The 72,089-nt window shown below is 30.7% G+C and overlaps 6 protein-coding genes, 1 long non-coding RNA gene and 1 pseudogene across 7 annotated transcripts; 6 read left to right on the forward strand and 2 right to left on the reverse strand.

Annotated features, from left to right (window-relative positions):
- The first annotated feature begins 12,668 nt into the window (after positions 1 to 12,668).
- Positions 12,669 to 13,593, forward strand: LOC145634518 (auxin-binding protein ABP19a-like). The gene has a single exon (XM_081685941.1). It carries the CDS (start codon positions 12,746 to 12,748, stop codon positions 13,370 to 13,372), a length of 627 nt encoding a protein of 208 aa, XP_081542067.1. The 5' UTR covers positions 12,669 to 12,745; the 3' UTR covers positions 13,373 to 13,593.
- A 3,545-nt stretch (positions 13,594 to 17,138) lies between these two features.
- Positions 17,139 to 23,170, reverse strand: LOC145636630 (auxin-binding protein ABP20-like; annotated as a pseudogene).
- LOC145634519 (auxin-binding protein ABP19a-like) lies at positions 23,131 to 24,041 on the forward strand. Its single transcript, XM_081685942.1, has one exon. The coding sequence runs from the start codon at positions 23,200 to 23,202 to the stop codon at positions 23,824 to 23,826; it is 627 nt and encodes a 208-aa protein (XP_081542068.1). The 5' UTR covers positions 23,131 to 23,199; the 3' UTR covers positions 23,827 to 24,041.
- A 6,121-nt stretch (positions 24,042 to 30,162) lies between these two features.
- Positions 30,163 to 31,043, forward strand: LOC145634520 (auxin-binding protein ABP19a-like). The gene has a single exon (XM_081685943.1). The coding sequence runs from the start codon at positions 30,243 to 30,245 to the stop codon at positions 30,867 to 30,869; it is 627 nt and encodes a 208-aa protein (XP_081542069.1). The 5' UTR covers positions 30,163 to 30,242; the 3' UTR covers positions 30,870 to 31,043.
- A 6,424-nt stretch (positions 31,044 to 37,467) lies between these two features.
- LOC145634521 (auxin-binding protein ABP19a-like) lies at positions 37,468 to 38,359 on the forward strand. Its single transcript, XM_081685945.1, has one exon. It carries the CDS (start codon positions 37,535 to 37,537, stop codon positions 38,159 to 38,161), a length of 627 nt encoding a protein of 208 aa, XP_081542071.1. The 5' UTR covers positions 37,468 to 37,534; the 3' UTR covers positions 38,162 to 38,359.
- Positions 38,360 to 41,025: 2,666 nt separating this feature from the next.
- LOC145634522 (uncharacterized) lies at positions 41,026 to 46,536 on the reverse strand. The gene is made up of 2 exons (XR_014113425.1): positions 46,426 to 46,536; positions 41,026 to 41,608 (listed from the first exon to the last, which is right to left on the reverse strand). It is a non-coding gene; the product is annotated as an uncharacterized LOC145634522 (long non-coding RNA).
- Positions 46,537 to 59,127: 12,591 nt separating this feature from the next.
- Positions 59,128 to 60,019, forward strand: LOC145634523 (auxin-binding protein ABP19a-like). Its single transcript, XM_081685946.1, has one exon. The coding sequence runs from the start codon at positions 59,196 to 59,198 to the stop codon at positions 59,820 to 59,822; it is 627 nt and encodes a 208-aa protein (XP_081542072.1). The 5' UTR covers positions 59,128 to 59,195; the 3' UTR covers positions 59,823 to 60,019.
- A 5,807-nt stretch (positions 60,020 to 65,826) lies between these two features.
- Positions 65,827 to 66,509, forward strand: LOC145636631 (auxin-binding protein ABP19a-like). The gene has a single exon (XM_081688198.1). It carries the CDS (start codon positions 65,883 to 65,885, stop codon positions 66,507 to 66,509), a length of 627 nt encoding a protein of 208 aa, XP_081544324.1. The 5' UTR covers positions 65,827 to 65,882.
- The last annotated feature ends 5,580 nt before the right edge of the window (positions 66,510 to 72,089 follow it).

A 72,089-nucleotide genomic window follows, 5' to 3' on the forward strand; every position in this document is an offset into this window, starting at 1 on the left:
GATAGTTTTAATTCTTTTCTCTTCTCTCTGTTTTTGAAAACTTATTTTAAGAAAAAAAACCAAACTTATTGGTTGGTCCATGATATGGGTCCAATAGTAGTGTAGTTGGATGGGGCTTGACAATAGCTTTCCAACGATATATTATAAGCCCAATTCCGATGAATATTGAGGAAGTTATAGCCAAATTACTGAACTGGGCCCGGTTTGAGCTTTATATACGGCCCAATGATCTTGGGGAGGGCCTAATATGATTTATCATTCCTAATGCAATTAGAAATGGTTTTAGTCTTCTAGATTCTTCTAGAAGGTTCTTTTCATTCTTAATTCAATTAGCATTGATAAATTGACTTTTGTTGACTTTTTAGAGTTTTAATCAAAATCAAATAGCATTTTCGAGGAAATTATATGATTTTATCCTCTAGTACGGCAAACTTATCTGATTTTCGAAAACGCGTTAAAACCAGGCTTGGCGCCTGACCCCAGGCATTGGCGCCTGGCGCTAACCATTGGCGCCTGGCGCTAGTGTTGGTGCCTGGCACCAGTTAGCCAGGGTTTGCGCCAGCTCTGTTTTTCGTGCGTCAGGCTCTGTTTTGTTTATTTTATCTTTTTGGCTGATTTTCTCTATAAATAACGTATTAAAACCTCCGTTTCCATTAACCAACAACCAATTCTCACGAATATTCACTTACAATTAGTTTTCAATTCTCTAATTCTCTCATTCATTCATCAATTCTTTCTTTCTCTTTTCTAAAAATTGCTTTTCGCATACAAAATTCCGCATTCACAAGATCTAGAAACACCTAGCCATATTCGAAGTTGCCTTCGCTCTAGACGTGAAAGGTTTAATTTCTGAGGGTTTGGTCCCAAATCTCTCTTTCAATTATTTAATTTAATTGTTTGTTTATTATTTTTCTTGAAGTTACTAACGTGTGTATTTTGTTATTAGAAAGAGGTACGAAGCATCAAAGTAAGTGCTTTAATGGTTTTAATTGATATTATGATGTAGAAATCATGTTTACATTGTTATTATGATATTCCTAGTATCATGTCTAGGGTAATTTTAATATTAAATATGATTGTTACGATGCTTCCTATGTTATTCCTAATATTTATTCATGTTAGTATCATGTTAGGGTTAAAGATTTGATTTTTACTGCTTAGTGACATGCTAGGGTTTGTTATTAATCTTGTTAGTATCATGCCTAGGATCTTGCTATTATTATTATGATTTAATGTTAACATGAACATGATTATGATTATAATTATTATGATGATTATTATTATTATTATTATTATTATTATTATTATTATTATTATTATTATTATTTTGATAATGATTATTTTATTTATGATTATTATTGTTTTGATTATGATTATAATTTTATGATGATTATTATTATTATTATTTTATTATGTTGCTTGATAATATTTTTATTTATTGCTTGATCACGCCTTTTATGCATGTTTAAAGGGAATTGGTACTTGTAATCACGCTTAATAAGATAATTAATAATCTTGTTTAGGGTTAATTATGATTATAATTTCAAGTGATTGCCAATAATAGTTTATTTGTGCATTAAATTCAACCAACATAGATAAACAGGTTTAGGGTTAATCCTATTGATTGCATGTTAATCAGAAAGCGCACATGAATACGATCAGAATAAAGTAGAGGCCTATTATTAGAGCAGGTTCAATCTTTTTTAGGTTGGATTTGTACCTTCATCCCCGAACCCTTATTTGGTTCAAGACCTTATGGAGTTGACGATCTCTAGGATCGTTAAGGGGTGTAACCTTCACCTCGTGAACGGTTTACAAGTTCCTAAAAAACTTGTTGGCGACTCTTTTGCTCTATCTTCTTCCCTTTTGGACGCCACCGTACTTTAGTGTATGATCACATTGGGGTTCAAGCTAGTGGGATTAAAGCTTGAAATTATTCCCCACATTAAGGCACCAATTATCCAATTGGTAAGGCCTATTTGAGATATGTTGAAAAACAGAGTCCTCAAAAATGATAGCAGCATGGTCTGAAACAAGAATAGGTTGGTTGAGCAACCTACTTTCTGGGTAGTTTGTAAACCAGGTGGAAGTCATGTAGGAGCGATCCAGACGTTGGAGAATGATTTGACCCCCCTCCCGATTATTAGTCCAAGTAAACGGAGGGCCTTTGAATGGCGTGGAGAAAAGACTTGATTTTAGACGAAAATCAATAAAGGATTCCCACCCTCTAATAACAGCAGAACCACCTAATCTATCAGAGTGATGTTCGATTTGATTAATATCTCCAATAATCAAAGTATTAGGTGCTATGGCTAATAAGTCTAAAATTAATCCCCAAACTTGGGGTCGATCTTCTAGTACTGGAGCTCCATAAACAAACATCACACACTTATATATTTCATTAGGAGTCTTTACATTACAAAGGATAACATTAGAGGAGCAAAAAACACAAGAGACAACTTCCGCGCCATACGCAAAAACAACTAGACCACCACTAGTACCTAAGGCATCCGAGCCCTTCACAAAACTAGGATTAGAACAACCTAGCAAACTAGAAACAACCGACACAGACACTTTAGTTTCACTAAGAAACAAAAAGTTAGGCTTGTACTTATGTAACAACCAAAAAACATAAGGGAGCTTGGGTGAGTTATTGTCATTTAGACCCCGACAATTCCAAGATGTAACAATCATGGGCACCTTGGGAGCTGTGAAGGGCCAGCCGCCAAACCAAAATTCACACAAGTAGCAGAAGACATAGAACCCGCAAATGAAGTAGCATTCGAGCTAGTGGCATTACCAAAGGAAGCAGCAAGACCCTCCATTTTTTGGTATTTAAGAGTGGAAGAAAGCCAAGCATCTGTAACCTTCCTTTTGCGGCTAGAACGAACCGTGCCTGCCTTATTGAATTCGGCATTCAAAAAGGACGATGAAGATGAGCCATAGAAGCCCAAGTGCTTAGCAGCCGAGACATCCGAGTAACATTTTTCTTGTGGCACAGAAAGTGTAGGTGAAGGAGGAAAAAACAAATAGCCGCCCTTGTTGTATAAATTAAGAGCTTTTATTTTCCTTCTTTTTTGATACCAAGTGGAGCCTGCATATCCGAAAAAGGGGAGTTGATCGTAGGACCTGCACCGAGTAAAAGGGCCTTGGCGACTTCGCTTTTTATCACAGCCCGTCTGTTTTGAATGCGGGAACTATGTTGCTTAAGCTGTGGGCTTAAAGGCCTGCCCTGCATGGACTTGGTAAGCAGAAGTAACACACTGTGAGTCCACATGTTCATTAATTGATAGCGTTGCAAAGAGACTCAGCACATCTAAGTCCATGGGAATAGAAAAATCAGAGTCTACAGTTGAGATATCAGAGCTAAAATTCGAAGGAATATCAGAGCTTGCATTCGAGCTTTCAGACAATAAGCTATCTTCCAATGGAGCAGACATACGAAAACCCCCAGCTGACTGAGCAGCTGCACGGTGAAAGGTATAAGGCTCGTAAGGGTCACCAGAAGGAATAGGAATCCTTCCCTGATGTGCAGCCGCGTTAGCAGCAGCGAGCGCAGCAACTAACTCAGCCCGATTCTCTTCAATGAACCTTGTTGAACTCGGGTTATGGTAAGACTCCGAGGTTGTTGGATCTGTTTCAGAAGAAGCCAAATTATGAATCCCCTTAGAAGAAGCAGAATCATAAGCCGTTGAATCCGAATTAGAAGAAGAATGCACATAATTCGAATGAGATAAGTAACCACTTTCATAGACTCCATATATTAGAATAAACTCAGGGTCTATGTTTTCATTGTTATCCCCTGTAGGAGCCGCTGCGTGCACATGCCCATTTGGCATCCCATTACCCCCTGCTCCTGATGACCCAGAATCAGAGTTATCAGGCTCAGAACCATTACCCGAATCTTGATTGTCATCACCATTTTGATCATCATCAGGAGGTTCCTGATCGTCTTCATTCTCATCATTATCCTCATTATCATTTCCATGGGGATTATTATCATCATCATTATCATTCTCTTCATCATTATCATTTTCATTAAGTGCATCATCAGAACCCGAAGAGTCTTCATCATCAAACTCGAAATCTTGCGCTAAAATCAGCAGATTAACTCTTGTGTTTCGATTGGTGAAAACATCCTGAGTACCCTCAATCATGTTTGTGTAAAAAGGTCTGAGATTTTAATTGTAAAGCACCGTTAATCCCTGCGCCTCGAAAGCTTCTAAACAGGAATTAATTCTTCTAGCAGCAACATAATCCGAGCTATAACAGAAATCAGAAAAATGACCAACCAGCCCGCATTTTTTACAGAACATAAAAACTCCCTCATAGCGAAAATACACCCATAATGGCGCACCATCACCCAGAACAAAGCAGCCAGGAATTAACAGTTTAGAAAGGTCGACCATAACCTGACCCTGCAATTCAGGCTCGGCAGGAAGGCCATCACCATCATATTCAAGCGTTTCGACTAACCCTACAAGCTTAAGGGTTTCAACAACCCACTCCGGGTCTAGAAGCCCTAAAGGAAGCCCATAAACTCGAATCCACAGCCTAGTAATGTCAAAATTCACATTGGCAGGGACGGTGTACCTATTACATCTACGAATATTGCAAATACGGCCATCCAAGACAAAGGTGTGTTGCTCAAGAAGTGCTTCTACGTCGGCTAAATTTGAACATGCAAAAACATAATAACAACCAGTGCGATGAACAACAATATTACCTCGTGAGAGCCATTGAGAATCGACCATCTGTTGGACAAGCGCCCTACAAGGAGGAGTGGGACCAAAGAATCTTCCAATAACCGCTTTGTTCCAGTCAATATTCTTAATATAATTCTCCAACGGTTGATTTAAATAAACCCCAGATTGGTACACGGTCCAATGATTATTATGCGCCATAACGAACTCAACCACCAAGAACAAGGTAATTAAGAGAGTAGGGTAAAAGAACAGAGTAAAAAAAACAGAGCAGTATAGAGTGGCAATAAATGTTAAGCAGCAGAAAGAGAATAGGAAGAAGAAGTAAAGGAATACGGAAAATTATTTTAAAAAAAGAATCCCAAATTTAACTGTGATTGACACAAACACACTAAGCTTACTCTTACAGTTGCATGATTTCCACGTGTAGAGCTTAGGAACACAATGAACAGGCCACGTATAAGAAGAGGCCTCAAGAACAAACCTTTGAGAGCAAGGAAATATCCCAGAGAGATAAAAAGAGAATAAAATAAACCAAAAACCAGATTGGTTAGAAGTAAAAAGGGGCCCTAACACCAAAAATCAACTTGACAGTAGCAAAAGAAACCTTAAAATGAAGGAATTTGGAGGAAATACTCAAGAACAAGAGGTGTACCCTAGAAAACTAGGAACCGACAAGGTAATTGTTGAGAGAGTTTTAACCTGCTTGCTTGAGTTAGGGTTTTTTGATGTGGGTTTATTTAATTTCAATGCCAACATAATTGTTTTTGAAGTTTTTGGTAACAAAATAAAGGGTATACATATGCCCCTTGTATTACTTGTAGCATATCCCTCTATCACATGTCTCGTAGTTAACTAATTTGTTGTATTTCATGATTCATGAATCATGATTGTATGCTTCTTATATCATTATCAATATATAATTTGTATAAAATGTTATCTTTAAAATTGGCTTTTCACTTTTGACAATGTAATCAGAGTAAGCTCCTTTTAAAAAAAATAAAAATTAGGTCAGACTTGACACATTTAATTCATTGGATCAATATGTGTTATCTAGGGTTCAAATTATTCCTCAAAGTTTTTTTTTAAAATTTTGGCGCGGATTGATTTAATTTAATATAATTGCTCGGCTAACATTTCCTAAAAAAAAAAGACAAACTAAACATAGAATAAATCAAAGACATCAACAGATAATGATATCCAAAATCTTAATTGATGGTTGAATTGAATCCTAAGATCGATTTATATACTCTATCACGTCCCTTAGCTTTACATAGAAGCTCTTTGATTAGTTTAAAGTGTGGATGTGGCATAATCTCCCATATGTTATGTCTAGTTGTAATACCATTTAAAGGGTCATTGGAAGCTATATATCCATCGGAACTAGGTTGATCCTTTTCTTGTATAGTAGTGTCAAATATTGTTTAAAGGCTAATAGTCTAATTTTTTTTATTGCAATATAGTTTTATGATAGTTACTCTTTGAACTTGTACAGTGGATTATCCTTTAGTGACGGTGCGACCCAAACCCATATTTTAGGGCCTATTCTCATAAACTAAACTCAGCTGAACTAAACTGAGCTGAAATGAAATGAACTGAACTGAATATTTTATAAGAGAAGGAAATTAGGAGCTGAACTGAACTGAATTGAACTGAACAGAAAATAAACGTATGAGAACAGGCCCTAACATTGTATTAGAGTGAGATCCACAATCATTTTGTTACATGCTTTTGGTATGAAATTTTGTAAACTTTAATTTCTCTCTTAATGACAGATGTGGTCCATACCCATACATACAATAAACATTAACACCAAAATAATAAGAAAATGGAATAAATGAAACCTCTACATAAAAAGTAGATGATTATTTTTTTAAACGGAAAAATACTTTCATTAATTAGTCATATGACATCTACATTGATAATATACATATATAAACCACAAGTTTAGAGAAAATAACAGAACTCTGATAGTCAAAATCATAACTTTTTTGCAATTTTGGAATAGCTCATACTCCAACGCTAGCTTCAAGCTTGTTAGTTGTGAGCATTGATTTCGATGTCTTTTTATCTTCTCAAGTAGAGTGTGCTAGCTAGACTTTCACATTGTACAGTGATATATTGATTATAAAGCTGATGACAAGACCTAAACCTAACCTAGACTATGTGAACCCAAATTACCTTCCCAATAATAAAAACCCTAACACTAGTAGAAAAATACAATAAGGCACCCCCATAAAGGCACCGGTTTAGGCCAAACCGGTGCCCTAAACCGGCCCAAAATTGGGCGCAATTTTACACAAATAGAAAAGGCACCGGTTCAGCCCAAACCGGTGCTAAAAATAAAAAAAGCACCGGTTTGAACCGGTGCCTTTACGAACCGGTCCATTTAAATATAAAAAAAAAACCGCCCTTATAACTCCCCCCCTAACCCTAATTTTCTTGGTCGTCTCTCTCCTCTCCTCTCCTCTCCTCTCCTAGCTCTTTCTCTCTCCTCCTCCTCCTCTTTCTCTCTCCTCTCCTCCTCTTTCGCCGATCTACCTCCTTCATTCTTTATCTTTCTAGATCTCCTCCTCCAACAATTCGAAGACAACAACATGCAACACTGATTTTGAGGTTTTTCAATCGATTTCTTGGTTTTTTTTTACCATTTCAATCGATTTCTGGGATTTTCGATTTCAATTTTTTTTTATTTTCAATTTTTTCGATTTTGATTGTTTATTCCGATTTCTGGTTATTTATAATTCGAATTTAATAGTTTTTTTTTCGATTTTGATTTTTGTAATTTTGATTTCTAGGTTTCTTTTTTCGATTTTGTTATTTTTTTTTTCTATTTCTCGGTTTTTTTTTCGATTTCTTTTTTTATTGTGTTTTTTTCGATTTTGATTTTGTTTTTCGATTTCTGGGTTAATTTTCTGTTAAAATAATTGATTATTTTGGGTTAGTGCATGCGGTTTTGGGGTTTTTATTTTTGGGGTTTTTATTTTCGTGATTTTTAGGTTTTTTTCCTGGGTTTTTTTTTTTCCCATTTCAATTCTCTTCTAATTGGGTTTTTTTTTTCGATTTTCATTTTTGATTTTGGATCTCTGGGTTTATTTTATTTTCGATTTCATTTTTGTTTTTTGATCTTTGGGTTTTTTTTTTTTTTTCAGATTTCAATTTTTTTTTTCGATTTTAATTTTTTTTGTTTTCTGAATTTTTTTTCGAATACTGGGTTTTTTTTAATTTATTTTCTGGATTTTAATTTTTTTATATTTATTTTCTGGGTTTTTTTTAATCGAATTTAATTTTATTTATTTTCTGTTTTTTTTTTTATGATTTTCGATTTTGAATTTTATTTTATTCGATTTTTTTCTGGGTTATATTTTTATATTTTTATTTTTCGATTTTCTTTTTAACTGATGTTCTAGGTTTTTTTTTTCTTTTCAACTGATTTTCTTTTTTATTTTTTCGATTTTCTGGATTTTTTTTTTAAAAAAAAATTCGCAGCTTAATTAAATCATTTTAATCAATTTATTTTGGTTGTTTTAATTGGTGCAGGTACTTAGATCTTAAATTGAAGAATCAAGATGCAAGTATATTGATTTAGATGTTGTATGGGTTTTTTTAATTGTTAAGTTGTAAATTTTTATTTTGATTTATATTGTATTTTTTTTTATTCATATGTTGTAATTTTTTTATTTTGATTTATATGTTGTAATTTTTTTTATTGATCTATACTGTAAATTTTTTTTATTATATATATATTGAATAGATTTGATTTATATGTTGTGATGTTTGATTTATATTTTGTATTCTCATTTAACTTTAGTTTATTTAATTTTTAAGAAAAAAAAATAAAAATAATTTTTTTGGCACTTTTGGCACCGGTTAACCGGTGCCAAAAGTGGTGAATTAAAATTTTTTGGTACTTTTTGGCACCGGTTTGAACCGGTGCCTTTTTAAACCCCTTTTTGGCACCCCCCACATTGGCACCGGTTCAAACCGGTGCCTTAGGCCGGGTTTGAACCGGTGCCAAATTCATTTTTTCACGTAGTGTAAAAAGTATCTCATCCATAGGTTAGAATCAAAATTCCAATAAATTGGAAATAAGACTCTCCTAGAAGGATTGAACAAAGTAAGAAAACAAAGGCTAAATTGAATCAAGGAATAAGGTTGGAAATAATTTAATTTTTGTAGAATTTTGATTATTTTAGGCACAAACGACAGCCGAAAACTCTCAAAGAGGGAGATCGAAAAGAGTTGAGGAGACAAGCTTTAAGATAATTGTGGCTCTCAAAAAAAAATAATAATAATTTATCACTCACAATAATCGGTAACTAAAATGAAATCCAAATCTATTCAAAAAAAAAAAAATGAAATTCAAATCTTAATGTGAACATCAATAACTGAAATTAAATAATATTTTGAGTTTAAGAAACTTATAATTTCTAGAAAGTAAATCCATAATACTTTCACTGCTCAATTCGTCATTTTAAAGTCATGTAGAAATTGCTATATGGAATTGCTATACTTTCGCTTCAAGTTATTCTTCCTTCACTCTAGAAATTGCTATATGGATTATCTTCGTATTTGCCGGAACTTAGATTAGCCGAATTGACCAAGTTAACGTGTATAAAACTAATTAATATTTTTTTTTTATTATTATTATTTTTTATTGCATACCAAACTACGAATTATATATGTTGATTTTTTTTTTTTTTTTTTTTTTTTTTTTTTTTTTTTTTTTTTGGGTTTGATAGAAACTACAAGTGAAGAGAATTGGCCTTTGAAATCCACGGAGTTGAGAGGAAAGCTCTAACCAATAATTGAGCTATATATTCCTCACTCTCTGATATTCAATTATTTAAAGAGTGCATTATCAATAAAGTATATAAAATATTTTGTGTTAGGGTAAATTTTATATATAAGTATATATATATTGGGATAATTTTATTCATTTCAAGACTAACTTTTAATCATTTAAAAAAATATAGCTTAAAAGATTGTTATAATTACCAAGTGACCCCGAAAAAGAAAACAATTACCCAAATTAATACAGTATTATTGCATAATCTCTTGTATGAAATTTGAAATATAGCATTGCTTGTTACAATGTCTACATATCTTGAATATAAGACCAGACATCAGGCAATATTGTTTAATAATTCTAGTCTCATACTCTCATGCATTTAGTCAACTTTGTTGGGCTGAATGCCGGTGAGAAATTAATAATACAGGTGGAACAAAAAATTACTATTAAATGAAATAAATCATACGAAGAATCATTCAAGAGGAAAGTCAAGCTAAATTACTAATATTGTGATAGCACTATTACCGATAAAATTTGTCATAAACAACCTTTTAAAGTGTCCATTTTATTTAAAACAACCTTTAATTTTTTTTTTTTTTTGCAATTTCATACCACATTATAAAATTTTTTTATCAAAGACAACCAAATGCTACTTTCCGGCGTTGACTCTATTTTTCCCGATGTTGACTACTAGTGTGCGAGTCACGTGACCTCCTATATTGCTTAATACACCCATTTTCCTTCCAATTAACTCCTATTAAAACCCCTGCTTCTCTTTCATCCCTCTTTTAGTACGAGTGAATTGGAGGGAAAATTGGTGTATTAAGCAATATACGAGTTCATGTGCGTTGCACACTAGTGGTCAACATCGGGAAAAATAGAGTCAACGCCGGAAAGTAGCATTTGGTTGTCTTTGATAAAAAAAATTTATAATGTGGTCTGAAATTGCAAAAAAAAAAAAAAAAAAATTAAAAGGTTGATTTAAATAAAGTGGACATTTTAAAAGGTTGTTTTTGACAAATTTTATATTGTAATAATAAATACCAAAAAAAAAACATTCAAGCCTAAAAACTGAAAATGTTTTATTAATTTTTTTTTTGGTGTACGAGAGGGGTACAGAGACCCCAAAATATTCGGTTAAGGTGTTAGGGGCCATTTAAGTTCTTAAAGATCCGAATTGAGCTCGAAATCAGCAAAAAAAAAATAACGTAATTGCCTTGTTTTGCATAACAAAAATGTATCGATTTGTGGGCAACTATTTTTTTCTATAAAAAGGAGTCACTTACGTTATTTTTTGGCTAATTCCGAGATCAATTCGGTTTTTTAAGAACTAAAATGACCCCTAAAACCTTAATTGAATATTTTTGACACGTAAATCGATGAAATTTTGGGTTGCAATTCGCAATTTTTTTTAAATGGCTGCAATTTGTAATTTTTTTTAAATGGCTGCAATTTGCAAAAGACTAACTATAAATGGTGCAATTTGTAAATTTTCCTAATAAAAATACGAGTATATTGTATATACATTGTAGTAAAATAAATAGAGTAAAATTAATAAATGAACAATGGAAAAAATCAAACCGTTATAGACCAATATCATTCAGAAACGTAAGGGTTAAGTATTAATTACAGCCTTAAGGACAACGGTATATATCATTACTCTTAACTAGCCTTCTGGCCCGTGCAATGCACGGGTTATTCATATAAAATTGTATTGAGAGATAAGTGAAGAAATATCAGTAAGTCATTATAGGGTATAATATGTAATCGGAAACATGATTAAAGAAATTAAAATTATGGAACTTTAATCGAAAAAGAGGTTAAATAGAAGGTGGAAGGGCTAAAATTAAAGAGAGAATAGGAAAAGGTTGAATTAAAGGGGAGAGATGGAGATGAAGATGAAGAGATGAAGTGTGTATGAAAGATTAAGTATAAGTTTAATGAAAGAATTAAAAAAAAATGGTGCAATAAAAATTTAATAGTGTAAGATGACATGTAGCACTATGGTTAGAGAAGTGTAATAGAACTAGCTTTTGGACCCGTTCTACGCACGGGTTATGCTTAAGTTATAAATTTATTTGAAACTTTACAAATTATCTTGTCACCAAAAAAAACCCTTTACAAATTATTTGAATGAATTTATTTTATCGTCTTTTGACGTATTATAATATTTTATGAATTAGTAGTAATAGACTAATAGTTGTAGAAAAAATGGCTTAAAATCGTAAAATCATCTCTATCGCATGATATATTAATCATCAATTTGTGTAAAAAACTACTTTGTAAATACCAAACACTTATTATAATTTTACAATTTTTACATCAAATGTGAAGGCATGATATTCTTCTTTAGTCGATCTTTACCAATATATGTCTCTTATATCGCGCTTAATATCTTCAAAATTAAAGCCCCATGACACGCAAACAATGTCATCCTATGGAATTTCCATAGTATTCTTGCCACCTCAATATTTCCCTTTTCAATCATCATCCTCATTGTTGTAGAAATTTCACATAGAATTTTGAGAGATGTTTCTCTAATTTTTTAGTTTTTGAAACTTAATGAGTGTGAAAAAATCTTTATTGGAAATTTGTATTTATATAAGAAGAGGGGGAAGATAAGGGGTCAAATTAAAGAAATGAATTATGAATGTGAATAAATTGAATTGATAGATGGAACAATGAGAAGAGGAGAAGGTTTAGGAAATTTAATTTGTTATTGAATTAAAATAAAGATTACAAAATATAAAAGTTATTGAGAAATAAAGGAGGAGATGAAGAGAGAATATTTTAGAAAACATAAGGAGGGAGAATGAATAAAGAAAGGTGAGAAAGAATGATGACATGTGTCAATTTTGGTTTGTGATTTTAAATACTAAGTATAGATTAGATCTTGCTAAAATCAATTAACTGTTCAATCAACGAAGAAAATAAATAAATAAATAAAAACTATAGATAAACAATTTCAACAGTTTTTATAAATGGAAACTTTGAGTCAATAGAATGATACTTTAAAAAAATTGAATTGGTTAAACAAGTGGATCTCTCAAATAGTCAAATTCCTCTTAACATTATCGCATACATCATTTATTATTCTTTTAAGCCGCGTAAACTTGCATGCTCAGCCAATACTATATAAAGGGTGTCCATTGCCCCGAAGAAAATACAATCAAACCATCAATACCACCTACCTCTTTACTTCCCTCAGTTTATCCACCATTTGTACCACCTATTTCTAGCTTCTAACAAAATGAGAAATCTTTCGTTTTTCTTTGTCTTTTGTCTCCTATCGTCTCTCTCACATGCTATAGAACTCGACTTTTGTGTTGGAGATCTTAGTCTTCCTAGAGGGCCTGAAGGATATGCTTGCAAAGATCCTGCTGAAGTCACAACTGATGATTTTGTTTACACAGGTTTCCGTGGTGAAAAAACACCCAATAATGTTTTTGGGAACAATGTGACACTAGCATTTTCTGATGTGTTCCCGGCCTTTAATGGTTTAGGTATATCTATGGCCAGGTTAGACTTCGCTATAGGAGGAGTGATCCCAGTACACTCCCATCGCACATCAGAAGTTCTTCTTTTAGTGAAAGGTTCAATCATAGCAGGATTTATTGACACCAACAACACCGCATACTATAAAAGATTAGAGGTTGGTGATGTCATGGTGTTTCCACAGGCCATGATTCACTTCCAAATTAACGTTGGTAAAACTCCGGCTACTGCCTATGTTAGTCTGAATGGTGCAAACCCTGCATTACAACTCACTCCTACCGCTTTATTTGCTGGGAATTTACCTGCTGACATTGCCCAGGATATTACACTTTTGAGTCATAAGGAAGTTATGCGGATGAAGCGAATCTTTGGCACAGCTTGATAGCCATCTTTAGCTACTCCTGGGTTCTTAATACTTAATTATTTCTAAGCTCTCTCCATTTATTTCAATGTCCAACGCAATTATTTATAAATTTGTGATAAAAAAGGGTATATACATAGCCCACTTTACATGTTTCGTAACAACAAAGTAATTGTAAAATTCTATATTGTATACTTTTTATCTGTTCTCAAGATTAATAAGTATATTTTATCGTTTCTTTATACTCCCTTCTTTGAATCTTTGATCTTATGTTAATCTGAGTCTATCCTTCATTTAAGAGATTGCCTTAAAGCTTGTGGATCGGAGTCTGGGATTGATGCAATGGCCCCCTTGACTCGTACTGAATCTCCCCTATTCTAAGCAAACTTTGGAACTATATAATAGATATAATTAGTCTCCTAATATCAACAACGTAAATATAATTTTTGAAAAGTTTAATCAACATAAAATAATTTTTTTTTTTTTTTGAGGGAAACATAAAATAATTAATTTTTGAGAAACTATGAAATAATAAGAAAAATTATATACTACCTCCGTTAACTATTATTTACAACAAAGGGGTATTATTTGTGAAACATAAAATATTCCTTTGTTGCAAATAATAGTTAACGGAGGTAGTAAATGAAACAAAAAATTCGATAAATAAAAAAAAGCTGATAATACTATTTTATACGAAAAATAAAATAAAATAGTTTATTATTTGGAGATAAATATTTCAATTATGAACCATATAATTATTAAAATATTATTATAGTCATATTTCAAACGACTATTATAAAATTTCAAAAACATGATATGTATAGCCACTACTAATAACTATAACTAATATATATACTAAAAGACACACCAGCAATGACACATGTCATTTCCTGGTGTGTCCTTACTTTTTTTTTTCTTTGGGAAACAATATAATCTATTTAAGAAACAAATTAAATATTTCTACATATAAGTAATAATTACATATAAAGTATAATGCAATATTTGATGTAGCATTCCAAAAAAAATAACATTTTGACAACTATAAACTTAAGAATTAAAAAAAATGTTCTTAACTTAATTTGTGAGATACATACTTTGTTTTTTTTTTAGGAAAGACATATTATGTACTACATATGTTTAATACAACAAGATTATATATTATTTTCTTGATTTAATTTTTTTTAATTATGTAATACAAGTTACAAGCTTAAATAATGAAATACAATATCTAATGATACTTTAATTTATGATTAGAATTTAATATGAATATAACATACAAAAGTTAAAAAAAAAACATAAAAATAAAAAAAAAAATGTAAATTTTAAAAAAATTATTGAAAATTACCATGCATGGCACTAGATATAACCTAATTCTCTTGAAAATTTGGACAAGAAGGAATAACTTTGAAAGTATGAATGTAGGTTGTTTAATTATCCCGTATAACGTATGCATGGATTTGCTCTAAGAGCGAGCGAGGAGGGCTAGTCTTAAAGCTGCAAACCTGCAAGGGAAGAGGGATCAAGTGCATGAAGCTAAACATGTTATCGTATACTAGAGATTAGAGAATTTGTTTTTATCTAAGAACTTTTGTAATATAATACCTAGTTTAGACTTGACTAATTATGTGCATAGACAAGCATAACAATTAATGTCTTTAGAATCGCGATTCTATTTTGAATCGGAAGTACCTAGAGTAGAATCAAATTGTAGGATCGACTATTTGAAGAGAAGATCCTAAAATCTTTACGAGTATGGAAGTCGTAATAATCAATGCAGAGACGGTTGTCAAGATAATACCAAATTTTTTTTGTATAATGTAAGGTGACATGGTCAATTGAAGGACAATGTCAAAGAGAGTTAATGGAGAGATGTGCTCCATTGAAGGTAATTTGGTGAATATGTTCATTAACAAGATTGATTAATTAATGAGAAGTGCATCAATAAAAAATGTCGAGGTTTATTTTGTGCGGAGAGAAGTGCTCCAAGAATATCATGTTGGTGATAATGTGCATCAGTAAAATTGTGTGGGTGATGATATGTGCATCACAAAATGTTGTAAAAGCAAAAGTAAATTTCGTCGAGGTCAAGCGTGAAGATCGAATAGTCATTGTATTCCAATTTGAAGAAGGGGGTGTGTTGGAATATTTGCTTCAAATAAATTGTTAGTGTTAGTTAACTCCTAATATATAGGAATATGCATGCTCTACTAAGTATTAGTTTGTGTTAGTGGAGTCATACTATTAGTGGGGTAATTTAGTGGTTAATGTTAGTATTAACAATAATTATGAGATCATCATGTTCTCTTTTTTTTTTTTAGGAAAATAAAATTAATTATATAAACTGCTTTCTCATTCAAATCAAACAGATAATAATAGCCTTTATATAGGCAGAAAACTAATACTAATATATAAGCCTAATCTTAAGCTAACAACTTCCTAATCCTAACTAGTGCCAAAAATATTGGAAACATGAATAAGTTAGTGGGAAATCATATACCAGGATTTACTCCACTACACCATCCAAACTTACTAATTCTAACTACAATACTACCGAACTGCTACTATTATTTAGGATAATAACTAACCATTAACAATTGACTTAATTAATAACTATTAACATTTTGAAGCATATATTCTTATGAGCAACTCCAATGGTTGTAGCTAGGGATTTGTTTGCAATTTCAATAATTCCCTAGCTACTAGATTGATCATTGGAGCTAGAAAAGTTAATTAGCTTGACTAAGCAAATTAGCTTTGTCAAGTTAATTTGCTTGGGAATTAAACTTACCAATTAAGCTCTTTCTATGTATTTTTTATCCAAAATCTACAACTAAGCTAATAACTAGTCATTCGAGCAAAAAGTAGCTAAGATGATAATTAGCTTAAAAGCTTATGTTGCATGGCAAGTTAATTAGCTTAAAAGCTTATGTTGCATGGCAAGCTAATTAGCTTAAAAGCTTATGTTGCTTGTCATTTGTAAATATTGAAGCATGTCTCTTCAAATTGATGAAGAGAGATGAAAAAAAAAAAAAAAGAGAACATGATCCCATGATCATTGTTCATGCTAACATTAACCCACAAAATTACCCCTCTAAAATTATGAATCTACTAATACAAACTAATACTTAGTAGAGCATATTTCTACATATTAGGAGTTAACTAACCACTAACAATTTGAGCAAATATTCCAACATTGACCAATTCTAGAAATTTAGCAAAAATATGAAATTATACTAAACTTTTTCACCGATTATTATTTATTCTTTTTTATTTTTTTATTTTGGAATGTGAATCATGATATTAAATTCAAATTTTAACATCTAATCAGCCAATAAAATAGACATTGTTGTCAAACTTACCTATCTAAAGCCAATTTTTTCATTAACAATGATTTTTGAGCCTTGAATTCAAGCAGCAACAAAAAGTCATGAAGTGATTAGCTCATGAACAGATGAAGATACGGGTTACCAATGAGAACAGAGAGGAAAGAGGAAAAGGAGGATAAAAAATAATTGAAATTAATAAAATAGAAGTGTTTTAAGATGGAGTATACAACATGTTTATTTTTACTTTTACATGCAAATAAATGTACTATTCCAAATATGGGTAGAAACAAGGTAAAAATGTGTATACATCACTTTTAAAATTGAAATTATAAATGACGTATGACTTTATATTAATAAATTAATTAAGAATCGTTTGAATTGCGTAATAATCTTGATTTTTTTTATGCTAAACGATTCCAATAGTTCTATGGGTGATAGTACTTCACATCAATAGAGAACATTCAATTAATGCCGCCAAAGATGCTCTTCAACTTCTTTTCTTGTGTAGCATAAAGTAAAGTAATCTTCTCAATCATGTCCGTAGGTAAGTTATTAGCAAACAGAGAAGTGGTAGTAGTTTGAAAATTAGGGTTTGCACTGTTTTACCAATATTAACTTGGAAGTGAAGTAATGATTGAGGGAAGATCATAATATCTCCCTTGGTTAATGTTTCATAATATACTTGATCGTTCGAATCTATAAAACCCGCAAGTATCAATCCTTCAATCACAAGGATAAGTTTTGATACCCCGTGCGAGTGGATTGGGACAACTCCACCCACACCAACGTCTAACCGCGACATGGAAAGGCCTAACCCATTTAAAGCGGGAAAAGTCAAATCGATTGCAAATGTCACAGCTACACTAAAGATGTTTGACGTGTTGCCCGCAACACCCAAACCAGAGAAAACAAAGTCATCTGCTTCGAAGTTTGCCGGATTCCTACAAGGAAAACGGCTGGCGTACCTGGAAAATTAAAATCTGCAACACCAAAATCAACAACAGGTAGGGTATTGGATTAACAATAAGGAAAATTTGCGAGGAAGGTCCTTTTATGAGGTCGACCTTGTGTGGAAGGTCCTTTTATGAAAAAGGTGGCACGAAAGGTCCTTATATGAACATTGGGTTGCGAGGAGGGTCATTTGACCGTTCTCCAGCGTTGACCAAAATTTTCCAGCCATTTAAAATCACGTGCAAATCACGTGACCCCTTAAGTTCCCTTTTTTTTTAAAAAAAAATTCCTTTCCCCTCTTTTCTCACGATTTTCCATCTATCCCCCATTTCTCCCTTATGAAACCCTAATTTTAGAGCAAATTAATCTCAAATCTTCAATTCTTATCCCTAAAATTACAATTGAAGACCAATCAAAGACATTCAACCATAGCCGGTGCTGCGTGCTCTTCTTTCCTCCTCACCTTAGTGTTGTTGCTTGAACTTTTCCCCATCGTCTTCTTCGTTCTTTAATTTTCGCCGGTTGTTAGTGGGTGGGTGTTCGTGGGGGTCGTGGGTTTGGGTCCTAGTGGGGTGGATGTTCGAGGTGTGGGTTTTAATGGGTGGTTTTCGTAGGTGGTCGGTTCTCAGTGAGTATGGGTGGTTATGGGTAGATATAGGGTGGTTGGTTAGTCTGGATCGGTGGTTCTTTAATTAGATTGGTGGTTCCGGTGAAATTAAACACTATAACAACCATAATTCTATTTCTAATTGTTGTTTTCAAGCTTAATTTAAAGGGGAAAAGGGAAATTAAGGGAAAAGAGGGAAAAAAAGCTTAATTTTTGTCCGGAAAAAATTGGTCAACGCCGAAATTTGGTCAAAGGACCCTCCTCGCAACCCAATGTTCATATAAGGACCTTTCGTGCCACCTTTTTCATAAAAGGACCTTCCACACAAGGTTGACCTCATAAAAGGACCTTCCTCGCAAATTTTCCTAACAATAAATGGACAGTGTTTGTTTGTTTGTTTTTTTTTTTAGTAGTATTGCCTTAAAATATGAATATTAATGCTATACAAATTGATCTAGTACGTGCAATTTGGTGGAAGTTTTAAATTGTATTTTTTTTTTTTTTTTTTTGGTAAATCAATGTGATATGAGCTACTATCATGGTTTACGTAGATTTTTTTAGTCGGATTAATGTTCAATGCACGATGAAAAATGAATGTATTATGTACTCCCTTCGTGTTTTTTTAAGTGTTACAGTTTGACCGGCACATAGTTTAAGGCAATTTAATTGACTTAAATAAAATAAGAGGTAAGTGGGGTAGTTGGAATATTAAGAAATTGTAAAAGAAAGATAGTGACGTTAATAGTTTATTGAAAAATAATGAATGTGAGAGGAAAGATATTATAAAAAAAAAAAAAGTAGTAGTAGATTTGGGTGAGGACCATGAGAGGAGAGAAATACAATATTTTAATGTAGCTTTTTGCCAAAATAGAAAGTGTAACACTTATTAAAACACGGCCGAATTTGATAAGTGTAACACTTAAAAAAACACGGAGGGAGTAATTGGAAATTAATCACCATTATTCATTGTTAAATTTTTGAGAGAATATGAAATGGGTTTGGACAACCCAAAAAAAGGAGGAAAGTTTGATCCACTAACAAGGCTCAGGGACTTCCATATTAAAATCAATTCGCAAAAGTAGTAGTAAATGCTCTACCTTATAAAATGGAACCAACTCTCCTTTTTCTCCAATATAGTTCACTAACAAATACGGAGTAGGTTATAATGGGTTTCAACATTCATCTAATGATTTTACATAAACAAAGTTATTTACAAGATATAACTTCTTAATGATTGGATGAAAGTTTCAGTTATTCAAACTTTGAACGATTACAAAGATCTGGTATTGGTCAGGCCTTCCTCCATATATTACGCAAAAGAATTTCTTGAAAATAATCAGTAGTGAACAAATACAGCTCGATAATTAGACTAAGTTAATTGCAATAAAAAAGTTGATTTGATCAATTAAAGGAAATTGTCAAGATTGATACTGATGTTTAGAAAATTACATTTAACCGGATTTCTTTCATATATACTTCTATTTTTTTTTTTAGATAAGGAGAAAGTGTTTAATGGAACCGGAATCTATCACAAGTTAAACAAAACAATAACAAAAAAGGAAAAAAAAAAAATATATATATATATATATATATATATATATATATATATATATATATATATATATATATATAAGAGTAACTTTAAGGACATTTTGTAAGAAACTACCTTTTAAAGCATTTTTTTTTTTGCGAGAAGTTACCTTATAAAAAAAATGTTGTAAAAAATTACCTTATAAAAGCTAAATGTTGTAAGATACTACCCTTGGTCGGAAAGTGAGAGTTGACTTAATTTTTCCGGCGTTAAACTAGTCATGTGCCGGTCACGTGACGTTTAATTCATCTTTCCCCATTTCCCCCCTAATTTTCCCCGAGCCTATCCATATAATACCCAAGATGAATTAAATGTCATGTGACCGGCACATGACTTGGTCAACGCCGGAAAAATTTAGTCAACTCTCACTTTCCGACCAAGGGTAGTATCTTACAACATTAGCTTTTATAAGGTAGTTTATTACAACATTTTTTTTATAAGGTAATTTCTCACAAAAAAATTGCTTTAAAAGGTAGTTTCTCACAAAATGTCCTAACTTTAATTGTTCAAAAGGTGATTTTTTCCTTTTTGATTTGTTTTTTGAATAACATGTAAATTACCACTCAAAAAGCATACATGTTTTGAAATTACCACCCCGTTTAATATTTTGTTTTAATTTACCACCCTTTAAATTAAAAACACATTTATTTTCTCACCTTTTTTAAAAATTCGGTGGCTTTTTAGTCAATGGACCCCACCTAATGGCTATGTTGAGCCTTTATAATGTTTTTCCTCCCGATTTATTTTCTTTAAACCCCCAAATTCAATTCGCCATTTCTTTACCAATTTCCACCATATTCTCACATATATACACATTGGAGTAAAATATATTTTTTTTAAAATATAAACAATGAAGTATGAATCACTAGCTTAAAAAAAAAAAAAAAAAAAAAGTATGAATCACTAAGTAACCTTTAAAGGGTAATACTATATGTAGCATTAAGAGTTATATATAAGCATTAAATACAGTTTTGAAAATTGTATAAAATTAGGAATTCATGACAAAAACACGCGTAAATCAGTATAGTTAGGGCCTGTTCTCTTCCGTTGAAATTCAGTTCAGTTCAGTTCAGTTCAGCTCTTAATTTACGTCTAATGATATTGCTAATGATATAAAGCCAAATTTCATTCTTTTAAGCTCTTATTACAACGACGACGACAACAACAACAACAACAACAACAACAACAAACAACAACAACAACAACAACAACAACAACAACAACAATAATAGTAATAGTAATAATAATAATAATAATAATAATAATAATAATAATAATAATAATAATAATAATAATAATAATAATAATAATAATAATAATAATAATAAATAATAATAATAATAATCAATAAATAATAATAATAATAATAATAACAATAATAATTGAAATAATAATACTAATAATAATAATCAATAAATAATAATAATCATCAATAAATAATAATAATAATAATAATAATAATAATAATAATAATAATAATAATAATAAAAATAACAATAATAATAATCAATAAATAATAATAATCAATAAATAATAATAATAATAATAATCATCAATAATTAATAATAATGATAATAATAATATTAATAATAATAATAATAATAATAATAATAATAATATGTACATTTGTATATACATATGTATAGTAATAAATAATCAATAAATAATCAAAGATCACTAATCCGTAGTTAAAAATCACTAATTAATAAGTTCAGTTCAGTTCAGTTCAGTTCAGTTTAGTTCGGTTGAGTTCAGTCAATCGGAACAGGCCCTTAGTGTTTATATTTGGCAAAAGCTAATGAGCGCCCCCGGGGGCCGGGGCATTAGAAAAGAGAATTAAAGTGCAAATATTAGAATAAAATTAATATTAATTACACCTAACGACGCGTGATTTTGTCATGAATTCCTAACTTAATACCATTTCAACCAATATAATTTATCCTTATCTAACGCCACGGGACGCTCGTTAGCAAGATCCTTTATATTTTTATGAATTCTTAACTTTTTACGATTTTCAAATGTTAATTTAATAGTTATATGTAACCCTTAGGGCTATCTGTAACATTTTCCTTAATTAAAAAACAACGCAGTACATTCTAAAAAATTCTTATACAAATTCAACAACAACAACAACAATAATAGTAATAGTAATAGTAATAATAATAATAATAATAATAATAATAATAATAATAATAATAATAATAATAATAATAATAATAATAATAATAATAATAATAATAATCAATAAGTAATAAATAATAATAATAATAATAATAATAATAATAATAATAATAATAATAATCAATAAATAATAATAATAATAACAATAATAATTGAAATAATAATACTAATAATAATAATCAATAAATAATAATAATCATCAATAAATAATAATAATAATAATAATAATAATAATAATAATAATAATAATAACAATAATCAATAAATAATAATAATCAATAAATAATAATAATAATAATAATCATCAATAATTAATAATAATGATAATAATAATAATAATAATAATAATAATAATAATAATAATATGTACATTTGTATATACATATGTATAGTAATAAATAATCAATAAATAATCAAAGATCACTAATCCGTAGTTAAAAATCACTAATTAATAAGTTCAGTTCAGTTCAGTTCAGTTCAGTTTAGTTCGGTTGAGTTCAGTCAATCGGAACAGGCCCTTAGTGTTTATATTTGGCAAAAGCTAATGAGCGCCCCCGGGGGCCGGGGCGTTAGAAAAGAGAATTAAAGTGCAAATATTAGAATAAAATTAATATTAATTACACCGAACGACGCGTGATTTTGTCATGAATTCCTAACTTAATACCATTTCAACCAATATAATTTATCCTTATCTAACGCCACGGGACGCTCGTTAGCAAGATCCTTTATATTTTTATGAATTCTTAACTTTTTACGATTTTCAAATGTTAATTTAATAGTTATATGTAACCCTTAGGGCTATGTGTAACATTTTCCTTAATTAAAAAACAACGCAGTACATTCTAAAAAATTCTTATACAAATAAATTCAATAGAATATAATAAATGCAACCATTAAGTCATTAAAATCATACACTTAAAAATCATTGATTTTGATTAATCTAATAAATTCAATAGAATATAATTTACGCATAGCCTATAAATGATTGATGTCGTCTCGATCAAGTGACTGAACAAGTCTTAATAATCTAGAAAGAGAGCTGCCACGTAAACATGCAAACTCGGCAAAGTTCTATAAAAAGGTGTCATTTGCCATAAAGAAAATACAATCAACCCATCTACATTACAAAAATTTCTCTCTTTATTACATCCTTTATCCATCATTTTTGTAACACCTATTTCTAGCTTACAATATGAACACTCTTTTGGTTTTCCTTATCTTTTGTCTCTTAGCCTTTGTCTCACAAGCCATAGAATTCGACTTTTGTGTTGGGGATCTTAGTCTTCCTAGAGGACCTCAAGGATATGCTTGTAAAGATCCTGCTAAAGTTACAACTAATGATTTTGTTTATACTGGTTTCCGTGGTGAAAAAATTCCTAATAATGTTTTTGGAAACAATGTGACATTAGCATTTTCGGATGCGTTTCCTGCCTTTAATGGTTTAGGAATATCTATGGCCAGGTTAGACTTTGCCGTAGGAGGAGTGATCCCAGTACATTCCCACCGTACGTCAGAAGTTCTTATTTTGGTAAAAGGTTCAATAATTGCTGGATTTATTGATACCAACAACACCGCATACTATAAAAGATTAGAGGTTGGTGATGTCATGATTTTTCCACAAGCCATGCTTCACTTCCAAATCAATGTTGGTAAAACTCCGGCTATTGCATTTGTTAGTTTGAATGGTGCAAATCCAGGAATACAACTCACTCCTACCTCCTTATTTGCTGGAAATTTACCGGCCGACATTGTCCAGAAAATCACACTCTTGAGTGGTAAGGAAGTAATTCGGATGAAGCAATTGTTCGGCACTGCTTAATATTCATCTTAAGCTACTCCTGCATTCTTTATACTTATTTATAAGCTCTCGGTTTATTTAATTTCAGTGCCCAACATAATTGTTTTTAAAGTTTTTGGTAACAAATAAAGGGTATACATATGCCCCTTGTATTACTTGTAGGCTTGTAGCATATCCCTCTATTACATGTCTCGTAGTTAACTATTTGTTGTAATTCATGAATCATGATTGTATGATTCTTATATCATTATTAATATAATTTGTATAAAATATTATCTTTAAACTTGTTCCAATCCCTTTCTTTTCACGATGTTTAATAAAGTTGACAACTAATCAGATTAAAGTCCTTTTAAAAAATAAAAATTAAGGCCAGACTTGCACATTTAATTCATTGGATCAATATATGTTATCTAGGGTTCAAATTATTTCTCAGAGTTTTTATTTTTATACTCGTATAATTTTGGCGGGGATTGATTTAATTTAATAAAATTGCTCGGCTAACATTTCCTAATAGGAAAAAAAAAAAAAAAGACAAACTAAACATACAATAAATCAAAGACATCTACAGATAATGATATCCAAAATCTTAACTAATGGTTGAATAGAATCCTAAGATAGATTTATGTGCTCTATCACGCCCCTTTACGTAGGTGCTCTTTGATCATTTTGAAGTGTGAATGTGGCATGATCTCCCATTTACCCAATTGTGATATCATGTTAAAGGGTCCTTGGAAGCTATATATCCATCGGAACTAGGTCGATCCTTTTCTTGTATAGTAGTGTTAAATATTGTTTAAAGGCTAATAGTCTAATTCTTTTATTGCAATATATGGTTTTATAATGGAATCTCCTTGAACTTGTAAAGTGGATTATCCATCCCTTAGTGACGGTGCGACCCAAACCCATATTTAACATTGTATTAGAGTGAGACCCACAATCTTTTTGTTACATGCTTTTGGTATGAAATTTTGTAGACTGTCTCTCTTGATGACGGATGTGACCCATACCCATATTTACAATAAACATTAACACAAAATTTAAAAAAATGGAATAAATGAAACCTCTATATATAAGTAGATAATTTATTTTAAACGAGAAAATACTTTCATTAATAATTAGTCATATGACATTTACATTGATAATATACATATATAAACCACAAATTTAGAGACAAGAACATAACTCTAATAGTCAAAATCATAACCTTTTTGCAATTTCGGCATAGTTCATACTCCAACGCTAACTTCAAGCTTGATGTGAGCATTGATTTCGATGTCTTTTTATATTCTCAAGTAGAGCGAGCTAGCTAGACTTTCATATTGTATAGTGATGTTTTGATTATAAAGTTGATGACAAGAACTAAACCTGACCTGGACTATGTGAATCCAATTCACCTTCCCAATAAAGAAAACACTAAAAAAAATCATTATGTGAACATCAATAATTGAAATTTAATAATATTTGACAATTATCACCTACAATTGTTGTCGTTTTAGCAATTACCACCTATAGTTTTTTTTTTGGACATTTTGCGAGAAACTACCTAATAAAAAAAATGTTGTAAGAATCTACCTAATAAAAGATAAAATGTTGTAATATACTACCTTTGACCGAAATTCCACCGTTGATTTAATTTTAGGATGTTGATCCACCTTAGAACACCCCCAAAACCACCGTGAGGGTTGGTAAGGTTATTTTCGGGGTGGTTGGAGGATGTTCCGAGTTGGTAAGGGTAGATTAGTGCTTTGGGATGGTGGTTTTTAGGGTTAGAGGTGGTGGTTTTGGGGTTGAAAGGTGGTTTAGATGTGATGGAGACGATTTCAAGCAAGTTGTGTTAGTTTTAGGAATGAAAGCAGTGGTTTTGGTAGTGTTTTGAGGTTGATCAACGGTGAAAATTCGGTATAGATAGTATTTTACAACATTTTACCTTTTCTTAGGTAGTTTTTTTTTACAACATTTGACTTTTATTATGTAGTTTATTACAACATTTTTTTTATCTGGTAGTTTCATGCTAAATATGGGTTTTATTAGGTAGTTTTTGAAAAAAAACCATTTTTTCGAATTTTACCACCAACTATTTTTTAAAACATCAAAACTTCCCACCTACTTGTCATTGAACTTAAATGTGACGTCATGTGGAGCCCACTAACTACCTTTTCCCTCCCTTTGCTTTTTTCTCACTCGATTTCTCATTTCCACGTATTGTATACCTATCAAAATTGGGGAAAAACTTCAATTCGTGAAATAATTAACATGAATATGCAATTTAATTTTAAGTATTTCCCCAATTTTGAGAGGAGTATAATATAGGGGAATGAGAAATTGAGAGTGAAAGAAAGAAAAGGAGGGAAATAACGTTAGAAGGTAGTTTGTGGGTCGCACATGACATCACACTTCAGTTAGTGCCAAGTATGTGGGAAATTTTGATGTTTTACAAAATAGTTGGTGGTAAAAAAAAAAAAAAAAAAAAACAAAACAAAAAAAACTGTAGGTGATAATTGCTAAAATAACAACAATTGTAGATGATAATTGTCAAATATGCTATAATATTATTAACACAAATTTTTGTATGTGGCTAGCCACAATTTTTATTTTTATTTTTTTAAATACCACAACTTTTCTCTCTCCTCTTTTCTTATCTTCTTCTCCAAGCCAAACCACACATCACCAACAGTCATATCTCTACTCCACCCATTTTCTCTCTCCTCTTTGCCAAATTGCTGCAATTAAATCCCAAAATTGTAGAAATTGGGAGTCAAATTGCTGTGAAAAATTGTGTTTAATTATCCTTAAAATCATCAACAACATTTGAAATAGTGAAATTGATGAGAACCAAAGAAATGTGAGCTCGTTTTCTTCGTGGAATCTTAGATCGAACATTCTTGTCAAAAATTGTAGGGTGTTACTAGTTTGGTCATGGGTACTTATAGGGTGTTACTGGTCTGGTCATGGTTTACATGTAAGGTGTTATTGGTTTGGTTAGGGGTTACTTGTAGGGTGTTACCAGTTTTTTTTTCAAGGGTTACTTGTAGGGTGTTACTGGTTTGGTTAGGGGTTACTTAGCTTGTAGGGTGTTACTAGTTTTTCTCAAGGGTTACTTGTAGGATGTTACTGGTTTGGTATGGGGCTTACAAGCAACCCTTGAATAAGTGACAAGTAACCCTTGAATAAGTAATTCACACAAGTTACCTTTGAAGTAACTCATATAAGTAACCCCTGAATAAGTAACTCATACAAGTAACCCTTGAATAAGTAACTCATACAAGTAACCCTTGAATTAACCCATACAAGTAACCCCTGAAAAAAAATACAAGTAACCCCTGAAAAAAAAATTACAAGTAACTCTTGAAAAAAATATACAAGTAACCCCTAAATAAGTAATCCATACAAGTAACCACTAAAAAAAAAATACAAGAAACCCCTGGGAAAAAAATACAAGTAACCCCTGAATAATACAATTAACCCCTGAATAAGTAATCCATACAAGTAACTCCTGAAAAGAAAATACAAGTAACCCCTGAAAAAAATAAAAAAAATACAAGTAACCCATAAAAAAATACAGGTAACTCTGACAAAATCAGTAACCCCGTTATACGAGTAAATAGTAACCCCGTTATGCGCGCGTAATCCATATCTTTAGTGACTTAAGCTCTATATTATTAATATTCTGAGTTTATGAAACTTATTATTTCTAGAAAGTAAATCCATAATACTTTAGCGGCTCAATTCGACAAGATTATATTTTTTTCTTATGCATAAATCACAAATATTAGTCAAAGTAGGACAAATAAATAGTGTAAAAAATAGAAATGGAGCAAGTATTTAAAAACGGAAGGAGTAGTTAGCAAAGGGAAGTGTTTTTTTTTTTTTTGGGACAAAACTTCAAGTTATTATAAATTGCTATATGCAATTATCTTCATATTTGCCAGAAGTTAGATAGCCGAATTGACCAAGTTAACGTGTATAATACAAACTAAATTATTTTTTTTATTGCGTACAAAATCACGGAGTTATATATGTTCAATCATTGAGATTTTTTTTTTTTTTTTTTTTTTTTTTTTGGAAGAAACTACAAGAGCAAGTTATAACCAATAATTGAGCTATATATCTCTTACTCTCTTAATTTCAATTATTTAAAGAGTGTATTATCAATAAAGTATATAAAAGAATTTATTTTTATTTTTATTTTTTTGTATTAGGGTAAATTATATATATATATATATATATATAGGAGGAGGCTCTCGTGAGAATTTTTCTTATGTGAGAATTTTCCTTATGTGAGAACACTCTTTATGTTCTAAATTTTTACTCGTATGTTCTAAATTTTAAATCTAATGTTCTAAATTTTTCCTTAGGTGTTCTAAATTAAATCAAATGTTCTAATTTAGTACTCACATGTTCTAAACCATAAATTAGTTAATTTTAATATCATAAATTTGAAATAACTTGTTCCAAAATTTTAACTTATATGTTCTAAATTTTAAAATGTGTGTTCTAAGATTTTTAATTATATGTTCCAGATTTTAAAGCGTATGTTCTATTTTTTTACTCATATGTTCTAAATTTTTTACTCACACTTTCTATATTCTATATCAGTTTGTTCTAAATTTTTATTCACATGTTCATAATCTTAAATAAGATGTTCTAAATTTTACTCATATGTTTAAAATTTCATAAAGTATATTTTATAAATTTTTAATCACTTGTTCTAATTCTTAAATCAAATGTTCTAAACATATTACTCACATAGATGTTCTAAATTATTACTTAGATGTTCTAAATTTTTATTCGTGTGTTCTAAACTTTTACTCACATGTTCTAAATTTAAAATCAATTCTCATATAAGTATGAATTCTCACATATGAACTTATTCTCACCGGATCCCTCCCCTATATATATATATATTGGGGTAACTATTATTCATTACAAGATTAACTTTTAATCATTAAAAAAATGCAACTTACAAGATTGTTATACTCCCTCCGTTCCCTTTTAATAGTCCCTTGTGGGCAAAATTTAGTCCCAAAATGATCACCCCATTTGCTTTTCCCAACAACCACTAATATTAATTTTTTACCAAGTGACCTCGAAGAAAACAGCTAGCCAAATTTATACATTATTATTGCATAATCTCTCGTACGTCAGGCAGTTTTTTTGTTAATAATTCTAGTGAATCTAGTCTCATACTCTCATGCATTTTTAGTCAACCTTGTGGGGCTGAATGCCGGTGACAAATTGATAATACAGAAAAAAATACTGTTAGATGATTTAAGGCATACGAAGCATCTTTCAAGAGGAAAGTCAAGCAACATTACTAATATTGTACTAGCACTATTACGGATATAGTTTAAGTATAATACTTTAATAATAAATACCAAAAAAGTACATTCAAGCCTAAAAACTGAAAATGTTTTATTAATAATTACTTAAATTAACCCTATGTGTAATTTTGTCTTGTAGCCCTAGTTTAATAGGTAATAATAATATATTACTCCCTGTGTTCTTGAATACTCATTATAAATTGATTAACATATATATATATTTTACTTTGCAATTATGTATTACTAAAAAGGAAAATTTGCAAATTGAAGTGATTTAAAGTTTGTATTTTGCAAATTACAGTCATTTAAAAAATTGCAAATTGCAGCCAAAACTTCTTATAAATTGTAAATTGTAGTTCGATTTAACTTTTGATATCGAAAAATATTCGGTTAAGGTTTAAGGGGCCATTTAAGCTTTTAAGGATCTGAATTGAGCTCGAAATTAGAAAAAAAAAATGTAAGTATCTCATTTCACGTAACAAAAATGTATTGATTTGTGGGCAATTATTTTTTCCTGTAAAAACGAGGCACTTACGTTATTTTTTTGCAAATTTCCTACAAAAATTACGAGTATATATATACACTGTAGTAAGATAAATGTAGTAAAATTTTAATAAATGAACTATGCCAAAATCAAACCGATATGAACCAATAGCATTCAGAAACGTAAGGGTTACGTATTAACTACAGCGTTAAGGACGCCGGTATATATCATTACACTTAATTAAATCTTGCAAAAATCTATTAAACCTGTTCAATCAACGAAGAAATATATATATATATATATATATATATATATATATATATATATATATATATTAATAAACCATTTCAACGGTTTTTATAAATGAAAACTTTGAGTCAATAAAATGATACTTAAAAAAAATTGAATTGGTTTTACAAGTGGATCTCTCAAATAGTCAAATTCCTCTTAACATTATCGCATACATCATTTATTATTCTTTTAAGCCGCGTAAACTTGCATGCTCAGCCAATACTATATAAAGGGTGTCGATTGCCGCAATAAAATTACAATCAAACAATCTGAACCACCTACCTCTTTACTTCTCTCATTTTGTCCACCATTTGTACCACCGATTTCTGGCTTCTAAGAAAATGAGAAATCTTTCATTTTTCTTTGTCTTTTGTCTCCTATCGTCTCTCTCACATGCTATAGAACTCGACTTTTGTGTTGGAGATCTTAGTCTTCCTAGAGGACCTGAAGGATATGCTTGCAAAGATCCTGCTGAAGTCACAACTGATGATTTTGTTTACACAGGTTTCCGTGGTGAAAAAACACCCAATAACGTATTTGGGAACAATGTGACACTAGCATTTTCTGATGTGTTCCCGGCCTTTAATGGTTTAGGTATATCTATGGCCAGGTTAGACTTTGCTGTAGGAGGAGTGATCCCAGTACACTCCCATCGTACGTCAGAAGTTCTTCTTTTAGTGAAAGGTTCAATCATAGCAGGGTTTATTGACACCAACAACACCGCATACTATAAAAGATTAGAGGTTGGTGATGTCATGGTGTTTCCACAGGCCATGCTTCACTTCCAAATTAACGTTGGTAAAACTCCGGCTACTGCCTATGTCAGTCTGAATGGTGCAAACCCTGCATTACAACTCACTCCTACCGCTTTATTTGCTGGGAATTTACCTGCTGACATTGCCCAGGATATTACACTTTTGAGTCGTAAGGAAGTTATGCGGATGAAGCGAATCTTTGGCACAGCTTGATATCCATCTTTAGCTACTCCTGGGCTCTTAATATTTATTTCTAAGCTCACGATTTATTTCAATGTCCAACACAATTATTCATAAATTTGTGATAATAAAGGGTACATACATATCCCACTATACATGTTTTGTAACAACAAAGTAATTGTAAAATTTTATATTTTATACTTCTAATTATATGTTCTCAAGATTAATAAGTATAATTTATCTTTTCTTTATACTCCCTTTCTTGAATTTTTTATCTTATGTTAATATGAGTCTATCGCGTATAAAATATGCATGGATATCGTTATATGTTGATGTCTTTTGATTTATTCCCTTAAGAATGTAGGTCAACGTATGCATTTAATGTATGCTTTTCACTTTTGACAACGTAATTAGATAAAGGTCCTTTTTAAAAAAATATAAATTAAGGCCAGACTTGGCGCATTTAATTCATTGGATCAATATGTGTTATATAGGGTTCAAGTTATTCCTCTAAGTTTTTATTTAATTTTGGCGGGGATTGATTTAATTTAATAAAATTGCTCGGCTAACATTTCCTTAAAAAAATAAAAAAAAGACAATCTTAATCTCTTTTTTTTTTTTTTTTTTTTTTTTATAAAAAAAAAAAAAAAAAAAAAAACATAGAATAAATCAAAGACGTCAACAGATAACGATATCCAAAATCTTAAATGATGGTTGAATTGAATCCTAAGATCGACTTATATACTCTATCACACCCCTTTACATAGGAGTTCTTTGATCAGTTTAAAGTGTGGATGTGGCATGATCTCCCATATACCCAGTTGTGATACCATGTTAAAGGGTCAGGTCCTTGGAAGCTATATATCCATCGGAACTAGGTCAATCCTTTTCTTGTATAGTAGTATTAAATATTGTTTAAAGGCTAAGAGTCTAATCCTTTAATTACAATATGATATTATGATGGAATCTTCTTGAACTCGTAAAGCGGATTATCCCTTAGAGACGGTGCGACCCAAACCCATATTTAACATGTATTAGAGTGAGACCCATAATCATTTTGTTACATGCTTTTGGTATGAAATTTTGTAGACTTTTTCTCTTGATGGAAAATGTAGCCCATACCCATATTTTCAATAAACATTGACACCAAAATATGAAAATGGAATAAATGAAACATCTATATATATAAGTAGATAATTTTTTTAAAACTAGAAAATATTTTTATTAATAATTATTAGTCACATGACATCTACATTGATAATATACATATATAAACCACAAATTTAGAGAAAAGACCATCACTCTAACAATCAAAATCATAACTTTTTTGCAATTTCGGCATAGCTCATACTCCAACGCTAGCTTCAAGTTTGATGTGAGCATTGATTTTGATGTATTTTTATCTTCTCAAGTAGAGTGAGCTAGTTAAACTTTCACATTATGCAGTGATGTATGTTTTGATTATAAAGCTGATGACAAGACCTAAACCTGACCTGGACTATGCGAATCCAAATCACCTTCCCAATAATGAAAATCGTAAAAAAAAAAAAAATCTCATCCATAGGTTAAAACCAAAATTCCAAGAAATTGGACAGAAGACTCTCCTAGAAGGATAGAACAAAGCAAGAAAACAAAAAACTAAATTGAATAAAATAATAAGGATCGAAAATATTTTATTTTTTGAAGAATTTAGATTATTTTTGGCGCAAAAGACAGCCAAAAACCCCTCAAAGACAGAGATCGAAGAGAGTTGAGGAGGTACCCTTTAATATAAGAGAAGGTTTTGCGTGAGACCGTTTCACGTGAGTCCCGTTTATAATGCATACACACCCATTCCTCACCCACTACCACTACCAATACCTAGACATTTGCCGGTGGCCAATGACCACCTTCCCCCTCCCATCCCCAACTCCTTACCCGTAGTACTGTCCACCACTCGCCTAGCCAAAACCCTTACTTGCTGCTTTATCCATCGCACACAGCACGCACCAATCAAACAACTCTTAGTCACTACTCCACCCTTGCTTCAAATGTTAATTCTTTCTGTTCAAGTTTTGATGTGCACCCTTGTTTAATCTGTTACTACCTTGGTCCATGCTCTGTATTTGATTGTTGATGGAAAATTTTCATTTTCTCTTAGTCCTTCGTGCAAACAGCAAACGTGGTTGAGATGGTAGCGTGACCTTCATTTGCTCATCACTTGATTTCACAGTGCATAATAATCCCTTGGTTATGAAGGTCTGTTGCTGGTTTTCAGATCACTAAATGCAGTAAGGCTTTCTACTGCAGCAGCTGTGTATTTACCGACTATATGTCTAATATCTGATTAATATTTTCTAATATCTGATCAATATTTTTTAATTTTGACACTTATTATTTAATCTTTGATACTTATTATCTAATATCAGACCAATATTATTTAATTTCTTATACTTTTTATCTAATACCTGACCAATAATATCTAATTTCTGACACTTATTATCCGTAATTTCTATGTTACTCCTGGAGTACCATGCATGGTAGTCCAGGTTTATAAAATTTAAGTTATTTTGATGTTAACTTCTTATTATTTTGATTTATATATATGTTATTTTGAAATAAGTTCATATTATTTTATACTTTCATATACGAATATTTTTTTTTTTATTTTTTTTATATTCAACATCGATTGTACTCCAAGTTTATAAAATTCATGTTATTTTGATAGGATTTTCTTATTATTTCAATTTATATATATGATATTTTTTTAATTAAGTACATGTTATTTCGTTCTTGCATGCTTTTTTTTTATACATGTTGAAGTAAATAAGTAAATAACATACTGTTTAAGCAAAATAACACAAGATTTAAGCAAAATAACATAAGGTTTAGGCAAAATAACTCAATCATAATTGGTATGGAGTACACGATCCAGGTTTATATAATACTAACTCCTTATTATCTAATTTTTGATACTTATTATCTAATATCTGACCATTTTATCTAATTTCTAACAAATTTTTTTTTGTATGATTGGACTCACGTGAGTCCATTCTACACAATATTTTTCCTTAAATAAACACTCACAATAATCAATTAACCTATACTAAAAGCGAACCTAAAGTGACACTTGTCATGATGTCATTAAAAAATTTCCCGCCTTTTTTTTTCTTTATTTATTGCCAAATTTGAATGACTTCCAATTTATAACCTACAATAATAATTATTTCCATTTTGACAACACATTTAATCCAATCATACTCAATTAATTTTTTTATTATTATTTTTGTAATATATATTTTATATACTAGGAATCTTTTAGTTACAAATATAGCAACATAGATTAAAATTAAGGTATTGAAATACTTCGTATATCATTATCCAAGATTATTATAATATTATCAATTTTTTTCCTCCAACTTAAAATTTATTTTAATTAAAAATAGAAAAAAATATTTTGATAGCATACTTTGTATAAATCTTAAAATTATGCATAATGTTTGTAAGAACAACCAAACAAAATTATTTTATTATATTATACTGCTCCGTTTTTTTTATATGTTATAGTTGGATTTGCACATTTGTCGAGACATAACTTTAACCATCAGTATCCTTAAGTATTATTTTGTTACAAATATTTTTTAACATCATTCTGTATAATTTTTGTTATAAAGTTTAATTATTACTGTGCATAGCACGGGAGTTAACCTAGTTGGTAGCTAAAATGAAATCCAAATCCTGATGTGAACATCAGTAATAGAAATTAAATATTATTAATCTTTTATATGATTGTAGAGTGATTCAACCACAACCCCGAAAACACCTACTCAAATCTCATGCATTTGAGATTTGATTTTTTTTTTTTTTTTTTTTTTGGTTTGGAAGAAATGATAAACTTTTAAAAAAATCGTGTATGTACAATAAAATATTGTACATCCAATATAAAGTTACCCTAAAATGAGCAAAAGTTATCCTTGAAATGAATAAACCAATTAATATGCATAAAAGTAACCCAATACAAATAAAAATTATGTACTCTTTATTAGTAAAGAATCACATTTTAAATGACAAAAAATCAGTTATTAGTGATTGAATGTAATTAAATTAACTTTATAAAACTTTTCTTGTTATCTATTTATATAAAAATTGTATTATGTTTAAAGTTACCCAAAAAAGGTAAAAAGTTACCCTAAAATTAGCTAAAAGTTACCCTTATATTGCTCGATGTACACTAATATTAGTGTAAACCAGGCGTAAAAAAAAGTTTTTTGCGGAAGAAATTACATGATCAAGTGATGAGAATTGGCCTTTAACATTCCTGGAATCGAGAGGATAATTCTAACCAATAATTAAGCTATATACCCCTCACTCTCTGATTTTCAATTATTTAAAGAGTGTATTATCAGAAGTATATAATTATTTTATTTTTTTTTATTTTTTTGTATTAGGGTAAATTTTATATATTAATATATATATTGGCCATGGTGTGGCTTTTATTCATTTTAAGACTAACTTTTAATCATTAAAAAAATGTAACTTGAAAGATTTTATAATTACCAAGCTAAGTGACCCCGAAAAAGAAAACAATTAGCCAAATTAATACATTATTATTGCGTAATCTCTTGTACATAATTTGAAATGTAGCATTGCTTGTTACAAGGTCTACATATCTTGAATAGTTGAATATAAGACCAGACATCAGGCAATTTGTTTTTTTAAATAATTCTAGTCTCAATTATCATGTATTTAGTCAACTTTGTGGGGCTGAATGCCGGTGACAAATTAATAATACAGAAAAAAAATTACTATTAAATGATTTAAATCATATGAAGCATCTTTCAAGAGGAAAGTCAAGCTACATTACTAATATTATTATTATTATTATTTTTTTGACGGGGGATTACTAATATTGTACTAGCACTATTACGGATATATTTTAAGCATAATACCAAAAAAAATACATTCAAGCCTAAAAACTGATTTTTTTTTTTTTTTTTTTTTTTTTTTTTTTTAATAACTAGGTAAAAGAAAATAATAACCCTACGTGTAATTTTGTCATGTAATCCTAATTTAAGTACCCTGTATTTCATTAATTAATAAGTAATAATAATATATTACTCCTTGTGTTCTTAAACACTCATTATAGATTGACTAACATAAATACATGCCAATATATATTTTACATTGCAATTATGTATTACTAAAAAAAAGAAAATTTGCAAATTGCATTTATTTAAAGTTAGTATTTTGCAAATTACAGCCATTTAAAAAAAATTGCAAATTGCAGCCAAAAGTTCTTATAAAATGTAAATTACAGTCCGATTTAACTTTTTCATCGGTTTACATATTGAAAAATATTCTATCAACGCTTAAGAGGCCATTTAAGTTTTAAAGGATCTGAATTGAGCTCGAAATTAGCATAAAAATAACGCAAGTGCCTCGTTTTGCGTAAGAAAAATGTATCGAATTTTGAACAACTATTTTTTGTTGTAAAAATGAGATACGTTATTCTTTTGCTAATTTCCTACTAAAAAAACGAGTATATACATTCTAGTAAAATAAATGTAGTAAAATTTAATAAATGAACAATGCTAAAATCAAATTGTTATGAACCAATAGCATTCGGAAACGTAAGGGTTAAGTATTAATTACAGCTGTAAGGACGACAATATATATCATTACTTTTAGGGGTCATTTGGTTGGGGGTATTCATCAAAGGGAATGGGAATCAACTGCCCTCACTCCCTTTGTTGTCGTTTGTTAGGTCTTTTTTCCATTCCCTTTACCCTCTTCATTCCCCCAAATCCCTCTAAGTTGATTCCTCACCCCCTAGGTATTTCCATTCCCATTCTTTAGCAACCACCAGACCACCCACCTACCTACCCACACCACCGGAAAACCAACCACTGCACCAACATCCCTTCCCCACCTTTCGCCACCCCCGAAACCTTCCCCCGTCCCCGCTAAAACCTAAAAAACCCTCTTTTCTCCCCTAAAATGCCCAGCCAAACACCCTAGGCGCAAGATTCCCCACCCCCGAACCAAGATTCCCCACCACCCACGTCGTCGAACTGCAACCTCCCCTTCATACGGCCACGATTGCAACGGTTGTCCTTGTCGACTGTGGGGAGGGAGAGGGGCGGCGATTGGTTACGGTGGGGTGACTGGAAGGTTGGGATATTCACAGTGGCCGGAGAAAAAGGGAAAGGAAAAGTGAATTGGTAGTTTTTATGGTGGTTGTGATTTGATTATTGTATAAAACAAACAACATTGCAAAACAAAGGGAATTACATTCTATTCTTTTCCGATCCGTTCCCTTTGTTTAAGTCATTCCCTTTCCCTTTGAAGAACTAAACAGTCCCTTAATTAAATCTTGCTAAAATCTATTAAACCTATTTAATCAACGAAGAAAAAATAACCTATTAATAAACAATTTCAACGGTTTTTATAAATGGAAACTTTTAGTCAATAAAATGATACTTAAAAAAACATGAATTGGTTAAACAAGTGGATCTCTCAAATAGTCAAATTCCTCTTAACATTATCGCATGCATCAATTATTATTCTTTTAAGCCGCGTAAACTTGCATGCTCAACCAATACTATATAAAGGGTGTCGATTGCCGCAAAGAAAATACAATCAAACCATCTATACCACCTACCTTTTACTTCTCTCATTTAATCCACCATTTGTACCACCTATTTCTAGCTTCTAACAAAATGAGAAACCTTTCGTTTTTCTTTGTCTTTTGTCTCCTATCGTCTCTCTCACATGCTATAGAACTCGACTTTTGTGTTGGAGATCTTAGTCTTCCTAGAGGGCCTGAAGGATATGCTTGCAAAGATCCTGCTGAAGTCACAACTGATGATTTTGTTTACACAGGTTTCCGTGGTGAAAAAACACCCAATAACGTATTTGGGAACAATGTGACACTAGCATTTTCTGATGTGTTCCCGGCTTTTAATGGTTTAGGTATATCTATGGCTAGGTTAGACTTCGCTGTAGGAGGAGTGATCCCAGTACACTCCCATCGTACGTCAGAAGTTCTTCTTTTAGTGAAAGGCTCAATCATAGCAGGGTTTATTGATACCAACAACACCGCATACTATAAAAGATTAGAGGTTGGTGATGTCATGGTGTTTCCACAGGCCATGCTTCACTTCCAAATTAACGTTGGTAAAACTCCGGCTACTGCCTATGTCAGTCTGAATGGTGCAAACCCTGCATTACAACTCACTCCTACCGCTTTATTTGCTGGGAATTTACCTGCTGGCATAGCCCAGGATATTACACTTTTGAGTCGTAAGGAAGTTATGCGGATGAAGCGAATCTTTGGCACAGCTTGATATCCATCTTTAGCTACTTCTGGGTTCTTAATACTTATTTCTAAGCTCTCGATTTATTTCAATGTCCAACACAATTATTTATAAATTTGTGATAATAAAGGGTATGTACATAGCCCACTTTACATGTTTCGTAACAACAAAGTAATTGTAAAATTCTATATTATATACTTCTTATATGTATATTTTATCTTTTCCTTATACCCCCTTCTTTGAATCTTTGATCTTATGTTAGTCTGAGTCTATCCTTCATTTATGCGCTAAGATATTGCCTTAAAGCTTCTGGATCAGAGTCTGGGACTGATGCAATGGCCCCCTTGACTAATCACTAATGATCTTGTTAATGGATCCCCTATAATATCCATTAACTCGTACTGAATCTCCCCTATTCTAAGCAAACTTTGGAACTATATATTGGATATAATTAGTCTCTTAAAATGGCAACGTAAATATAATTTTTTAAAAGTTTAATCCAACATAAAATAATTATTTTTTGAGAAACTAAGAAATAATAATAATAATTATATAAATGAGACAAAATATTTTATATAAAAAAAAATTCTGATAATGCTATTTTATACGAAAAATATAATAAAATAGTTTATTATTTAGAGATATATATGTCAATTATGAACCCTATAATCATTAAAATATTATGATAGTCATATTTCAACAACTATTATAAACATTTCAATGGAACATGATATGTATTGCCACTTTATTCTCTTGAAAATTTGGAAAAGAAGGAATAACTTTTAAATAATGAATGTAGGTTGTTTAACTATCGAGTATAACATATGCATGGATATCATTATCTGTTGATGTCTTTTGATTTTTTCCTTTAAGAATGTAGGTCAACGTATGCATGGAACGTAGGCTTTTCACTTTTGATAACGTAATCAGATTAAGGTTCTTTTAAAAGAAAATATAAATTAAGGTCGAACTTGGTGCATTTAATTCATTGGATCAATATGTGTTATCTAGGGTTCAAATTATTCCTCAAAGTTTTATTTAATTTGGGCGTGGATTGATTTAATTTAATAAAATTACTCGGCTAACATTTTCTAAATAAAAAAAAGACAAACTACATCTTTTTTTTTTTTTTTTAATAGAAAAAACTAAACATAGAATAAATCAAAGATATCAACAGGGATGGTTCTACCGTAGTCGTCGACTACGGACGACTATGATAAGAAATTAAATCTAAGTCGTTTATTATTTTTATTGCTTAATCTTAGCCTTTGAATATTACATTTTCAAAAAAAATTAAAAACTTAATTTACATATCATTTAAGTCATGACCAGTCAGCAACCAGTCGACAAAGTGTTGTTTGTTTTCATACTTTTAGAAGGTTAATTTTTTTCCCCCAATTTACAATATTATAAAAAACCATCCAAGTCAATTATAAAATAGTTAACAATTATTTTTAGATGAGAACTCATATTAATAGTTTCAACCTTCTTTCATGGCGTACTTCATCATTAATTTTTAACCTTATTTTTCATCCAAAATTCATTCGTAAAGATAAGTTGAAAAACTTCCATGATTTTAGCATTTCGCATTTTGTATAGAAAGGATATTTTTTTTGAAGAAATATCAAAAGGTTTTATACGAAAAAAAAATCTTTTTTGAGATTATATAATCAATCTAAATATTTTAGCTAAAACCATACAACCATAATTTAGGAAAAAGAGAAATTGGTGTTATTTAAAAAAATTAATAAATAAATGCTTGTCAAAATGCATATAAATAAATACATATAAATAAATCAGTACTTTGTGATTTGGGGGTGGGGTTTATAAAAAATTAATTAGCCCTGTACCTTCATTGAAAAAATAAAAATGCTTATCAAAATACATATAAATAAATGGGTAATGCTATACATAGCCCTTAGGGCTATATTTAAGCATTGAATTTACTCTTGAAAAATGTATAAAGTTAGAAATTCATGACAAAAACACGCGCAGATCGATGTAATTAGTGTGTAAATAAATAAATAAATCAGTACTTCGTGATTTGGGGGTGGGGTTAATTAGTTATCTTTGACTAAATCTTTCTTTACTTATCTTTTTTTTTTTTCAATATAATTTTCTTTTTTTCAATTTATGAATATGTAGTATATAAAAAAAATATGTAGTATAATTATTTTTTCTCAAATTAAGGTTGACATTTAATTTTAAAAGATACTCTGAATTTATTATTATTTTTTTGAACAAAAAAAGTAATTCTAAATTTGATTATAAGTAGGGGTGAGCATAACAGGGTATCCTGTAAAAATTCCAGGAACCGGAACTTGTTGCAACAGGTTCCTCAAAATGGGAACCGGAACTGGAACCTGTTGAACAGGTTCCTGGAAATTGGGAACCGAAACCAGAACCTACAGGTTCCGGTTCCGGTTCTGATTTAGGGTATCCTGTATTATAATATACTCACTAACTTTTTTGCAGATTTTTTATTAAAAAACTGGTTGGTCACTAATTTATAATGTTTGCAACTTGCAAATAAGACAAACTAATAGTAGTTGTCTAACAAATTTAATATATATTTTTATAATTTTAATTTTGATATTTATTATTTAAAAATTGAGTAAGAATTAGTGTATAATTTGAAATTAAGTGATACTTTTATCAGGTACAGGGTACCCTATAGGTTCCGGTTCCAAAAAATTGAGAACCTGAACCGAAACCTGTTACAACAAGTTCTCCAGTTTGCTACCCGAAACCGGAACCTCTTATACAGGTCTCGGTTCCAGAACCAGCGGTTCTCAACAGGTTCCGGTTCCGATTCAGGGTACCCTGATATTTTGCTCACCCCTAATTATAAGTATTTAGATTTTGTTATAAAATAAGGAGAAATATAAGAGAGATTGATAGAGAATATATCAGTGTATTTCTATTCCATATAATGGGGTATATATAAATACAATACATTAGGGTTTGAATGGATAAGAATATAAACCCTAGATCTAGATTGTTCCGGTATGATACAAAGGAGGATAATGGATATCCACAAATATTTCATAACACTCCCCCTTGGATGTCCATTATCGAAGATTGTGCCTCATTAAAACCTTACTACGAAAAACCCTGTGGATAAAAACATAGTGAAGGAAAAAGAGTACATCATTCTTCGTAATACGCTCGAGATGCTGCCTCATTAAAAACCTTACCAGGAAAACCCAATTTGGGACAAAACCATGGTCAAGGGAAAAAGAGTGCAGCGCGTATTTTCTCCCCCTGATAAATACATAACTTGAGATCTTCTAGTGTCGCAACAATGAATCCAATATGTTGGATATCTTCTAATAAGTTGGTAAAATATCACTTGTTGATCTTCGACTCTCCTAAGCTGAAGTTGCATTTTCAATTCTTCAAGTCTTCACGTGAACATGTGAAGTGTCTTCATTTCACCATATATGTGTTTATCTCTAATATCACCATTCCAAATCTCTATTTAATAGTTGACTAAAAAGGTTAAACTCATGCGGTTATGACTTCTTCTGGAAGTCGTTAATAATAAATATTGGTGATCATTATTTGATTTTACATTCATTAATGATAATTTGATGACAAACTTGATATTATTAATGTCATTCTTCAATCTCATATGAATTATAATATAAAATATGTAATTATGTACGCTAATCATGGTTCTTCTAGACCATGAGAAAACATTCTCGCGCATAAGTATTCCATTGATATTATTTAGATGTTTCATGATTGACATGATAGCTCTCTGATAAATACAAATAGTAAATCCTACTAACTCTCATATGCTCAAACTTCAGGCTGAGATGTCAATAATGTAGTCACATAGACTTTTCAAGAGTTTGATAATAATTGCAATATTCAAGACATAAAAATTTGTAGAGTTGGGCATTTAATACGTCATATATAAGTTCTTCATGAACTCCTTTTACATGATTCATAACATGTTATTATATAAGTGTCATCAATAATTTCATTACAATTATAAGCCTATTGGAATATAAATATCTCTTTCTAATTTTTCATCAAAGTTGTAAATATGTCTTGCTATATTTTGAAAGAACATTCACATACACCACAACCATTGTAAGAAATTAATCCATGCAATATGAGATATATAAAACATGATAACATATTAAACAAATTATATAATGAGTAATGCATCTAACTTCCTACATATGCAATAAACCATTAACCTATGACTCACGTGTACATGAATATAAGACTCAAAATGATGCAAGACACTGTACAGCGTGGATTTAAAAATCCATATTTCATTGGACTTCAGGTCTATGATAAACTTATGATCATTATCATTATGTCGACATCAAAATGTACATATATTTCAGATCCCTTACTTGTGGATTTAAAAATCCATATTTCATTCCATTATGCATATGCATATTATTCATCGGTTCCATTATGTACCGGTATCATAAAATTCCTTTAACTTACATTCCGCATGCTATTTTACTATGATATCTTAATACATTTCTCATTGGTACCATCATAACTTTTCTAACATCATAGGTCATCTATTATAATAATTCAGATATCTATACCACTTTAAGGTATTTCATACACTATGGTATTTATATACTATTACACTATTAGTGTCAACTGCACTATCTTGCCAAACATCATATTTATTAAACATATCTTTATTTTGGAACCGATCATACACAACCTACACTTCAGGTGTAGTGATTCAAGTACAATTGGCAAGATTTTATCTCAATGTATACACATAATTAATATGACCAAAATGTATCTTCAACGCTATGCAACATGAGTCATAACTGAATACAAATCAAATCATAAATGTGCAACATATCTTGATAATATATATACAAAAGTTGGCATATATATAACTTTTCAAACTACCATTATAGGGATCATATATATTCTTTATTTATTTATTTCGATTTTCCCAACTTTTGCTATTTCTTCTCCCCCTAAGTTGGTAATATATCTCTTTTATAGGGGCGTCTGATTCTATACCAACTTAGTATATAAATTTGCATTAAAATTCATTTCATTGGGAGGATCACAATCAAAATTTATCTCTTCTGGAGAACAATTTTGATGAAGAATCATTTATTCATTAACTTTATATTTCATGTGTATTTATTATTAAATATTCAATAATATTTTCTCTTTTGGATATCAATGTCAATGGGGAGACATATGTTGTGCAGTTGTACGTTTTTCTTTCTTCTCCAATTTAATATGTGCTGACATATAATAGCCTCAATCAAAAGAATTGTTATACAAGCATAAATCACTTGCTCGTAATTCTAGTAGGTGATGATCTTCTGGATCGTTAAAGACTTAAATAGTGTATTTGGTGAGCTTCTGATCACTTGATAGTTGACAATAATATATAAGTTATTTTGGTGAACTTCTGGTCAGCAATTACTCCTTTATCAGCCATTACTCCTTTATATAAAAAAAAAAAAAAAAAATCAAAACACATTAAATCTTGAAATTTTCATCAATACAAATTATTATAACTCACAATTCAAATATAACTCAATCTCAATATTACGTCTTGCCATTCAATTCATTTTATATATTTAACATTGAGAAAGCGTCAACACATTATCAAATGAAACTTCAGGTTTCCATTACGGGTAATTATTATTAAACCTGGATGGCCTAATTTAATTATCACATCCAATCACTTCTCTAAATTTGAACTCTGGTCAGTTTTCAACACTAGTGATCACTTTATTTAACTTACTATATGGATGGCCATGAATGTGATGTGATTTTAGAACACCAACAAGTGTTTCTTTATACAATTGGCAAGACAATCAATTAATATTTTATCCAATAATTACTCATACTCTACTGGAGTTTATACTATAAAATTGATACATGTTAATCTTGTTGGATATTTCATACTCTTCTGGAGTCTTTTATATAATCATGAAACATATGAACTTTACTAAAAGTGATTTCTCTAGAAATGTAATGATATTTATCACTTCCTCAAATTTGTAATTGTCAATAGTGACTCCTTTCCTTTTCAAAGATACTTAATTATCTCTAGAACCTATTGATTTATCACGCTTCAGGCATGCTATAGGTTCATCAACAATTGATGTTGTACTCTTAGGACATCAATTTTAAATTAGAGCATTTACAACTAGTATATGATAAATGTCATTTGTTTATATCCATCTTCAGGATGGTATCATTTCAAAATATTTAATGAACATATGGTCACTTTTATTAAATAAATCGTTGATATTTAAGTTATTGTATGTATCAAACTGACCATCAATATATTTTATTATTTATATGCAAGGGTTACATACAATCTCCCCCTAATCCTTGCATACGGGTGCAACAACCTTTAAAATCCTTGCAACTTTTAAGCCATAAATTCTTTTGGCAATGTCATGTATCAAGTAATATTTTCCTTTTAGCAAAAACATGCTTATATAAAATTATACTTATAGAACACTTATCATGTTCCTCATGCCCAATTACGTTCATTGACAGTTGTATCCTAGCGGTTTAGCACTTTAAAGCAATATATATGTTATGTACTTGAAACAAAATTGCCCTTGGCTAATCAATAAAATATAAACAACCTTAATCATAAAACCAAATATGATGTATAAGAAAGGTAATTTATCAAACAAATATAGAATTGCTTTCATGATTGTTATGGAATGCCTACTACATACTATACTCACTAAAGCCAAGTGACCAAGTGGGATTCAAGGTCAAATAATTGTCAGATACAATAAACAATTAACTTAATGCTTTGTTTGAAAGAAATTCACATGATAAATCTCAAATCTATTATTAATTATAGAAAATAATAATTTGGCATTACTATTGAGTCCGTAATTATATTATTGGACATTTGGACGTACCTTTACTAGTGCAGAAGATATAATTTGCAAATTGATCACTTCAAAAAAAACCAACTCCATATGTGCAAGTCATATGTAATTATGACTCTTATAAAGATATATTTGATAATACCTTTTATTTCTTGAGTATATACTACCAAAAAAATTAATATGATATAATAACTTGATATAATTAATTAATGTCTAGACTCCTCAAGATATTGTTACTTGATTTATCTTATAATCCATTACAAATACAACTGTTACTTAGTGAACCAAAAGTGTATACATATATATAATTCAAATAAATGATAATACTGATAAGGTTATTACTATTATTCAAGCCATAGACTGTTGCTTAACGATTATCTTATTAATATTGTTAAGCATGTATATCAATCTTGTATAGCTCCAAAGATAAGAATTCTAATTCCTAGCCTTTTGTTGAAACTGGTTACATATCTACTGATTCCATAGCAAATTACCAAAACAAAAGTGAAGGCCTATATGCAATTAATATTATAAGCATGTAGAGAGTAATTACTGCTCGACAACCGTATCAAAATTAAAACATATTCAACAAATGAAATTCATAAAACATTGAATTAACCAGTTTGATCAATACCCCACTTGCTTGAACAATATCAATCTCCAACAAAATATAAAACCCACTAATCCACTTAATTACTTGGACATTATTAATTTGCGTCATAATATAGTGTAGTCATAGACCTCATATTGGTACATCTTACTTTGAATCATTGGTAGCTAATGAACCCAAATACTCATACTCTTTACATAAAGCAATTTGATAATGAATTAATATAAATAGTATATAATGTATGCGTACCTTTATTACTATTCACACATCAAAAACCACCAAAATTCTTAAAATTTAAGGTAGTAAAATATCATGAGAAATTATGTAAACCAACAATTATGTAACCACATACACCTGAACTTAGGATATGTAACGTTAATTATAGAGAAAAATAATGATAACTTAACATTTAACTACAACACAAAACAAAGAGATAATGCGAGTTCAATAATCGAATATGGACACGAAACTTATAAACGGAACCTAAATACCAAAGCAAGAACATATAACGCATCAAATAGAAAGCCCAAATCTCCCCATCTAAATCTAGTTACTAATGAACACAAATTAATTAAACTATTAAACTAATAGAACAAATTCAATATATTTATTTAGGTGAATGAATCAATCGAATAATCCTAAAAATTAACAACATCATATAGTTCCTTCAATAAGATCTCTCATCATTCAATTACCAAAAATAAAAATCGAACAATTCTATTAGATACCAAAATACAGAACAAATAACCATATTCATCATTTCACGAAAAAATAAAATATCAAAAAAAAAAAAATTGAAGAGATCATACCCATGAGAGAAGTATCGAGAAGACTGCGAGTAAACAAAACCTGATCAGTAGGATTAATAGTACCAGGCTCAATTTCACGTTGTTGAAAAGTGAGAATGCTTGAGATGCTGGTAACGAGAATGGTGCCGCCAAAAGTGGTGATGACAACAGGTCAGCTTTGGCAATGGAGTTCTTTAATTCGGATCTAAATTAAACAATTTGCGTAGAGCTTTGGTGCTGATAACGTGTTATAAAATAAGGAGAAATATAAGAGAGATTGATAGAGAATATATCAGTGTATTTCTATTCCATATAATGGGGTATATATAAATACAATACATTAGGGTTTGAATGGATAAGAATATAAACTCTAGATCTAGATTGTTCCGGTATGATACAAAAGAGGATAATGGATATCCACAAATAATTCATAACAGATTTTGGAATATTCATATTAATATGTAAGGAGAATATAAGTTTTAAATGAACCTTATTAATATTATTCATCACTAGTGTTATATTTGATTCTTTATCCATTATTCTCTATCTATAAACAGAGGATATTCTCTCTTAACAAAGGCTTAAATATTATATTAATATTTGAAATTTAGCATTACTCATACATTTTGGGATTTTCTTAAGTATTGATTTTTTACATAGTACGGATTTTCTAGTACTCGTAATTAACATTCACTTAATTAATACAAATAATTATTTTCCTCAAAAAAAAGTGCAAATAATTATTTAGTGTCAAACTAAATACATTGAATCTTTCCCTCAAAAAAAAAAAAATATTGAATCAAGACAATTGAACAACATAAGCTATATGCATCTATTTTGTCTAATTATATATATTTTTTTTGGTGCAAGTCAAGTATTTGTAGTTTGGTTGTTTTTTTTTTTTATTTATGTTTTTATGTCTTTTCGACTCAAAAAATTAGATTAAAATTGTTTTTTGAGTCAAAAAAGACATTTAAAAAGGTGTGTGCGTATTTGAATTAAATATTTTCATGTTGCCCTTCAAAAAATTTTTTGTTGAAATATATATATTTTGTAATATTCAAATGGAACCTTCCAATTAATATATAGGCAACCTCAAATGATTAGGGTTTAATTTATTAAAATAGATATATTACCTATATTTAATATTTTTTGCAACTTAATCTCACAAATAATATTATTTTAATACCTCCAAATACTCTTTATTGGAACTCTATAATACTTCATTAAGACTGCCTAATTTGATTATTTATAATACCTCCAAATATTAATTTTTTTTGGAACTCTATAATACCAAATTGGGACGGCCTAATTTGATTATAGTACCTCCAAAAATTCTTTATTGAGACTCTATAATACTTAATTGAGACTGCCTAATTTGATTATAGTACCTCCAAAAATTCTTTATTGAGACTCTATAATACTTAATTGAGACTGCCTAATTTGATTATAGTACCTCCAAAAATTCTTTATTGGGACTCAATAATACTTAATTGAGACTACCTAATTTGATTATAATACCTCCAAAAATTCTTTATTAGGACTCTATAATACTTAATTGAGACTGTCTAATTTGATTATAATACCTCCAAATATTCTTTATTGGGACTCTATAATATTTAATTGAGACTGACTAATTTGATTATAATACCTCCAAATATTCTTTATTGGGACTTTACAATATTTAATTGAGACTGCCTAATTTGATTATAATACCTCCAAATATTCTTTATTAGGCTTCTACAATATAATACTTAATTGAGATTTCATTATTGGATTATAATACCTCCAAATATTCTTTATTGACACTCTATAATACTTAATTGAAACTCCCTAATTTGATTATTTATAATACCTCTAAATATTCTTTTTTTGGGACTCTATAATACCTAATTGGGATTGCCTAATTTGATTATAATACCTCCAAAAGTTCTTTATTGGGACTCTATAATACTTGTTGAAACTGCCTAATTTGATTATACTAGCTCCTAATATTTTTTATTTGGACTCTATAATACTTGATTGGGATTGCCTAATTTGATTATAATACCTCCATATATTCTCTTTTGGACTCTATAATACTTAATTGGGACTGCCTAATTTGATTATAATACCTCCAAATAAAATTCTATTTTGGGACTCTATAATACTTAATTGAGACTGCCTAATTTGATTATAATGCCTTCAAATATTCTTTATTAGAACTCTATAATACTTAATTGGGATTAACTCATTTGATTATAATAACCTGGAAATATTTTTATTGGAATTCTATAATACCTAACTAGATTAACCCAGTGCGATACACGGTTTTAAAATAAGAATTGAATTATAGACTTTTAACATATACTAAAAGGAAATAACTACTTTCTCAGTTTTCTTAACTAATTTATAATTAAATATGAATATACAATTCCCCAAAATGCATAATTTTTATATTTAATTAGGAAATTTCAATTAAATTATATTATTAACTATTGTTAACAACTCGTAAATAACTAAATAGCATAATATGTATGTGTAAAAAACCCAAAATTAAAAATTTAAACATTCAAATGGAATATATTTTCAAAGCTATGTTAAATAGGATAGCTTAAAAAGGAAAAAAAAATGACATTATCTTTGCATTTTGGAGGGAAAAAATTAAATAAAAAAGTGACACATAGGTAGTGATGAAATCAGCGATCTATAATACTTAATTTTAAAAAATTGAGGCTGCCTAATTTGATTGTAATAACCTTCAAATATTCTTTATTGGGACTTTATAATATATATGATAAGTAAATCTTAAGAATAACTAATATACAGCACGATGCTAAGCTTGATTGCTAGGTGGAGGATGAAATAAGTGGCATTGTGATGTATAATTAAAGCCTAAGATTAATTCAATTAAACAAAAATTAGTATTCTATTCACCCAATTTTCACTGATTATTACTTATCTTAACTTATCAGAACTTACCTAAACTTATTTTAACTTAGTAGACCTTTTTAAAACTTAATTTAGTTGTAATTTAATTTGTTCTTGGTTAACCCTTATCAAAACTTATTAAACATGAACTGAACTTATATGATGAGCTTATTACACTTTAAATAAGTGAAAATAAGGTGAATAGAACAGACCCTTAATGAGGCTCCCTAATTTGTTTGCAATAATCTTTAAATATAATCTATCAGGACTTTATAATACTTTATTAGGTTTGCCTAATTTGACTATAATAACTTTCAAATATTTTTTTTATTGAGACTACATAATATTTAATAGGAATGCCTAATTTGATTGAGCCTTTAATATTCTTAATTGCTTAAAACTATGTGGCGGTCAAATTGTAACACTTAAAAAAACACGGAGGGAGTACATAATACTTAGGGTGTGTTCTATTCACCTAATTTTCTCTGATTAGAACTTATCTTAACTTACTTGGAATTATTCGAACTTATTAGATCTTATTACTCCGTAAAGCTTATTTTAGTTGTAATTTATACGTACTTTGGTAACCCTTATCGATCATAACTTATTAAGCCTGAACTGAACTTATCTGAACTTATATATAACACCTAAAATAAGTTAAAATAAGGTGAAATAGACCCTTAGAGTGTGTTCTATTAATCAAATTTTCACTGATTTGAACTTGTCTTAACTAATCTGAACTTATTAGACCTGATTAAAACTTAATTTAGTTGTAATTTAATTTGTACTTGGTCAACCCTTATCAGAACTTATTAAACATGAACTGGACTTATTTGATGTGCTTAATCTTTTTTAATGGGTGTGCTCAATTCACCTTATTTTCACTTATTTCATGTGTAATAAGTTTAGATAAGTTCAGTTTAGGTTTAAATTATGCTACTAAGGGTTAGCCAAATACAAATTACAACTAGAATAAGTTTTAATAAAGTCTAATAAGTTCATAAGTTTAGATAAGTGAAAATCAGGTAAATCGAACACATCCTATATTTAAATCGAATACAATCCCACCTTCTTAATTTTAGAATAATGTTTGCAAGATTGAATAATTTGCATTTGAGCATATTGTATCATTTTGTAATCAAATAGTAGGCAATATGGCTACATTTTAATTTAGAACTTAAATTTAAATACGAGTAGAGGATAATTGTTCATTTGACATTACACAATAAATTACTGAGTAATATTTATGATATTTTATCTCAAGTAAAAAAAAAATTAATTTGTTTTTTGTAAAAAAAAATATATTTTTTTTTTGAAAGAAAGTTTTGTTTTAAAGAAGAAGTAAACTAATTTGGTTTTCAAAAAAAAAAAGAAAAAAAAAAGCAAATTAATTTTTTTTACGAAAGAACATATGTAGCAGTTAGGAAAAAATAAGGATAGTGGTTAAAAGAACATATTATATTTTTATCACAATCCATCCTTAATTATCTCAAAAAATAAGGAAAAAAATCAATTGGTTAAAAGAAAAAAAAATATAGTTCTTTACAAAAAAAAAAAAAAAAAAAAAAAAAAAGGTGCGTAAATTAACTTTTCCTTAAATCATGGTATTTTTTTTTTTTTTTTTACTAATTCTAAATATATCTTCACATTTAAATTTATAGTATTAATTTTTGCCAAATTTTTTGTTTTTTTTATTTTTTTTTTTATTTTTTTTGAATAGAAATTTTTTGGAGGAAGAATATTACCCAATTTGATTAAGTAAATAAAATATCATGATCTTATCTAAGGCAAAGATAGTGAAGAATTAGTCAATTAGTTCAATTATAGACCAAAACATCCAAATTTTTTTTGATTTATTCATTATTTTTTTTTCCAAAAATAAAATTAATGGGCTAATTTTTTTATTGGTTTTTTTTTTTTAAAAAAAAAAAGGAAATAACTGCTGATTATATTTTTGTAATAGTTAATGACTTACATTCATCAATGAAGGATCAGACTTAAAACATATAATTGATGTCATATTGCAATTTATATTGACTAAAAAACGTAGACATTAATGTCATGATTATAATTTAATTTTCTAATTTCACATAATTGATGACGACGATAAAGTTTGAAATATTTACAGGTTAAGGTTGACAATGGAGGTTTTTTTTTTTTTTTTTTTTTTTTTTTTTTTTTTTTAAGAACCATTGATGAAAAGGTTGAGTTGAACATAATTGAAACTAACTTGAGTTGAACATAATGGAAACTAACGCTAATTACATGCGTATGGATATTTATTCCTTAATAATTTAACCAAACAACACTTTAATGAATTTTTTATTTTTAGATTTTGGAGGATAAATGTTTTTGTTGTTGAAGATGAAGGTTTGATGAAGATGACAGAGGTTGAATATGATATTCATATTCATACAAATTACAAAGGTTTATAATGTGAAAGATGATTTAGGTTGAAGATGGAACGTTTAAAATTTGTTAAATTTTTTTTAATAAAAAAATATTCATGCTGGAAAAAAAAAATTAAACAAACAATCCCTTGATGACTGTGTAGCTTAGGTGTTGGATTGGGTGGCTAGGATTAAACAACTAATATATCAACGGTTCAAATTTAATCTTGAAGTGTAGTCGTTCGTAGTTGACCGTAGTCGACGACTGCGCTAGAATTTTTATATCAACAGATAACAATATCCAAAATCTTAACGGATGGTTGAATTGAATCCTAAGATTGATTTATATACTCTATCACGCCCCTTTACATAGGAGCTCTTTGATCAGTTTGAAGTGTGGACGTGGTATGATCTCCCATATATCCAGTTGTGATACCATGTTAAAGGGTCAAGTCCTTGGAAGCTATATATCCATCGGAACAAGGTCGATCCTTTTCTTGTATAGTAGTATTAAATATTGTTTAAAGGCTAAGAGTCTAATCCTTTTATTACAATATGGTATTATGATGGAATTTCCTTGAACTCGTAAAGTGGATTATCCCTTAGTGACGGTGCGACCCAAACCCATATTTAACATGTATTAGAGTGAGACCCATAATCATTTTGTTACATGCTTTTGGTATGAAATTTTGTAGACTTTCTCTCTTGATGGAAAATGTAGCCCATACCCATATTTTCAATAAAAATATTAACACCAAAATACGAAAATGGAATAAATGAAACATCTATATATATAAGTAGATAATTTTTTAAAAAAAAAAAAAAAAAAAAAAACAGGAAAATACTTTCATTAATAATTATTAGTCATATGACATCTACATTGATAATATACATATATAAACCACAAATTTAGAGAAAAGAACATAACTCTAACAGTCAAAATAACTTTTTTGCAATTTCGGCATAGCTCATACTCCAACGCTAGCATCAAGCTTGATGTCAGCATTGATTTCGATGTCTTTTTATCTTCTCAACTGGAGTGAGCTAGCTAAACTTTCACATTATGCAGTGATGTTTTGATTATAAAGGTGATGACAAGACCTAAACCTGACATGTACTATGTGAATCCAAATCACCTTCCCAATAATGAATTTTTTTTTAAAAAAAAAAATCTCATCGATAGGTTAAAACCAAAATTCCAAGAAATTGGACAGAGGACTCTCCTAGAAGGATAGAACAAAGCAAGAGAACAAAAAACTAAATTGAATAAAAGAATAAGGATTGAAAATATTTTAATTTTCGAAGAATTTAGATTATTTTCGGCGTAAAAGTCAGCCGAAAAACCCTCAAGAGATCGAAGAGAGTTGAGGAGGCACACTTTAAGATAAGAGAAGGTTTTGCGTGTGACCGTTTCACGTGAGTCCCTTTTATAATGCACACACCCATTTCTCACCCACTGCCACTACCAGTACCTAGGCATCTGCTAGTGGCCAATGACCACCTTCCCCCTCCATCCCCAACTCCTTACCCGTAGTACCGTCCACCACTCGCTTAGCCAAAACCCCTACTCGCTGCTCCATCCGTTGCACACAGCACGCACCAATCGAACAACTCTTAGTTGCTACTCTACCCTTGCTTCAAATGTTAATCCTTTCTGTTCAAGTTTTGATGTGCACCCGTGTTTAATCTGTTACTGCCTTGGTTCATGCTCTGTATTTGATTGTTGATGGAAAATTTTCATTTTCTCTTAGTCCTTCGTGCAAATAACAAACGTGGTTGAGACGGTAGCGTGACTGTCATTTGCTCATCACTTGATTTCACAGTGCATAATAATCCCTTGGTCATGAAGCTCTGTTGCTGGTTTTCAGATCACTAAATGCAGTAAGGCTTTCTATTGCAACAACTGTGTATTTACCGACTATATGTCTAATATCTGATCAATATTTTATAAAACCCGATCAATATTTTTTTTAATTTTTGACACTTATTATTTTTGACCAATATTATCTAATTTATGATAATTATTATGTAATACCTGATCAATAGTATCTAATTTCTGACACTTATTATCTGTAATTTCTATGTTACTCCTGGAGTGTACCATGCATGGTACTCTAAGTTTATAAAATTTAAGTTATTTTGATGTTAACCTCTTATTATTTTGATTTTTATGTATGTTATTTTGAAATAAGTACATGTTATTTTATACTTGCATATATATATATATATATATTCTTAATATTCAACATCGATCATTTCAATGTACTCCAAGTTTATAAAATTCATGTCATTTTGATAGGATTTTCTTATTATTTCAATTTATATATATGTTATTTTTTAAAAAGTACATGTTATTTCGTTCTTGCATGCTTCTTTTTTTTTTTTTATACATGTTGAAGTAAATAAGTAAATAACATAATGTTTAAGCAAAATAACATAAGGTTTAGGTAAAATAACTTAATCATAATTGGTATGGAGTACATGATGCAGGGGTATATAATACTAACTCCTTATTATCTAATTTATGATACTTATTATCTAATATCTGACCATTATTATCTAATTTATTTCTAACAATATTTTTTTTTTTGTATGATTGGACTCGCGTGAGTCCGTTCTACACAATATTTTTCCTTAATTAAACACTCACAATAATCGGTAACTAAAATGAAATCCAAATCCTAATGTAAACATCAATAATTGAAATTAAATACTCCCTCCGTTTCAATCACATAAAATAAGAAAAGAAAAATATTTGGAATCTAACATTAAAATAAAAAACAATTCATAAATAGTTTTAACTTATTTAATTTTTTTTTTGATTTTTTTAGAAAACCGTCAACTATAATTGCATAATTCAAGGGAATAATTTCTATACTTAGAGTCATGTCATCAATGCACAATATATAAATTAATTTAACCAATCAGAATTTAATATGTATAAAATAGGAAATAAAAACTAAGTTAAAAGTGGAATACATTCAATATGGGTACATCTTTTTCAAACGCCCAAAATAGTATATGGGACTAACAAATTGAAACGGAGGGAGTATTATTAATCTTTTATAAGATTGCTGAGTGATTCAACCACAACTTTGAAAACACCAACTCTTAAATCTCAGGCATTTGAGATTTGATTTTTTTTTTTTGTTTTTTTTGTTTTTGTTTTTTTTTTTTTTTTTTTTTTTGGTTTGGAAGAAATGATAAACTTTTAAACAAATCAGATGTACTTGTACATCCAATATAAAGTTACCCTAAAATGAACAAAAGTTATCCTTGAAATGAATAAAAGTTATCCCAATATGCATAAAAGTAACCAATACAAATAAAAATTATCTACGCTTTATTAGTAAAGAATCACAATTTAAATGACAAAAAACCAATTATTAGTGATTGAATGTAATTAAATTACCTTTATAAAACTTTTCTTGTTATCTATTTATATAAAAATTGTATTATGTTTAAAGTTACCCAAAAAAGGCAAAAAGTTACCCTAAAATTAGCTAAAAGTTACCCTTATATTGCTCAATGTACATTAATATTAATGTAAACCGGGTGTATACAAAAGTTTTGCTGAAGAAATTACATGATCAAGTAATGAGAATTGGCCTTTAAAATTCCTGGAACCGAGAGGAAAACTCTAACCAATAATTAAGCTATATACCCCTCACTCTGTGATATTCAATTATTTAAAGAGTGTATTATCAATAAAGTATATAATTTTTTTTTTGTATTAGGGTAAATTATATATATATATATATAGGTGTAGCTTTTATTCATTTAAGACTAACTTTTAATAATTAAAAAAATGTAACTTGAAAGATTGTTATAATTACCAAGTGACCCCGAAAAAAAAAAACAATTAGCCAAATTAATACATTATTATTGCAATCTCTTGTACGTAATTTGAAATATAGCATTGCTTGTTACAAGGTCTACATATCTTGAATATAAGACCAGACATTAGGCAATTTTTTAAAAATAATTCTAGTCTCATATTATCATGTATTTAGTCAACTTTGTGGGGCTGAATGCCGGTGACAAATTAATAATACCGGGAAAAAAAAATTACTATTAAATGATTTAAATCATACGAAGCATATTTAAAGAGGAAAGTCAAGCTACATTACTAAGGCCCCGTTCTTTAGAGTTGTTCTGCTCTGCTCTGCTTTGCTCTGCTCTATTGAGCCCTGATCTACTCTGCTCTGCTCAAAAGAAATCTGTTCTGCTCTGCTCGACTCTGCTCTGCTCTGCTCTATTTTCAAATAATAATTAATAAGAACAACAATAATAATTAATATTCAATAATAATAATTAATAATGTATTGATGATAATAATTTATTATTTTGAATAATTATAATAAAAATTAATATTATTATTAAAAATAATTTTAATAATTATTAATATTAATAATAATTAATATTTATTAATCATAATAATTATTAATAATAATTATCAATAATAATATTTAATAATTCAAACTATTAAAAATTAATATTTAATAATATTATTAATTAATAATTTCTAATAATTATAATAATTTTTCAAATAAATAAATAATAATTATAACAATTAATAACAATTCTTTTATAAACATTTGGTATTAGAATCATAATGTGTAGAAAAATTTTATGTGGGTATTGATTGTTAGTTCATTGAGTTGAATTATTTTTCAAACCTTTCCATACATTTTAAGATTAAAAAAAAAGAGGTTGTTTTCAAGTAGTACTTTGTATATTATTATTATTTTTAGGGTAAAAAATATATGATTAAGACAAATTTATAAGTAAAATAATTATTACTCATTAAATCATTTTATTTTAATTTTTTTGTGAAATAAATATAAGTAAACCGTTGTCTTTTATCTTTTCACTATTAACATATGTTAAATATGGTACACATATATTTATGTTTTCACTCACCTAAAGCGTATAATAATAATAATAATAATAATAATAATAATAATAATAATAATAATAATAATAATAATAATAATAATAATAATAATAATAATAATAATAATAATAATAATAATAATAATAATAATAGTAATAATAGTAGTAGTAGTAGTAATAATAATAATAATAATAATAGTAGTAGTAGTAGTAATAATAATAATAATAATAATAATAATAATAATAATAATAATAATAATAATAAACATGCAGTGTCTATTTATGGGTTTCTGCTTGCTCTAGGGTTTTTGACGGGGATATTTATGGGGATCATGCAGTGTCTTGTGCTGGGATGATGGGTATTAAACATCGGCACAATGTTGTTCGTGACACCCTTGTTGATATTTGTATTCGGTCTGGAATCTCTGCTCGAAAGGAGGTTAACATTGGGTTGATTGGAGGAAACGGCGGGGCTCTACGACCTGCAGATGTGCTGCTTTATTCCTGGGATAGAGGCCTTGATGTATGTGTTGATTTGACGGGGTCTTCACCTTTGTCACAATCGGGGTTGTCTGACTTCGTTCCTGGTGGTGTTGTGTCGGCGGCGGCTCAGCGGAAGCGGGACAAGTATGGGGCGCGTTGCAGGGCTATTGGCTATGGTTTTCTTCCTTTCTCCTTTTCTTCGTTGGGGGAATTAGAGAAGGATGCTATTGCGTTGCTGAAGCGGGTTCAGGCGTTCGCTAAGACTCAGGATATTGGTGCTCGTGCAGCTGCTCACATCTTCAGCAGGATCGGGTTCGCTATAGCTAGAGGGGTGGGGGCCCAGATTGTATCTCGGCTCCCTACCAATTTCTTGTAAATTGATTGACTCTGTACATTTTGTTTTTTATAATAATAATAATAATAATAATAATAATAATGAAAAAATTAGCATTATAAGTAACTTAATGTTCACCAGTTATGTTTAGAAATTTCAAATAATAATAATAATAATAATAATAATAATAATAATAATAACATTAATAATAGTATTAATAATAATGTTGAAATCTACTCTGCTCTACTCTGCTCGGCTCGGCTCTGCTCTGCTCTGCTCTACTTTGCTCTGCTCTGCTCTGCTCTGCTCTACTCTGCTATCCTAAAATCTGCTCTGCTCTGCTGAAATTTAATCTTGTCTGCTCTGCTGACCCCTGCTCTACTCTGTCCAGAAGCTCAAAAGAACAGGGCCTAATACTGTACTAGAACTATTACGGATATATATATATTTTACATTGCAATAATGTATTACTAAAAAGAAAAATTTGCAAATTGCATTTATTTAAAGTTAGTATTTTGCAAATTATAGCCATTTAAAAAAAATTGCAAATTGCAGCCCAAAAGTTTTTATAAATTGTAAATTGCAGTCCGATTTAACTTTTTCATCGGTTTACGTATTGAAAATCATTCGGTTAAGGCTTAAGAGGCCATTTAAGTTTTAAATGATCTGAATTGAGCTCGAAATTAGCAAAAATATAACGTAAGTGCCTCGTTTTGCGTAACAAAAATGTATCGATTTTTGGACAACTATTTTTTTTTATGTAAAAATGAGATACGTTTTTTTTGCAAATTTCCTACTAATAAATATGAGTATATAAATTGTAGTAAAATAAATGTAGTAAAATTTAGCAACCACCACACTACGGCACCCACCTACCTAACCACACCACCGGAAAACTAGCCACTGCACCACCGTCTTTTGCCCACCTTTTGCCACCCCTCGCCGCCTCCAAAACCTTCCCCCGTATCCGCTAAAACCTCAAAAAACCCTCTTTTCTCCTCGTAAAACGCCCAGCCGAACACCCTAGGCGCAAGATTCCCCACCACCGATTGAAAATTCCCCACCACCCTCGTCGCCGAACTGTAACCTCCCCTTTATACGGCCGTGATTACAACGGTTGTCCTTGTCAGTTGTGCAGCCATTGATGAGCTTTCTTGAGGGCTAGGGTTCGTGGGGAGGGAGAGGGGCGGCGTTGGGTTTCGGTGGGATGACTGGATGGTTGGGATATTCACAGTGGCCGGATAAAAAGGGAAAGGAAAAGTGAATTTGTAGTTTTTATGGTGGTTGTATGGTGGTTGTGATTTTATTGCTGTATAAAACAAACAACATTGCCAAACAAAGGGAATTACATTCTATTCTTTTCCGATTCGTTCCCTTTGTTTAAGTCATTCCCTTTCCCTTTGATGAACTAAACAGTCCCTTAATTAAATCTTGCTAAAATCAATTAAACCTGTTCAATCAACAATGAAAAAAAAACCCTATTAATAAACAATTTCAACGGTTTTTATAAATGGAAACTTTGAGTCAATAAAATGATACTTAAAAAAATTGAATTGGTTAAACAAGTGGATCTCTCAAATAGTCAAATTCCTCTTAACATTATCGCATAAATCATTTATTATTCTTTTAAGCCGCGTAAACTTGCATGCTCAGCCAATACTATATAAAGGGTGTCGATTGCCGCAATGAAAATACAATCAAACCATCTTAACCACCTACCTCTTTACTTCTCTCATTTTGTCCACCATTTGTACCACCGATTTCTAGCTTCTAAGAAAATGAGAAATCTTTCATTTTTCTTTGTCTTTTGTCTCCTATCGTCTCTCTCACATGCTATAGAACTCGACTTTTGTGTTGGAGATCTTAGTCTTCCTAGAGGACATGAAGGATATGCTTGCAAAGATCCTGCTGAAGTCACAACTGATGATTTTGTTTACACAGGTTTCCGTGGTGAAAAAACACCCAATAACGTATTTGGGAACAATGTGACACTAGCATTTTCTGATGTGTTCCCGGCCTTTAATGGTTTAGGTATATCTATGGCCAGGTTAGACTTTGCTGTAGGAGGAGTGATCCCAGTACACTCCCATCGTACGTCAGAAGTTCTTCTTTTAGTGAAAGGTTCAATCATAGCAGGGTTTATTGACACCAACAACACCGCATACTATAAAAGATTAGAGGTTGGTGATGTCATGGTGTTTCCACAGGCCATGCTTCACTTCCAAATTAACGTTGGTAAAACTCCGGCTACTGCCTATGTCAGTCTGAATGGTGCAAACCCTGCATTACAACTCACTCCTACCGCTTTATTTGCTGGGAATTTACCTGCTGACATTGCCCAGGATATTACACTTTTGAGTCGTAAGGAAGTTATGCGGATGAAGCGAATCTTTGGCACAGCTTGATATCCATCTTTAGCTACTCCTGGGCTCTTAATACTTATTTCTAAGCTCTCGATTTATTTCAATGTCCAACACAATTATTCATAAATTTGTGATAATAAAGGGTACATACATATCCCACTTTACATGTTTTGTAACAACAAAGTAATTGTAAAATTTCATATTTTATACTTCTAATTATATGTTCTCAAGATTAATAAGTATAATTTATCTTTTCTTTATACTCCCTTCTTGAATTTTTGATCTTATGTTAGTCAGAGTCTATCGCGTATAACATATGCATGGATATCGTTATCTGTTGATGTCTTTTGATTTATTCCCTTAAGAATGTAGGTCAACTTATGCATTTAATGTATGCTTTTCACTTTTGACAACGTAATTAGATTAAGGTCCTTTTTTAAAAAATATAAATTAAGGCCAGACTTGGCGCATTTAATTCATTGGATCAATATGTGTTATATAGGGTTCAAATTATTCCTCTAAGTTTTTATTTAATTTAATAAAATTGCTCGGCTAACATTTCCTAAAAATAAAAAATAAAAAAAGACAAACTTAATCTTTTTTTTTTTTTTTTTTTTTTTTTTTTGAGAAAAAAAAAACGTAGAATAAATCAAAGACATCAACAGATAACGATATCCAAAATCTTAAATGATGATTGAATTGAATCCTAAGATCGATTTATACACTCTATCATACCCCTTTACATAGGAGTTCTTTGATCAGTTTGAAGTGTGGATCTGGCATGATCTCCCATATACCCAGTTGTGATACCATGTTAAAGGGTCAGGTCCTTGGAAGCTATATATCCATCGGAACTAGGTCGATCCTTTTCTTGTATAGTAGTATTAAATATAGTTTAAAGGCTAATATTCTAATCCTTTAATTACAATATGGTATTATGATGGAATCTTCTTGAACTCGTAAAGCGGATTATCCCTTAGAGACGGTGCGACCCAAACCCATATATAACATGTATTAGAGTGAGACCCATAATCATTTTGTTACATGCTTTTGGTCTGAAATTTTGTAGACTTTTTCTCTTGATGGAAAATGTAGCCCATACCCATATTTTCAATAAACATTGACACCAAAATATGAAAATGGAATAAATGAAACATCTATATATATAAGTAGATAATATATTTTTTTTTAAAACGGGAAAATATTTTTATTAATAATTATTAGTCATATGACATCTACATTGATAATATACATATATAAACCACAAATTTAGAGAAAAGAACAATACTCTAACAATCAAAATCATAACTTTTTTGCAATTTCAGCATAGCTCATACTCCAACGCTAGCTTCAAGCTTGATGTGAGCATTGATTTTGATGTATTTTTATCTTCTCAAGTAGAGTGAGCTAGTTAAACTTTCACATTATGCAGTGATGTTTGTTTTGATTATAAAGCTGCTGACAAGACCTGAACCTGAACTGGACTATGTGAATCCAAATCACCTTCCCAATAATGAAAATCGTAAGAAAAAATCTCATCCATAGGTTAAAACCAAAATTCCAAGAAATTGGACAGAAGACTCTCCTAGAAGGATAGAACAAAGCAAGAAAAAAAAAATTGAATAAAAGAATAAGGATTGAAAATATTTTAATTTTTGAAGAATTTAGATTATTTTTGGCGCAAAAGACAGCCGAAAAACCCTCAAAGACAGAGATCGAAGAGAGTTGAGGAGGCACCCTTTAATATAAGAGAAGGTTTTGCGTGAGACCGTTTCACGTGAGTCCCGTTTATAATGCATACACACCCATTCCTCACCCACTACCACTACCAGTACCTAGACATTTGCCGGTGGCCAATGACCACCTTCCCCCTCCCATCCCCAACTCCTTACCGTAGTACCGTCCACCACTCGCCTAGCCAAAACCCCTACTTGCTGCTCCATCCATCGTACAACACGCACCAATCAAACAACTCTTAGTCACTACTCCACCCTTGCTTCAAATGTTTAATTTTTCTGTTCAAGTTTTGATGTGCACCCTTGTTTAATCTGTTACTGCCTTGTTCCATGCTCTGTATTTGATTGTTGATTGAAAATTTTCATTTTCTCTTAGTCCTTCGTGCAAACAGCAAACGTGGTTGAGATGGTAGCGTGACCTTCATTTGCTCATCACTTGATTTCACAGTGCATAATAATCCCTTGGTCATGAAGGTCTGTTGCTGGTTTTCAGATCACTAATTGCAGTATGGCTTTCTACTGCAGCAGCTGTGTATTTACCGACTATATGTCTAATATCTGATTAATATTTTCTAATATCTGATCAATATTTTTTAATTTTTGACACTTATTATTTAATATTTGATACTTATTATCTAATATCTGACCAATATTATCTAATTCCTGATACTTATTATCTAATACCCGACCAATAATATCTAATTTCTGACACTTATTATCCGTAATTTCTATGTTACTCCTAGAGTACCATGCATGGTAGTCCAGGTTTATAAAATTAAAGTTATTTTGATGTTAACTTCTTATTATTTTGATATATATATATATATATGATATTTTGAAATAAGTTCATGTTATTTTATACTTGCATATACGAATATATATATATATATATATATATATATATATATATATATATATATATATATATATATATATATATATATTCAACATCGATCATTTCAATGTACTCCAAGTTTATAAAATTCATGTTATTTTGATAGGATTTTCTTATTATTTCAATTTATATATATGTTATTTTTTTAAATAAGTACATATTATTTCGTTCTTGCATGCTTTTTTTGTTTTTTTTATACATGTTGAAGTAAATAAGTAAATAACATACTGTTTAAGCAAAATAACACAAGTTTTAAGCAAAATAACATAAGGTTTAGGCAAAATAACTCAATCATAATTGGTATGGAGTATATGATCCAGGATTTTATAATACTAACTCCTTATTATCTAATTTTTGATACTTATTAACTAATATCTAACCATTTTATCTAATTTCTAACAAATTTGTTTTTTGTATGATTGGACTCACGTGAGTCCATTCTACACAATATTTTTCCTTAATTAAACACTCACAATAATCGGTAGCTAAAATGAAATCCAAACCCTGATGTAAAGATCAGTAATAGAAATTAAATATTATTAATCTTTTATATGATTGTAGAGTGATTCAACCACAACGCCGAAAACACCTACTCAAATCTCATGCATTTGAGATTTGATTTTTTTTTTTTTTTTGGTTTGGAAGAAATGATAAACTTTAAAAAAAATCGTATGTACAATAAAATATTGTACATCCAATATAAAGTTACCCTAAAATGAGCAAAAGTTATCCTTGAAATGAATAAAAGTTATCCCAATATGCATAAAAGTAACCCAATACAAATAAAAATTATCTACGCTTTATTAGTAAAGAATCACATTTTAAATGACAAAAAATCAATTATTAGTGATTGAATGTAATTAAATTAACTTTATAAAACTTTTCTTGTTATCTATTTATATAAAAATTGTATTATGTTTAAAGTTACCCAAAAAAGGTAAAAAGTTACCCTAAAATTAGCTAAAAGTTACCCTTATATTACTCGATGTACACTAATATTAGTGTAAACCGGGCGTATAAAAAAGTTTTTGCAGAAGAAATTACATGATCAAGTGATGAGAATTGGCCTTTAACATTCCTGGAATTCAGAGGAAAATTCTAACTAATAATTAAGCTATATACCCCTCACTCTCTGATTTTCAATTATTTAAAGAGTGTATTATCATAGAAGTATATAATTTTTTTTATTTTTTTTTTATTTTTTTGTATTAGGGTAAATTATATATATAAATATATATATTGGCCATGGTATAGCTTTTATTCATTTTAAGACTCTTTTAATCATTAAAAAAATGTAACTTGAAAGATTTTATAATTACCAAGCTAAGTGACCCCAATAAAGAAAACAATTAGCCAAATTAATACATTATTATTGCGTAATCTCTTGTACATAATTTGAAATGTAGCACTGCTTGTTACAAGGTCTACATATCTTGAATAGTTGAATATAAGACCAGACATCAGACAATTTTTTTAAAAATAATTCTAATCTCATATTATCATGTATTTAGTCAACTTTGTGGGGCTGAATGCCGGTGACAAATTAATAATACAGAAAAAAAAAATTACTATTAAATGATTTAAATCATACAAGCATCTTTTAAGAGGAAAGTCAAGCTACATTACTAATGTTTTTTTTTTTTTTTTTTTTTTTTTGACGGGGCATTACTAATATTGTACTAGCACTATTACGGATATATTTTAAGCATAATACCAAAAAAATACATTCAAGCCTAAAAACTGAATTTTTTTTTTTTAATAACTAGGTAAAAGAAAGTAATAACCCTACGTGTAATTTTGTCATGTAATCCTAATTTAAGTACCCTGTTTTTCATTAATTAATAAGTAATAATAATATATTACTCCTTGTGTTCTTGAACACTCAGTATAGATTGACTAACATAAATACATGCCAATATATATTTTACATTGCAATTATGTATTACTAAAAAAAGAAAATTTGCAAATTGCATTTGTTTAAAGTTAGTATTTTGCAAATTACATCCATTTTAAAAAAAATTGCGAATTGCAGCCAAAAGTTCATTTAAATTGTAAATTACAGTCCGATTTAACTTTTTCATCGGTTTACATATTGAAAAATATTCCAACAAGGCTTAAGAGGCCTTTTAAGTTTTAAAGGATCTGAATTGAGCTCGAAATTAGCATAAAAATAACGCAAGTGCCTCGTTTTGCGTAAGAAAAATGTATCGAATTTTGGACAACTATTTTTTGTTGTAAAAATGAGATACGTTATTCTTTTGCTAATTTCCTACTAAAAAAACGAGTATATACATTCTAGTAAAATAAATGTAGTAAAATTTAATAAATGAACAATGCTAAAATCAAACTGTTATGAACCAATAGCATTCGGAAACGTAAGGTTAAGTATTAATTACAGCTGTAAGGACGACGGTATATATCATTACTCTTAGGGGTCGTTTGGTTGGGGGTATTCATCAAAGGAAATGGGAATCAACTACTCTCATTCCCTTTGTTGTCGTTTGTTAGGTCTTTTTTCCATTCCCTTTACCCTCTTCATTCCCCCAAATCTCTCTAAGTTGATTCCTCACCCCCTAGGTAATTCCATTCCCATTCTATAGAAACCACCAGACCACCCACCTACCTAGCTACCCACACCACCGGAAAACCAGCCACTGCACCACCGTCCCTTCCCCACCTTTCGCCGCCCCCGAAACCTTCCCCCGTCCTCGCTAAAACCTAAAAAACCCTCTTTTCTCCTCGTAAAACGCCTAGCCAAACACCCTAGGTGCAAGATTCCCCACAACCGAACCAAGATTCCCCACCACCCTCGTCGTCGAACTGCAACCTCCCCTTCATACGGCCACGATTGCAACGGTTGTCCTTGTCAACTGTGGGGAGGGAGAGGGGCGGCGATTGGTTACAGTGGGGTGACTGGAAGGTTGGGATATTCACAGTGGCCGGAGAAAAAGGGAAAGGAAAAGTGAATTATTGGTAGTTTTTATGGTGGTTGTGATTTTATTATTGTATAAAACAAACAACATTGCAAAACAAAGGGAATTACATTCTATTCTTTTCCGATCCTTTCCCTTTGTTTAAGTCATTCCCTTTCCCTTTGATGAACTAAACAGTCCCTTAATTAAATCTTGCTAAAATCAATTAAACCTATTTAATCAACAAAGAAAAAAAAAACCTATTAATAAACAATTTCAACGGTTTTTATAAATGGAAACTTTGAGTCAATAAAATGATACTTAAAAAAAATGAATTGGTTAAACAAGTGGATCTCTCAAATAGTCAAATTCCTCTTAACAAAATCGCATACATCAATTATTATTCTTTTAAGCCGCGTAAACTTGCATGCTCAGCCAATACTATATAAAGGGTGTCGATTGCCGCAAAGAAAATACAATCAAACCATCTATACCACCTACCTTTTACTTCTCTCATTTAATCCACCATTTGTACCACCTATTTCTAGCTTCTAACAAAATGAGAAACCTTTCGTTTTTCTTTGTCTTTTGTCTCTTATCGTCTCTCTCACATGCTATAGAACTCGACTTTTGTGTGGGAGATCTTAGTCTTCCTAGAGGGCCTGAAGGATATGCTTGCAAAGATCCTGCTGAAGTCACAACTGATGATTTTGTTTACACAGGTTTCCGTGGTGAAAAAACACCCAATAACGTATTTGGGAACAATGTGACACTAGCATTTTCTGATGTGTTCCCAGCCTTTAATGGTTTAGGTATATCTATGGCTAGGTTAGACTTCGCTGTAGGAGGAGTGATCCCAGTACATTCCCATCGTACGTCAGAAGTTCTTCTTTTAGTGAAAGGCTCAATTATAGCAGGATTTATTGACACCAACAACACCGCATACTATAAAAGATTAGAGGTTGGTGATGTCATGGTGTTTCCACAGGCCATGCTTCACTTCCAAATTAACGTTTGTAAAACTCCGGCTACTGCCTATGTCAGTCTGAATGGTGCAAACCCTGCATTACAACTCACTCCTACTGCTTTATTTGCTGGGAATTTACCTACTGACATTGCCCAGGATATTACACTTTTGAGTCGTAGGGAAGTTATGCGGATGAAGCGAATCTTTGGCACAGCTTGATATCCATCTTTAACTACTCCTGGGTTCTTAATACTTATTTCTAAGCTCTCGATTACACAATTATTTATAAATTTGTTATAATAAAGGGTATATACATAGCCCACTTTACATGTTTCGTAACAACAAAGTAATTGTAAAATTCTATATTGTATACTTCTTATATGTTCTCAAGATTAATAAGTATATTTTATCTTTTCCTTATACTCCCTTCTTTGAGTCTTTGATTTTATGTTTGTCTGAGTCTATCCTTTATTCATGCGCTAAGATATTGCCTTAAAGCTTGTGGATCGGAGTCTGGGATTGGTGCAATGCCCCCTTGACTATATATATGATACTAATGATCATGTTAATGAATCCCCTATAATATCCATTAACTCGTACTGAATCTTCCCTACTCTAAACGAACTATGGAACTATAAAATGGATATAATTAGTCTCCTAACATCCACAATGTAAATATAATTTTTGAAAAGTTTAATCCATAATAAAATAATTGTATTTTGAGAAATTATGAATTAATAATAAAAAATTGTATAAATGAAACAAAAAAATTTGATAAATAAAAAAAATGCTAATAATACTATTTTATACGAAAAATATAATAAAATAATTTATTATTTGGAGATAAATATGTCAATTATGAACCATATAATCGTCAAAATATTATGACAATCATATGTCAAACGACTATTATAAAATTTTTCAATGGAACATAACATGTATTGCTATTATTCTCTTTAAAATTTGGACAAGAAGGAATTACTTTGAAATGATGAATGTAGGTTGTTCGCAGGGAGTTTATAACAAGGATTGAGGGGATGAACGTTCAGTGTTTTCCAAGAGGCTAGGTGATTCAAGCCCACCTTCTATCGTCCCAGGCTAATCTTGCCTCGTGGGCATGGGGTGTAATTAGCATTATGTGCACCATGTTGCACCTAAAAATAGGTGCACCACGTCTATAATTTTGAACATTTAGTAAAAAAAAATGAACATTTTACAAAAAATGAACATTTAGTATATATATATATATATATATATATATATATATGAGCACGTCACAAAAGCTGAACATAAACATGCAATTTTTATATTCATATTTTATAAAGAAATGTTCATTTTGTTTATAGTAAATGTTCAGTTTATATTACAAAACTGTTGAATTATTACGAGTCAGACAAACTTCGTTTTAAATTGGTCTGACTCGTAATAATTCAAAATTTGCAATTATTCAGATTTTTTTTACTAAATGTTCAAAATTCGTTATTGTTCATATTTTTTTACTAAATGTTCAAAAGTATAGATATGGTGCATTGCGATTGTTCAGATTTTTTTTTACTAAATGTTCAAAATTTGCGATGTTCAGAATTTTTTTTTGGAATTTTTTTAAATTACCACCCAAAAATAGAGTCATTTTGTAAATAACCACCTGTTAAAAATTTTATTTTAAAATACCACCCATTAAATTAATTAATTACGCAGATTACCACCTTCTGGTTGAATTCTGATGTGTGGGGCCCTTCTAACGGCTAATAACGGCTAATTCTTGCTTCCAAATTGAAATCCCCCCGATTTTTCCTATAAAACATATCCCCTACCCTAATTTATGATTTCTACTGCAAATTCTCCCCAAATTCCACAAATTCAGCCACTTTGTAATTGTATACGCATCCTCAACAAAGCAAGAAGGTGAATTCGCATAAGGTAAATTGAATTACTCTTTAAATTTAGGGTTCTTATTGTACTTAAATTGGGGAAAACTAGTTTATTAGTTAATTAGGGTTCTTATTCTTCACAAATTAGGGTTCTTATACTTCGCAAGTTAGGGTTCTTATCTTATTGTAAATGGGGAAAATTGGGTCAATAGTTAATTAGGGTTCTTGTTCTTCACCCAATTTATCATTTTGCTGTCAATTATTTGCTGCTTATTGTGGTGAAATGTTATTTGCAATTAGTTTACGTAAGTAGTGTTAGGATGGATTTTAACATGTTGTAAGCTTGTATGTTTACTTGTTGTGGCAGAAATGGAAGAGAATAAGGTGGTTATGAGATTTAAGTACTTGAGTGTTCTTATTGACCTTGAATATGAGATTGGCAAAATTAACTTACAAGATACAACAATACAATTTGAAGATCAACTTCGTGATATGGATGATCCAATAGAAGGATCAATTGACCTCCTGTACCCCATATTCCAGTATATTTATAAAGGAGAGTATAGGACTTTAGAAGATGATGGAGATGTGTTCAAGATGATTAGGAGGTTACCTAATCAGGAAATATACATTATACATGTTGGAAGCACAGATGACCCAGGTTTCTTGGCTGAATGTATCCTTAAGTACAGGATGAAGCAAAATGGGACTTGGCCACCCCCTGGTTATCCCCATTTTGGTGGCCAACCACCATAGTGAATAGGTGTGACTGAGTAATTAGTTTGTAATTGGTTGTTTGTTGGCATTGTTGCTTGATGTAACATGTTTGCTAATTTCAGGTTTCATGATGTCTTGGAATAACACATCTCCCTCAAACCAGAATAAATGCAACTGTGGCTACCTTTTGCAAAGTTGACATCTTGGACCAGGGAGAACCCAGGCAGGAAATTCAAGGCTTGCAAATTTTATGATCCTAACACTGAAACTAGGGGTTGTAAGTTTTTTGAATGGATTGACAGTGATGGGACTGAGTGGCAGAGAGATGTGATTAACCAACTTGTGCTTGACAAAAAGTTGATGAAGGGTGAAGTCAACACACTGAAAGTTCAGGTGGATGAACTCACTGCCCAAAGGAGATGCTTACTAAATGAGCTTGATACTTTGGGAGTGAAATGCAAGGCACTAAGTGGTGACAGGAAGAAGATGATCAACGGCAATGGGTGTTCTGACAGCAAGCTTATGGTTGTTGTAGTCCTTATGTGTTTAGTGTTTTTAGTTTTAGGTTGTGTTGTATTAAATAAGGTTGTTTAAGGGGGAGGTGGAGTGAATGCTGCTTGTAATGCTATTTTTATTTAGTAATGAATGAAACAAGTACTTTTGGTTTCAACTTTGTGCATTATCCCTGGTTATCCAAGATAACCCTGTGCATTATCCAAGATAACCATGTGCTTTGTTATGAATTGTGTTTTGAATTAGACAAGTAAACATTTACACACTGACAACAAATTTTGACTTAAAGAACACAAATAACACAAAACAATAGCAAATATTAATCTTGCAAGTGCATTCAGCAACTAATCATTCACCAATGTATAGCAGAACCCAAAAGATTGTAACAAAAGCATTCAGCATTGTTTAACTACTTAAAAAAGGGTCATGCACCTGATCAACTACACAAAACAAGGGCATGCACCTTACATAAACTATTACTTAACATTGTTCAACTTAATTAGTCTAAGTAATTTATTCCTTAACTCCTCTAACAGGATACAACTTAGTTCTTGGTGGTCTAGAAATTGGTGCAGGGGTTGTGACAGCTGTTGTAGTTGAAGCCTGGCTCTGTTGAGTCTGCTGCTGATCACGTCCTTGTGCTTGATGCTGACTGCTCTGCTCACTGTGATGCTGAGCTTGTTGCTGACTTTGCTGCTCAGTATGCTGCTGACTCTGTTGCTGCTTCTTCCTCTGCTCTTCTTGAGGGAACTTCTTGCTGGCAATACTGTTTGGTCTAGGTGTACCACCAAGAGCAGTCTGCAAAACAGGACAGAAAACAGTTAGGGCTTTAAACCATGAAAATCACTGTTGTCAAAAACCAAGCAAAATTACCTTTCTTAATGCCCTTTCTGCTTTCTTCTTTCTTTGATCATTGACCCACTCAGTGTTCAAATGTGGCCTACCTCCTGCTTTCTTAGGGGATGATACAGCCACTGTTGTCACAGTTGGGTTTTTGCATGTCTTTGCATAGTGACCAGGCTGGCCACAATTCTTACATGTTGTCCTTCTTTTGACTGGTTTCTGTTCTTTCTGGTTCTGCCCTACAACTTCCCCCTGTTCCAACTTCCTTTTCTTAGACTTAGGACTCCCAGGTTGTACTTTCATTGCCTGTGGTAGTAGCTGCCTTAGCTTTACCTTCTCCCAATGGTTTGGACTAGGCATAGGAGCTACCTCATATCTGTATGCTAACATATATGTGGACACAGAATAAGCATTGTCCACATAATCCTCAGGGTCTGCCCTTTTTTCCATGATGCATGCATATGCATGGACACAAGGGATTCTAGTGAGGTCACAATGGTAGCAAGTGCATGTTCCCTTGCTTAGGTCTACTGTGACTATGTCTGAATTAAGCTCAACCTCATATGTGTCACCTCTAAAAACTTGCACAATGCAATGCCTTGCTGCTGTTTCTATTCTTTGGAATGCTTTTTTGACATAGGGAACCACCTTTCCCTCCATTTTCTGATAACTTTCCCATTTATCATTGTTTCTTTTCATCATATACCTCCTTAGCCACTCCATCTGAGTTAAAATGGGCTTATCCCTAGCTTCTTTGATTACAACATTAAAAGTCTCACATACATTGTTAAGCAACATGTTTGACTTTGGGAAAGAACTAAAAGCATGTCTAGACCAATGCTCAAGTGGGATGTCAGCTAGGTATTCAAATGCATCCTCAGACAAGAACCTTATTGACTCCATTGCCACTTCAAAATCAAACTACAAAAAGGAGAACAACACATACACAAATAGATTCAGCAACACATTCAACACAGTCACAGTCATTTAAAACAATGCACTTGGTTACATTGGATAATGCACAGGCACACAGTCACACACACTAAAACACAGTCAGAAACACTCAAACACACTGTCTCACAACATAAACACGGGCACACAGTCACATATAGTCAAAAACACTCAAACACACTGAAACACAATCACATACAGTCAGAATAAGTCACACATACTTAAACAAAAAAACTCATACCTGTGTTGTAGCCCTTGCTGCTGACCAGAACAGCTCCTTGAATGTTGCTCCACTAAATTGCAACTTGAAGTTGGCCCATATGTGTCTAACAAAGTACCTTGTGTCTGCATATGGTACAACCTGCTTGAAAGCTTCTAACAAGCCCTGTGATAAAGGTAAATCCATGATCAGTTCAAAAGTAATGTCACTACTAGAAATAAGCAAAATAACGACGGATCTCTTCCGACGGAATTTATTTCGTCGCAATATTTCGACGGAATTTAAGTTTTACGATGGATTTTCCGTCGAAACTTTTACGACGGAAAATTAATACGTCGGAAAATATTTTTTCCAACGGAATTTTTCGTCGGAATCTAAATTGCGACGGAAAATTCCGTCGGAAAAAATAAATTCCGACGGATTAATTTTCCGTCGGAAAATTATTTGAAAAATAAGGGGATGGAAGCATTTGAAACCGTTTGACCTAATTTCAAAGAGTGCAGCCCGCAGCCGACAGTAAGAGAGAGAAAGAGAAGGAGAGAAAGAGAAAGAGCGTTGCTAGTGCCGCCGGTTCTCAACGTTGCCGAAGTAGGCGGCTTTCCCCAAGGGCGACGGATTTTTTTCCGGTTGAAACCGAAAGAGAGAGAAGAGAAGGAGAGAGAGATAGAGAAGGTCGGACACGTG

This window comes from Chenopodium album, chromosome 6 (genome assembly GCF_948465745.1).
Source record: "Chenopodium album chromosome 6, dcCheAlbu1.1, whole genome shotgun sequence".
Lineage (NCBI taxonomy): Eukaryota > Viridiplantae > Streptophyta > Magnoliopsida > Caryophyllales > Amaranthaceae > Chenopodium > Chenopodium album.

Bases quoted from the DNA above. Each gene is read 5' to 3' on its own strand.
- LOC145634520 (XM_081685943.1), top strand. From the start codon at position 30,243: ATGAGAAATCTTTCATTTTTCTTTGTCTTTTGTCTCCTATCGTCTCTC.
- LOC145634523 (XM_081685946.1), top strand. From the start codon at position 59,196: ATGAGAAATCTTTCATTTTTCTTTGTCTTTTGTCTCCTATCGTCTCTC.
- LOC145634521 (XM_081685945.1), top strand. From the start codon at position 37,535: ATGAGAAACCTTTCGTTTTTCTTTGTCTTTTGTCTCCTATCGTCTCTC.
- LOC145636631 (XM_081688198.1), top strand. From the start codon at position 65,883: ATGAGAAACCTTTCGTTTTTCTTTGTCTTTTGTCTCTTATCGTCTCTC.
- LOC145634519 (XM_081685942.1), top strand. From the start codon at position 23,200: ATGAACACTCTTTTGGTTTTCCTTATCTTTTGTCTCTTAGCCTTTGTC.
- LOC145634518 (XM_081685941.1), top strand. From the start codon at position 12,746: ATGAGAAATCTTTCGTTTTTCTTTGTCTTTTGTCTCCTATCGTCTCTC.